Consider the following 72,089-nt stretch of genomic DNA (forward strand, 5'->3'; position numbering starts at 1 on the left):
AGCAGAAGCCTCAAGTTGGCAAGTTCATCCCATAAAGTCTAAATAACTCTTAGAATTAGATGTGATGGTATGAACGGACATGGGCGGAAAGGAATGAAAGTGAAGGAGAGCTTCTCACAGTAAGTGTGTGATGAGTGAGTGAGTGAGTGAGAAAGCGACAAAAGCAGAAACTGAAAGAGGAGATGAATAAACGTAGCCTGTGAGCGTGCCTTGAGGGGAATTAGTTTGGTCAGTAACACATTTAGAAAATGCTGCAAGCACTGCTCAGTTTTTGCAGCTTGTAACATCTTGACATTTCGCGATGGTGGATAAATCACTCTGGAATTTACTTACTAAAATTACTTCAAACATAATTCCTGTTTGAAGTGGTCTGCCTTTGGCTTACACGGAGCTGCCTATTGAATGATTCCTGGCAAACTGTGTCCTAGATTTACTTTATTCCTCAACAAGTGCAATCATGTAATCTGTGTTGTGTTAGACGGGTTATGACAGTTTATTTTAAAGAGTGAGCGATCGGAAAAAGATAATGCAGCAGAGTGATGAAACACACTGCAGGTTGGTACAACAATTCTTTATCTAAAATCATATCTTCCTCCCCTAACCATGAATTTTACACATGCAGGAAGTAAAAAAAAAAATGAAAGAAAGAAAGAAATGAAATGGCCTCCCTTCTGTCATCACAATCCAAGTGAAGTCATGTCAGCTGTTTCCTGAAGTCTCTGTAAAATGCCTACCAGTCAAGAGCTTCCTCAAGAGACTTCCACTCTCTTGAGTAAGCTCCTGGTATGTTTCCTCTCCTGTGCCTGGCCGTGGTGACCCTCTCCTCTGAGGGTTTCCGACAAAAATGTCATTCCACTTTCAAAGGAAAGTGTGCCAACTCTAATATAAAGTAGTAAAATAACACAGAGAGATAGAAGGTGTTTAAAAATGAGGAAAAGCTATGGTGGATGTCATGATTATTATTTTTTTCTTTCACTTAAGTGTATTTTTAAGTGTCCCCCCCGAGCATCTCGCTCACTTACACACCCATATTTCAGTCACACACACACACACACACACTCACACACATCGAGAACGCGCACAGCTCAGTTGGCAAAGTTTGACGCGCTGACTTTCATAGCGCAGACGCGCAGACAGAAATGAGTGAACTATGCGGGATATCTCTCAGTGACTGAACAGAATTTTTGGCTTCACAGCGATAAGAAGTTCGGCGCCTATAATCCCAAGTTTGACCGTGAACGGTGCTATATTATCCTCCACCTGCACTGAGCTGTTTCGGAGTTGTGCTCTCGGCGTCTGTGGCTTAACTTTTAGGAGAACGCAAACACTTGGGATATTTGGGCATTTTGGCACAGGACGGGACACCGTGTGCGCCAGGCACAGGAGTCAACAAGTGGCTCTCATTTACGGGCAGGGGGAGAGGGATTATGTAAACTTAAAGTTGCTGAATGGAAAGTTAGTTTTGACACAAACTTTTCTTTTGGTCGCGGGGTATTTTAAGTAAACTTTTTTTTTTTTTAAATTGAGCCACTGGAAGCTCAGAAGGGCAATTATTATTTTCTTTCTTAAAGCGTGTAAGAGTTTGTTGACACCATGTGTGGACCGGTGGTTTTCCAGATGTGGATGGTTTTATTGTTGGGGACTGTGATCGCTGTCGGGAGGGCTCAGGTCTCCACAGCCAGAGTGATGAGGGGCAACATCAGGAGAGACGGTGAGATGTCTTTATTATTTCATTCTCTGACTGTCGCTCGTTGCTTGTGTGTTTAGTGTGTCCTCACTGCTGAAACCTTGTCTCTGTAACACTCAGTAGTGAAAGTGTAGCGGCAATGTGTGTGGTAAAGTCTACTTGATTATAATAATTATTACAATTATTATTATTAATATTTTTTAATCTTAGGTGGTGTTATTACTGTAGTTTATGTGTGGCTTGCCTTCTTGAAGCTGTAGGCCTGTTCTGTTCGCTGTAAAGTTCAGATGAAGCAGAGGCTTTTTTCATAAATGCATCACTGGATCTATTTTTGTCTTTACCATGTTCTCTCTACTGATTTGAGAGGATCGATTGTGGATTGAAATTTTAAGAAAATTATAAAATATTTCTCTTGCATTGACTGATGGTCTTCTGGTAGCTTTGGTTGTTGCTTAAAATAGACACCCATTGTCTGCAAGTTTGACAAATGACTGACAGCTTGTAGTGAATGACCTGTTGATACACTGATAAGGCAAAAAGAAAAAGCTTGTAGGGAGGGAGGGAGGGAGGGAGAGAGAGAGAGAGAGAGAGAGCAGGCAGCAGCAAAGTGAAGACATGTTTTGAGAAAAGTTAAATGATGTAAAGAGAGGGTGCAAGAGAAGCTGTGAAGAATGAGGGAGAGCAAAGTCTGTTGGATGACAAGCTGTCACACTTTTTTCCCAATTCTGAAAACTGAATAAGCAGCATGCATGTCTCAGATAACTGGGTGCTTGCTAGCATCCAGTTAAAGAGTGGGACCTCCTCATTGCAGCTCTCCTTCACTGGAGCTAAAGTCTTCAGGTTTCCTGAGCCTCTTGCCTATCTAACTTCCTGCAGGTGCGCTGTGCTTACTTTTCACTTGGCCCTGAGGCTAAAGTCACAGTGCTACAGTACCTTTAACTGCACACACATGCACGTATACACACACACACACACACACAGGCGCATGCACACAGCTGCAGGGTTGCTTTTGGCAGGGCAACAAGAAAATACCACTGTATTAGTTTCTAACCTGGACGACTGCCTCCGAGGCCTGTTTCACCTCACACTCCTGTGTATGTTTATAATGAAAGAGTAACATAGAGGGAAAGGTCAAGACTTAAGTAGCCTACATTCCAGTGACCTTTGCTCCCTATCAAATACCTCTGAAACTTTCTTATGATCAGATTTTTTTTTATTTTATTTATTGTTACTACATTCAGCTGTTCATGAGAAATTAGTTTACGAAACACTGGAACCAAATCTGCCATGCATGCACTGAGCACAGAGTCTAAACATACTTTGATAAACCTCTAATGAGTCGATGTCAGAGTCTTAATATTTTAACCTGAGTGCGTAACATCCACAGATGTTTGAATGATGGATTGCAACCTGTCAAAAGCAAAAGAGTTGCTGAGTCTTGTCCAGTCGCATGTGAATATAAGTGACGTAGCAGCATCAGAGAAGCCGCCGCACAGTCACAGCTGAGCAGCATTGTGAGACGAGGCAGACAGACAGGAGGGAAACAAAACAAGTGGTGACAAAGAAATGGCTTGCTCCAAGATGTAAATTGATAAAGTTAAATCAGCACTAATTCTCTTTTTGTGGTTTTGCTTTGGTCTGTTTTTCTCCCATAGTTAAACACTTCACTCATGCAACATTTAAATAATTTATTTTCTTATTCATTTCAAGGTTCAAGGTTTGTCTGAATTATTATTTTGGCAAAAATTAAATCAATAGAAAAAGCTGTCTCACTGTTGCATATAACCCCGATCTGTCTATACTTGCCATCTGTCAAACTAATCCAGAATTTGGGAACTCCCTGAGATGATTTTGGAAACTCTTGTTCTCCAAGTTTCTTCCTTTAGAGACAGGCCTGAAAACATGCTTCATCTTGGTAGTAACTCGAAGCTGGAGGCTTATTAGATGCTGACGGTAGATTTATTTAACTTCTGAACAGTTTCAGTTTTTCAGTCACTCATTGAAGATCCTCCTAACACAGTTATCAAGCCATCTGATAATCAGGTTCTGGAGATAACAAATCAGATTTGATCAAAGCGAATTCTTTTGATCTTCTGACGATCTTTAGTTACACAAAGACTATGATGCACTGTGTTAGCTGGTATTGAGACAGAGTCATTGTTAGATAGTGCACAGTCTTACAGTAATGCACTGTTCCAAAACTTATCTTTATATGCATGTTTTTGTGTGTGTGTCCCTTTGTTTATGCATTTACAGTCAGCTTATACGGAGTATGAGAGCTTGGTTCCCTTATTTTATTGACTGCTGCTGATTAGATATGTTTCAGTCCAGGAGTGAACCGTAGCTTTCACTCATTTCGTATGTGATTGTGAGTGTACCCTTGTGTATTTAAATGTATGTGTGTCTGTGCTCTTTGCCTGAGATTTCAGTACGTTTGTGTGTGTGTGTGTGTGCATTAAAGGGGACAGATTGTATGTGTAGAAAAAGAAAACAGAAATACACATGTGAACACAGAACAAAGTAAACACTATTTGGCCTTTTTGCTCTGAACAACTTAATATCTCTGCTGAAGAGACCAGATGACCCAGATAAAACCTATTACAGATAAGTGTGTGTGTGTGTGTGTGTGTGTGTGTGTGTGTGTGCGTGTGTGTGTGTGCAAGCAGCAAAAGAAATATTTATGTATGCAGGCAGACAGCAAGCATACAGTAGTCAAACACTGACACCATCTCCCAGACACAAGCACAGACAAACACATCAACTCTGTATAAATGGTCTCAACCATGACATACTTTGTTAACATGGACACTGGACACTGCTAGAGGAGCGTGACTGGACTTTATGAGTGTCAACTCAATATATATAGATAGATATTATATTATAGATATTAATTGAAGTTGTGCAACAAAATTACTTACACGCATTTTCTACTCGTGTGAAAGTACAACCCTGACACTCACACCACACACAGTTTCACCTGAAGTATGAAAAATGTGTGATGTTGCTTGTAAAGAATGGCCACGCTTGCAGTCAGTGCTATGTTTAACCTACTGAAGAAACAGACCACCAGACCCTTCATAGAGAGAGTGTTTGTTTCATGCAAGTGTTACTTTATCAAAGAGTGCAACTTGCTATTCTGCTAAAAAGAGAGCATGACTTATATTCCTGGCAGTGACAGAACCACAGTATGTTTTATAAAGCCTCCTGGCATATCTCTGTGATTCCCCCTCTTCTTTCTTCCAATAGTTCTCCTCTTATCAGTTGCCTTCCACTCTCAGTGCCGTGTCTTATCAGTCCATGCCTCACTCCATCACTCCATCTCTCCATCACTCCATCTCTCGCTCCCTCTCTCTCTTTCAATCTCTCCCTTTCTCATTTCTTTCTTTATCTCCCCATCTTCCCCCATCTTCCCCCATCTGTTTCAGCTCTTTTTAATCAAAAGCTATTTCACCCTGTTGGCTCTGTGAGCAAATATAATGTGGCAAACAGTGACACAGACACGCACGCCGGCACACTCACACACACTCGCTTATAAAGACGGTACCTGCGCAAGGACAATACATTTAGTCAACCTTTGTGAACCAACAGACATTTTAACATTCATTGTGGATACACTGAAAAGATCTACATTCACGCTGTAAAAAAGGGAACAAATACAGAGAAATAAACAAAAACGAGACACACACACATACACTCAAACACACACACACACAGGTACAGATCTTCAACACGAGCCCTTCAGCTTACAAAAGCATGTGTGCTCTCATACTCTGGAGCGAGGCAACAGTGATATCAGTGTGAGTGTGATATCATGGGGTCCTTGAGTGTATCTGAGAACTCAAGGTGGCCTTGCCTCTGATAACACATGCCACATATGCACACATTTAAACTTCTCACAGGCACATATTAAAACTTGCTTGAGCATCCAAAAATAAAATGTGCATGTGTATTGACCAAACAACCTCATCTCAAAATTCATTTAGTAGCTCTTCTGGCCCTTTTGATCATATCATACAGTTTTTGTGAATGTAATTGAATCTCAATATAAACTCTTTTCTAAAATGAATGTGTCCTAAATGTATTCCTTCACTGTGAGGTGGAGGAAAATGCAGATTTACTCTTGGAATGAGTGGACAGCCGTGAACCTGGTCACTCCATCTTGCCATATCTCATCAAGCCCTGGTCAGTCATGGAGTGTACCTCAGTGTCACTGAGGTTACTGGAATTCATGAGTCACACTCAGGACACCCGACATGGAACTATTCCCCTCCCGCCCACCCAGGTCGACACACACACACACACACACACACACACACACACACACACACACACACACACACACAATTACAGGATCTCCCTTTCTAGGGAATCCCCAAGCAAACACTTGTCATCTAACATCAACACGTACACTTTGCATGAGCCAAAGCTACCCCACCCCGAAATGTTTGGCAGACTGTCCTTTCCTCCTGTGCACAGAGGAAAAAAAGGGTGGTGTCCACTTGGGCAGCCTGACAGGAGAGGAGTGTGTGTTGCGTGTGCAACAGGAGAGAAGCAAAGAGCGTGATGATGCCTTGGAAACTGAGTGGAGCGAGGTGTAGGTTCATGTAATAGGTGGTGCTCAGATTTTAGGAGGAGAAGGCAGCGGGGGAGAAGGGAAGTTTAGGAGGGAGCTTAGAAGAGTTAAGAGGGCAGAGAGAAGGAGGAGAGGGAATAGGTGTGTGGAGGGAGATATGCCGAGTTAAAAGAGCGGTCCCTCCACTTTTCTGCCCCGTCAGCTTCGAAAGAGAGATAGCAAGATCAACAGCAAGCCAAATGGACAGAGTATAAAAGAGGAGATGGTAGAAAGCAGGACTGATAGAGAGGACTGGAGGGGGGAAAGATAAGATATTTCTGGAGAGGGAGAGCAGGACTGAGTACAGTGCCAAACACCAGCAGATTATCTGATCTGATCAAAACTAAATCAAAAAGAAAAAGGCATAAAAAAGACATAATTATGACCCTGTCAACATACAGTAGCTTGGCCACAGACGAAGCATACACAGTCAGATTTCCCAGATTGGGATGGCCAGGTTACTCTCGTGCACACTCAGTGAAGTGGAAATGTAATTAAGCTTCTTCACCTCATGCCCCAAATGTGACTGTTTAAAAGAACAATGAATTCCTCGAGATTATCCAAACACAGAATAGCCTTTTACAGAAACTGATTATGTGAATTATGTGATTCTGTGAATCTCCAATTTTATGAGATGCAAATTCTCTAAAAGAAAGAAAGAAAAGAATTAACAATGTAGACTGTAAATACAATGATGATTCTCCTAATTTAAAACTATTCCTAACCTGACCATCTGACCTTACAGTAATAATGAAATGGGATATTACTATCTAAATCCATAAGAAATTACCATAAGTATGAGAATTACTGGAGAATAAGAATGATTTAAAGCATACTATTCGATACTATGCAATACTATTCAATATACTCTGTGGTAACATGGTCTGGTATGACCAGTAGCTTATAGTGGCTAATGTTAGCGAGTGTTAGCAAACTTAAAGCAGTTGCTTAACATTTAAACTTTTTACCTTGTTTCCAGCTAGCCTTGTTTAGCCAGAGATTAAATAAATAAATAAATAAATAAGACGTTACAGCACCTCACTTAATTTGCTTGTTTGCTTGTTTGTTTAGTCTGTACAAAAATCTGCACAAAACGCTGAGCTGTGATTAGGCTTATTTAGTCATTATTTAGTAACTACTGATCTTTAGATGTGCTAGTTGGTGTATTTTCCAGACGTATTTTTTAACAGACAGACATGAGAGTGATAACAATCTTCTCATCTAACTCTCAGCAAGAAAACAAAAAAACAACACACTACTCAAAATGTTGAACTATTGCTTTAACACACCAGTCGCTGTGAAATGTAACAGTTGAGTTTTCTTACTTTTCTTACTTACTGCTTATCTACTTATATTAAATAACCTTGCTTTAACCGACAGCTCTTTCACTTACTTCTTAATGCAAACTTGTGAGTTCTGCAGAATCGTTAATCTCCTCTGATGTGTATTGTCTTCTTTGGCAATAATAACTTAATTTACAAGCCAATAAAGCACTTCTGAAAATGAGCCGAGTTGGGGGACACAGCAGAGGAGAATTAGAGAGCAAGCCTGAGAGAAAGAGAGAGGGAGACAGATGTTCAGTCCTTGTAGGGTGTAGTCAGTCTTGTGGCTGAGCCAGCCGATTGGCACAGTGGATGCAGATAACAGGAGAGCATGGAAAGAGAGACGGGATAAGAGAGATGCAAGGAGCAATGAAGAAAGAGATGAGGCCGGTGGATGAAAGAGGAGAGAAGAAGAAATGAGGAACATGAAGAGAAAAGTGATGGCAAAGAAGAAAATGAGATTTTTTGGGGAGGATGGCAGAGAGCTTAGGAGGAGAGAGAGGGAAAGGGGAATTAATGAACAGAGCTGCAGAAAGTGGGAGAATAAACAAGTGGAAAGTTATAATTGAAGGGGAGATGAGAGGTTGAGTGGGGTAAAGAAAAGAAGAACTGAAGAGAGAGATGTTGTAGTCTGACAATATGCAAGCTTCACCAAAACAGCTGACAAGCCCGTGAAAGAGAGAGCCGGGGAAGGAGAGAGCAGAGAGAGACTGAAACAGAGAGCGATGGATATGAAAAGCGACAGAGCAGAGGTGTGAAAACAAGTGATAGAGAGTGAGGAGAAGTGTGCTGAGTAAGCAGTGAAACAAGAAAACAAGAGACTGAGAGATAAGACGGGCATAGAAGGAGAGAAAAGTTTGGAGAGAAGGAGGGAGTTTGTGAACACACAACAACCCCAAAAGTGAGAGAAACACTGATGAATAAGAATGAAGGATAATAAGGGGAGGAAAATAGAGTGTGCAAAGGAGAAAGTGCAGTGCAGTTTTTAAAAGGATGTAGATAAGCTTCTCCCACAGCGTTCAGTCTGTCTCAGTTCTTGACAAACAAAGCTAATGTGACTCAACAGTAAATGCATGAGAAAACTGCTGATCTGTTTTTGTGAGTGTGTTACGGATATAAAGATAGACAGAGAGGAGGACTGTGTGTGCGTGTGTGTGTGTGTGTATGGATGTTGGTGTAGAAACTATGTATACTTGTGTGTGTATAAAACAAAGAGCAGTGATATCCTCTGGCCTACAGCACAGATCTGCATTACAAAATGGAAACTAATACAATGCTCGCTCCAACCTAAGCACCTGTGAGTTCACCTAAACTGTTTAAACTGTAAAAATATATCTGAACAGACCAAATGAATTTTAAACATATAAACTTATCTAAATTTACTGCCCTTCACTATGCCAGGAAACTAGTCAGCCATAAAAAAGAGACTTTGAGCTCAAATATGGCTTATAATGTCTCCATTAGTCAGGTTTATACATGCATGGTTTAATACAGACCTCTTGGATATTGACTGAAAAAAGTGAGTCCTGGATTCAGATTACAACACACACATTATTACACTGGTGGGAGTCAAATTAAGACATAAAGCAACCACAAGTGTCTTTGTAAGGTACTGGACCAAGAAAAGCACCCAGATCAGCTTCCGTTAAAAAAAAAAAAACACAGTAAACTTCATATTTACACAAATAACTCTGGTGTAAAACAATGCCACTGTAGTTGCAGCTGGTGTGTTAATTACATTGATGTCCCCTCAGACACGGTGCTGCATTCAGCCAGGCTTTCTGAGGGGATTGTGAGGGAAATTAAAAGAATCTCTTGTGCAGCTTGTTGGCAGATATTTGGATTTCTGCTGGATAATAACAGAAAGCCAGCTGTGTATGTATGTCAAAGTACGTATACAAAAGCGAAAAAATAGAGTGAACATGCACAGTGTGGCAGACAATGCAGTGTGCTCATTTTCCAACTGACACACGTGCGTCTGTTTGGGCAGACTGATGAAAACTTTGACCCATTATCACAGGTTTCTCTCCCTTGTGAGGCTTTGAAGGCTTCAGTCTGTGGTGTTTGTTTGTTGCTCTGCCCACTAAAGTCTGTATCTATTCAGCATGAGCCTACTCAGCCCTGTGAGAGCTGCTGCTTTAAAAGTCCTCACGTCCACTGACTGATCAATCGGTTAGCTGATCGACAGACGTTTTTGATAGTAAATTTATAGTTTATGACATTTATTAAGCAAAAATGATATTTAATGATTCCAGCTTCTCAAATGTGAAGAGCTGCTGAATTTCTCTGTAAATTTAATACTCTGGGAACTTGTGAAGGTCATTTTTCACTTCTTTTCTGACATTAATGGACAGATAAACAGATGATGGAAATAATCATGAAGCTCGTGAAGTAGTCGAGGTGCTGCTACACTCACGCCTAACATACTCAACTCATGCACTTGCAACATGAAGCCAACGAATCCTTTGTAACAGGGCAGTGTATTTAGGATGAGTGCTCTGTTCATTTGTTTTGTTGCCATTCCTGCTGCTGCGCTGCTCACCTGAAAAACTCTGCTGCATTCACTTGGCACTGCTGCTGTTTATATGGCACTTTGTAAGCCCCAGCTCCAACCATGCATCCACATGTTCAGCTCTGAGTCGCACAACACAGCTAGTGAAGAATTTAGTAATCGAGTCATTCATTGCGTGTGAAGGGTTATTTTTAGGTCCCACCTGAGAGTGAAACCTGTGAAAAATACAGTGGTGTGCAGGAGGTGAAAAGCAGAGGTGAGGATGTTTTCTTAAGAGAAAAAGACACCAAGGAATCACATGTTTCAAATGTTGTCAGTACCTGCTGAAACTTTAAAAGTACAAGATACTGATACCGGAAAGAAAAAAAAATGGCATGATGCCAGTGGGTTTCTGCTACCAGGGCCTAAGTGAGGGTGAGAACATGACAAATGTCAGAAGTGACATTGCAGAGAGATGAGAGCAGGAGCCGCTCTCACCCCAGGAGATTCGTCCCTGCTGAAGGAAAGAGATAAACACTGTGTATTTATGCTGTGTGTTTTATATATATGTGTGTGTGTGTGTAGGAGAGAGAGAGTTTGACAAATCCTCTAGTGCACTGTGAGAGCTACGTCTTTGTTACTCTGACAATGGTGCTCTGACAAAAATGAAAAAGATTCTTTTTTTTCCTCCCCTGTCAAACACTTTTATCTTTCCCTCTCCAACTGTCAGCGTTTCTCCCCACATTTCCCTCACCCTCTCTGATTCTCCATTTGTGTATCTCAGCATTTCTCCCGCTGTCTCGCTCCCTCTCCCTCTGTCTCCTCTTGTCTTCATTAGCTTCCCCCTTTCCTGTTTTCATTTCATCATTAACTCTGTGAATTTTGGTATCTGAGCAGCAGAGAGTGAGGAAGGGAGAGGCGCGAGTGTGGAGAGAGAGAGGCAGAGAGAATACAAATACAGAGGAGAGATGGAGGAATGGGGATAGGGGACATGGATAGAGGCACAGAAGAAAAAGGATAAGGCTTTGTTAGAAGGATATCAGAGGGGGAAAAAATGAGCGAGAGGCAGAATGAAAAGTTAACAGGCAGAAAAAAAGAAGCAAAAGAGAGCCACAAAATAAAAGAATAAAAAAGGAGAGGGAGGGGGGAAGAAATGGCAGGAGGATGGTGTTTTGTGCTACTGTGGAGCCTGCAGCAGGATAAGTGATCCCAGTGGTAGACAGAAGGTCAGATACACACTGACAGTCAGACCACTGCTTAACCTTGCACTCTGACCACACACACACACACACACACACACACACACACACACACACGGGTAATGCTGCACTTGGGCACGCGCTTGCATACACAAATGCACACTTACGGACACACACTCACAGCTGATGTAAGGCAGCCAGACTGAAAGCAGGATGGCTGTCAAAACATCAGCATCTGCTCAGCATCACACACAACGCTCAGAGCAAACACGCACACAAACATACATCTAGCAAACAGCGTCCAAGCGGCCCTTAGAGGGATCAAGGCTGATATTTGATAAACTTGCGCTACCCCAGCTGGGGCTTAGCTAGCGCACGCACGCACGCACACACAGCACTGCAAAGCAACAGAAAATTTCACACAGTTCTTCCTAAAGTTCAAAAAGAAACTGAAACATAAAGTCATGGAATTACAAAGCAAAACAAAGTTGTGTGCTTACATTGTTGCACTAGATGTTCATTATAATGTGACTGTATATACTGTACATATTTATGTGAATATCAATATGAGTGAGTGTGTGAGTGTGATGCAGGGCTAATTGATTGTCCTCGTCAGCCCTGCTGTTCAGACTGCAGCAGCTGTCAGCAGGAGCCAACTGCTACTCTAACAAGCCTTACGAACACACACACACACACACACACACTTTCATACTCTCTCGTCAGCACACGCACTATCACGTTAGTCCTTAACGTAGAAACAGACGCACAGACTCACTTACATGTACACACACTTGCACACATAAAGGCAGCTCAAGACATCCATAAAAAGGCACGTGGTGCGGTTGTATCTGAGCTTCTATACTTGACATTTTCCAGTTTGAGTGACAGATGTTAGACATATCTGAATAATCCCTTGGCATTTCTTAATACGTGACATGTATAACATAGACCCAGTCTCCAATCAAAGCTTCAGCCAGAAATTCAAAACAGAAATCCATTGTCTGTTTGATTTGTGATCAGGAGTGTGTGTGTGTGTGTGTGTTGAGTCACATTTTTACAGATACAGTATTAGACAAAGAGGTAACTTGGAAGATAATGCACATGCCAAGTAACACTCTGCATCAAGCCACACAAACTGCACACACACAGGGAGGATACTGCTGATGAAGTGTTGGTAAATACACTCCATCACAGTGTAGGAGGTTACACCGGGACTAGCCCTTCTCATCCCTCATCCTTTGCTTCTCTCAGTCCTGCCCCTCCCACAAACCCTCCTCACAATCTGTCGTTACAACTTGAGCGGGCTTCCCACACCCACCTGCCTTTCTCCTCTCTTACTTTCTCTCCTTCCTGCAGTCTCCTCTCTGTCTTATCTATCACTCCCTCCTGTCTTCTCTTTTTGTCTTCCCTCTCACATTTTTCCAGGAATTTGTAATTCATCCTCCTCATTTAGCGAGATGGAGGGTTCTGTCAGACGTTCTCCTTTGACTCCTCCTCCATCCTTCCGTCTCTGCAATGCTGTAGCTGTGTGTGTGTGTGTCTGTGTGACACAGCATGTGTGCAAGACTGTGTGCGTTCTACAAGAATTTTTGTACAAAGTGCATTCAGAAACTATTCACGCCTCCTCACTTTCCCACATTTTGTTATGCTGCAGCCTTGTGCTAAAATTGTTCAGATTTATTTTTCCCTTTATCAGTCTGCACTTAATACCACATAATGACAAAGCCAAAACAGAATTTTTTGAAATTTTACCAAATTTCTTTAAAAGGAAAAACTGAAATATCACATTAACATAAAAATTCAGACCCTTTACTCTGTACTTAGTAGAAGCACCTTTGGCAGCGATTACAGTCTGAAGTCTTCTTGGGTATGACGCAACAAGCTTTGCACACCTGGATTTAGGGGATTTTCTGCCATTCTCCTCTGAAGATCCTCTCAAGCTCTGTCAGGTTGGATGAGGGCCATCAGTGGACAACCATTTTCAGGTCTCTTCACAGATGTTCAGTCTGGTTCGGGTCAGGGCTGGCTGAGCCACTTAAGGACGTTCCCAGAGTTGTCCCTGAGTCTTGGCTGTGTGCTTAAGGTCATGGTCCTTCTGCCCAGTCTGAGGTCTTCAGTGCTCTGGACCAGGTTTTAAGGATATCAATGTTCTTTGTGCCTGACCAGTCTCCCTGTCGCTGCTGCTGAAAAAAAACACCCCCACAGCATGATGCTGCCACCACCATGCTTCAGTGTTGTGATGGTACTGAGCAGGTCCTGAGCGATACCTCCGGACATGACACTTAGAATTGAGGCCAAACAGTTCAATCTTGGTTTCATCAGACCAGAGAATCTTGTTTCTCACGGTCTGAGAACCCTTTAAGTGCTTCTTTTTTTCAAACTATGCAGAATTTCACTGAGGACAGGCTTCTGTCTGGCTACTCTGCCATAAAGCTCAGATCAGTGGTGCGCGGCAGTCATGGTTGTCCTGCTAGAAGTTTCTCCCATCTCCACACAGGGTCACTGAAGTTCAGCCAGTTTTGGGTCACCTCTCTTACCAAGGCCCTTATTGGTAAGAGTCCTGCTTGTTTCAGTTTTCTCCCATTTAAGAATTATGGAGGCCACTGTGCTCTTGGGAACCTTTAATGTTGCAGAAATGTCTCTGAGCTCTGCAGGCAGTTCCTCCTGTGCTTATGACTTGGTTTTTGCTCTGATAAGCATCATCAGCTGTGGAACCTTATACACACAGGTGTGTGTCTTTCCAAATTATGTACAATCAACCAAATTTACCCCAGGTGCACTCAAGTCAAGGTGTAGAAACTTTTCCATTTTAATGATTTTGCAAAAATCTGATGACTGATGAGTGAATAAATGTTAACAATTTTAGCATAACGCTGCAACATAGCAAAACGTGACTGAGAGTTTGTAAATGTTGTCGTGCTGCTGCATTTTATGTGTTATCCTCGTGAATACATTTTGTTATTATTTAATATTTCACATTACATTTTTAGTATATATTAGTATATATGTTAATATACAAACATGTGGCTTGATACTCTATATTTACTTATCTATTTTCTTGCCTCTATTAATGTTTTCCAATTTTGTTTATTTAGGCTGTGTTGTAGAGAAGACAAATGTAAGTGAAGTTACTGATATAAAGTAGCAACTGTTACACCTAATTGGTGTTCCATAATGCATTGTTATTAAGGCAAATGCAAAATCTATGAAACCTGCTTTATTGTGCATTTCATCCCCATCTCTTGCTTGATAGGCTTTCTACTACCCCTATATATACCTGAGGCTTTCTCTCCCTCTCTTTCTTTCTATGTTTATACATATATATGTGTAAATATCCACGCATGTATGCTGTACAAGTTATTAGGACCCATGTGACTGCTTGTGTGTCAGGGCTGCCAGAGCCGTTCAGCCAAAACGTCTCCACTGACCTGCCGTCAGTGCTGACTCAGCGAGTGCTGGTCCCCTCTGCATTATTCAGCAAGCTTAGCCAAGATGTTAAACAGGAGAACATCACAGCAGAGGACTGGAGCATGCTAAGTGGACTGGCGCGAGGCAAGGAGAATGTATGGATGTTAGCTTAGTGCGATACGCAGATTAGCTTGTAGAAACAGGAGCAAAGCTGTGTCCCGTTCCCATTCACACGCATTTCAACTTGGATTTGAGGATGTAGTGCGTTGACACTGACACAGACATTAATAAGCATAGTAAATTTGATTGATTGTTGAGTACTGATGAAGACTCTCATCCAGCTATACAACACACAGGTCAAAAACAATGATTAAAAATACTCCAGGTTAATGATTAAAGATCCTCCAGGTACACCATGGACAATAAAAATGCTGTTATGCTTTGAAAAACATGGCAGTAATGTAATTTGTGGCTTACAAGTGCAAACCCCTGACATGGTCCTTTAACTGCAGTTTAGAAATATCTGAAAATTGCTCGTACGTGCAGGTCAAATGGGGCACATACTTTCTGAGGTGCAGCAAAAACAACATTTTTGCTGTTGTTTTTTTCCTTCAGGAGATAATAACACAATTAAAGTAAATTCACTGGTTCTCAAGTCATTTACAACACGTAATATCCTTGAGTTATAACCTGAGCTGGTATTCACTGTTATAAATCAATGTTCTGAAGAGGTTTGAGAATTAAAGAGAAGAAAAAAAATGAACACTATCTTTTCAGCTATTTAACCACCGATTTTCCACGCTAGTTGGCAGAGTACACCTCATCCCTCTTCTTTGTACCCATTAGGCTAATTTGTCCCCATCAACAGGTGTTGAGTCATAGATCCCTGAGAGGCACTCGCAAACAGTAAGTGGATGCTAATGCTAATCAAAGGCCCAAAAGAACCATTGACACTTGCTGTTGAAGATGTAAGGACCAAGCTAAAAAGCTCCAGTACCAAAGAAAAAAAAAAAATTAAATGCATTGTGAGTCACAGCTCTCCACTGATGTCTCCTCTTTGTTTTTGCCTTTGAAAATAGATAGAAAAAGCCAGACAATGGTGAATTTGCACAAATCGGCACAACATCACAACAAGTGACATGCAACTATGCACACAACTTCGCACATGCATACAAAACAGTATCTTCGCTTATTTATGAGTCTAACTCAGACATTCTCTTTGGTGTAGCCTATACAGTGTTTGATGTGTTGAAGTATCTTGGGGCTTGGTGGACTTTCCTTGTTCTTTTCACAGTACAGTAGCTGCAGCAGTGTTTCCCCATCTGCCTCTCCGCTGCAACTATCCTCTCTTTCTCTATCCATTCTGTCTCTGCGTTTACTTTCTCTCTTTTTTCACTCTCCTCTTCTTCTCACCCCTGTCCCTCTCCACTTCACTCAGTCACTCTCGTCCTCTTTCTCCCTCATCCAGCCTGCTGTCCTTCATCTCTGCTCTCTCATTCTTGATTCTCAACCTTTCTTCACCTTCATTTTGTCCTTCATGTACTCTTGTCTCTGTCTGTCTTTCTGCTCCACTTCCTACTTTCTCTCCCTGTGAAGATGTCGTCTCTGAGGTGTGTGCAGTCCTTGTGAAGAGAATGAGTGAGCTCAGTAAACACTGTTTTGGTCATGTCTGTGAATGTTTGTCTAACCTCCTCTGTCCGTGTCACAGCACATGCCTTTGTGTGGGCTTCAAAGGAACACACACACACACACACACACACACACACACACACACACACACACACACACACACACACACACACACACACACAGACATACACCCAATCACCCTCACACAAAATCTTTAACATCTTTAAACATAGGTATTTGCTTACAGAGCACACACATATGCTTTCTCACCCTCTCACTTGCTGACGCTCTCACACTGAAAACATCCACCCACACACACAAACACACACACACACAAAGAGTGTAACCCCTCCTATGAGTGGAGAAGGGAGAGAGCCAAACACCCTACAGTGTTTTGGATTGTACTAAAATTGTCCCCTGGCAGGGGTTACAGGGACAAGTGCTAGGTCATGAGGAACTTTTATTTTTACTGTCCTGAAGATGAGGAGTGAAGGAAAGGGATCCAAGAGCAGAGACAACGAGAGAAAGGGAGAAATGAGTGGATGGACGTCCGCCTGATATGTCCATATGATACGTTTACTGCAAGAGAGAACACAAGAAGAGGGAGGACTGAAGACAGTGTGTGCAAACTGCATGTATAAAGGACACCGTACACTTTGGTTTTATTTGCTTGTGAGTTGTTTGCATGTGGGAAGTTAAACGTGTGAAGCTGTTTGTGGAGGATTTCAGTCAGTGTGTGACTCATCAATATCTATACAGTCCTGTCACTGAAGTCACTGAGACACCGATATTTCCCAGAAGCCTCGAAATAGAAAGTGCTACATGATAATGTTACCAGGCAACCAAGAAACTTCTTGGTTCCCTTCTAAGCAGATGTTTCAGCCGAGTCTTAATATATTACCCAGTTAGAAAAGTTACAGTAGATAATAGGACAAGGATAGAAAAAGTTCTTTAAACATTTGAAAGTCAAAATAGTTCTACTACTCGTGCTTCGTACTGGAGGACATCACAGCCCTGTTGTTAAAAGACAGATATAAAACTTCCATGGATTAAAAATTCATAATAGGAAGTGTATTGACCTTGTTTGCAGTCGGAGGTGTTGCATCAACAGTTTTACAGATGTCTCTTTTATAAATGGTGGTCTAAAGGAAAAATGGGATTCATGGGATTTTTTAGTTGCAGTTCTGTGAGTAGCCACTGGGACAAATGCTCTACCAGCCTCCTTAATGCATCCATACATCTGTCCCTTACTGGGTAACTGCCTGTGTGGTAATTAGAAATAAAGCAATGTTTCTTCATCATCAAAGATTTTGATGATGAAGATGACATGACATGACATTTCCAAAACAATTCCATGATACCTCTCTGATCACAACTCTGTGGCTATAAAGCTAATGGAGCAGCCCTGTTGTGTCCAACTGAAGGCACATAATGCATGTAGGGTGTTTTTTTTTTTTTTTATACTTACATATATAGGCCTGCTGTTCTCTATAATTCATTGATACGTACACCGCAGCTGCCTCGGCACGTATGTAGCTCTCGGATGAATGCCTATGTGGCCTGCCTAATGCACTGGACACTAACACACTCAATTTTTTTTTTAAACATGCATTTTCCTTCTAGATCTTCATTTTGTTAGTTTGACTGGAGAATTACTGAAAGGTCCCTCCAGTCTCTCAGTCCTTTCTATATTCAGCCTTCCTCTCCATGCCAACGCTCCACTCCAACATCCCAATTCCCCACACTTTGACACTGAAACTGCAAAAAAACATGCAGGCGCACTGCATAAGAGAAAGTGATCGAAGTTAATTGGTTTTAGCAGCAGAGGTGGAGCAGAACCAAAAAAATAATGTGAAAGAAAAGAGTAAGATTAGATTAGAAGAGGAAGAGAGAGATACAGTAGTGAAGCACTGTGTTTTTGACCATTTTAAATAAATTAACACAGGTCTGGCTTTTTCCCTAAGCATGAACTATTTTCAAATGTGAGAATCTACATCAGGTTTCGATTAACGTCAACCAAAAAAGAAAAATTAGAGCTTTGTTCTTACTGTCAGGGTCAGAAAGAGAGGGAAACAGAGGTTGAGATGGTGCAGGATGGAGGGAAGAGAGGAAGTGAAGAGGAGAGAGGAGGAGAGATGTGGGACGAGAGCCGATGCTGACCAAAGCTGACACCCCTCGGCATGCAGCGTTCATCCCCAGGGTGTGTGTGTGTGTGTGTGTGTGTGTTTGTCTTTTTCATGCCTCTGTGCATGTGTGAGCATGACTGAGAAACAAGGGAGAATATTTAAAGCTGATTTGTCATGAGAGAGTGGCAAAACAGTGGAGCCAGCACAGGCTTTGATAAGCAGTACAGCAATGCACACACACACACACACACACACATATACAGAGGCCTTGAGCTAACATTTAGCCAGATGGAAAAGGCTTTGGTTATTTCTCATGGGTGGAAATACTCTGAGGGTGCAAGTACAGCTTCCCGCATCAGCAACCAACACACACACGTACATGCACACAAACACAGACCCATACATATATAGTAGCTAACAGATGTGCACATACAGACTCACTGTACACACATAATCAAGTAATGACAAACACACACACACACACACACACACACACACACACACATATTTGCACACAAACCAACACACAAATACACACATGCTCACACAGTATTTAGCAGCTAATGGGCAATGTTTTACACTCTGTTGCCAAACACAGATGAATAAACAATTCAGCAGATAAGTGGGAATGACTGCAAATTGGTCTGTAATAATAGTAATAGTAATGATGATGATGATGATGATGATGACAATAATAATAACAATAATAATAATAATAAGCAGAGGAAAATGTTTAACTTTTATAAGTTAAATATTTCTGTAGATTATCAGTAGAGCTACTGCCATGTTCATTCATGCCAAAGCCAAGTTTTTTCATAAAGTCCTCTCACTACAAGTCAACTCATATTTACTAGATCACTGTGGTTGAGCCAATTACTGTCTCACAGTGTGAATAAAGTTGGTCAAAGCAATCCACTTCTGCATACAAACTACAATGTATCATGCCCACAGCTTTATTAAATAGTCTTTACCTTGACATTTTCAGACACCAGTCTATTCAATCAGACCGTGGTTTCTTTACCCCCTTGGCCTGTCACTGAACTGTTCATTAACTCTCTGTGGACTTAAAAGTTGGAAGCAGCCTTGCACTGACTTGCTTTCTAGTTTCTAGTTAGATTAATAGCACTCTCACATTTGTGTGTTAAATATGAAGCTACGGCCAGCATCTCGTTAGCTTAGCTTAGCACAAAGAAAAGAAACAAGGGAAACAGCTGGCCTGGCTCTGTCTGAAAATAACACAATCCCTTCACTAATCAACACGTTAGATCGCCTTTCTTTAATCTATACAAAAACAAAGTGTAAACGCTATTTTATTCTTGCCTGCTTTCAGCCGAGAAACAGTTCAGTATATAACCCCGTGTAAAATGCCAAGTTGCTTTCTTTTAAACTTTGGTTTTTGTATGGACTGAACAAAGAAGACATAACACGTTCAAATTTCATAAACTCCATACCCATGGTTGGAACCTGATATGACAGTGGTATTGATCCTCTCATCTTACTTTCTGCCAGAAAGCAAATGAGCAATGTCAAATCATTAATCTAACAGTGATGCGAGGTAAGATCATCTGTAATTACGTAGATTAATCTCGTAATCTTAAAGCACATCAAATCCCAGTCCATAACAGTTTAAAACACCTATTTTTAGAGAGAAACTGGGAAGAAGGAGAACAGCAACATCGCATTTCTCTGGGGAGTTTTTCACAGCTGAAAGTGAATGTATTATGTGTGTCGTGTTAGCTGGTGTTGGGGCTTAGGAGAATTCATTTTGAGAAGATGAAAGTCAGGCAGGATATGTTAGACAGGGAATGGCAGATGTATGAAATGGGGTTGCCTTGTTGTAGGTAATGTCCTGCGGGAGTGTGTCTCTGAGTGAGAATGTATCATATATGCAAACTGTCACTCAAGAAAAATAGGAGTTTGGTTTGCACAGAATAAGAGACGTGGATTAAAAAGGGCTGAAATATAATATTAGACGAGTGTTTGCACACCTGTGACCTCACCAAAACAAACTTTTAATTAACAGAGCGAGAGAGATGAAGTTCGATGTATTGTCTTCATCGTCTGTTCTCCTCTCGTGACTTCAGTACTTTCTCAACAGAGCTATTTTTTGGTCTCTGATGCACGCCGGTTGCTGGGTGATTAGAGTGTGATTGGCACTTGGATCAGAAATAGATCTCAGAGCCATGAAGAACATCACACCCTGGCACTGGAGGTGGGAGAGCCAAGTTTAATTAGCGAGAATTTACCCACATACATCCTGGCAGACATGCATCCATGCAAATACACACAAACTACCCAGAACTTTTTCTTGGAAACTGACGCATTAATAGACCCCCTCCCTCACACATACACACACATCACACATAACAGAGTCACGCTGCATCATTGTCACCGTTATTTAAGTGTCATAAGTGTCTGAAAGCTTAATTGCCAGTGTCAGACATCGTGTGTACTTAAATGTAGGGGTGTGAGTCAGACTTGTTAGCGATATTATCAGTACTATTGACATCATCGTGTTTCTTTAGAGTGCAGAACATTAACTTTCTGTCAAGTTTGGAAGAGATAAATGTTAAGTGACTGGTTTGGAGCACAGGTCCTGTAAAATACACAATATATTAATTGGAATGATTTTGTGGCTTTGATGAAGGGAGTTCAGCAGTGCTGAACTGCGATCTTGTGTTGCAGATGATTCGAAAAAAAAGTGCAAAGAACGTAACCACAGGAAAGATGGACTGAAAAAAACACAAGGACTTCAATTAGTTGCAGTACATCTAGAAAGAGTGGACTCAGAATTTGTCCAAGAAAAGTCTGAGACTGTTTATTAAAATTCAACCCTTCACCCACTCATTTCCACAGGATTTCCGACCATTACTACCCGCTCAAGCAGATGCACCATCCAACTTCTGCCCACGACTGTTAAAATACAGCAAATGGCAGCAAGGCTTTCTTTTTAAAGGTACACATACATAGTCTTTAATCTTGTCTTAAATAAATGCAATTATAGTTGCAACTATTTAATAACAGACCTAAGAAAAACACCACAAACAATGTCTAAATTATTAACAACCAAGAACGAATAAATCTTTTCCCATTGTTTAAAACACAAACCAGATGCTGGAAAATCAGAGCATCAGAGCAGCAGTGATAATTAACAGATTAGATCTGGATAAACAATTTTATTTTATTTGTTATGTTAATTACATTTATGTGCAACTGACAACGGTTTAGCGGTCTTAAAGAGAAAAGCAAAGGGAATGGGCAAGTGAGAGAGATAAATTAAAGTGAAACTTTATTTGACACCATATATGGAGGCAATTTATTGGGAAAAAAAGAAAAAAAAAACATATCTTAAAATGCCTGTTAAAGCCCATTAATAACAGCCTCTTTTATTTATTTATTTTTACTTTATCTATCCCCACCCTGCACTGATATAATTTGGACAGTGATAAAGATGATTTCAAAAAGTATAAACATCCACATCAGATAAATGAGTGAAGGTTTTTTCTTTTTACCTCTTTAGTCTCCCAATTTGAAGGAATCTATAATACACTGAACGCATTAAAATAAATAAAAGTCACCATATTTAATATTTCTTTTCAGTCAGTCTGAATAGCAGACGTGGTATCTTCCCTCGTGATGCACTGCCAGGTCTCTACCACAACATAAGGAGCTTTTAAAATAAAACACATGCTCTTGTGGATTGAGGTCATGTGACTGACAGTGCCAGTCATGTACTTTCCACTGTTAGCCTTAAAAACTTTAGTTGAACTCCTGCAGTCTTAAAAACAGGTGACTATGTATGTAACGTCTGCTGTCTGACACTGCTTATCCACTATGGAGGTGAAATACAATGAATACCATAAAAGCTGAAAGTGAGTGTAGTTGCTGTTTCACTTCAAGTCCAATGTGCTGTAGTACAGAGCTAGACATAAGAAGAAAAATGTGTTTCTGGCCTTGGATTTCTGGACTGTACTGCATATCCCACTGCGCCGCCAGCATATGTGTTGGCCTTCCATGCATTTGCAAAGCAGGGCGACAAAATGTAGCTGCCAGTCTCCAGCACTGTCAATTTCTTTGGACTGGATCTTTAACACAACCCACTTTTCTTATCATTGCCTCATTTGCATGAATTTGCAATGGAGTCACTGACATCACTGCATGATTTATAGTAAGGTCAATGGCGTGACTAAAGAGCAGCATCCAAAGGAGCTGGGTGGTACTTGAGCATATTTGCATATTTTCTCATTTTAATATCTTCCTTCTACTTTATGCTTTCTGTCTCACACATACTCTTCTTTCTCACAGAGTCACACACACACACACTTGTGCGCTTGGGTGGGTGCATAAATGCTAATTCATGCTACAATATATGCACATTTACACATACACTTAGAAATACAGTACACACACATGCTCAAACATGCAAGCATTTGCATACACACACAAAATGAGCAGTAGTAGAGTGTTATTGTTGTGCATAATGAATAGGATACACTTTGTATAGAAAATGTGTTGCCACTAAAGCTGATGTTTACCAGACATATTTTTTTCTATTCTTCTTACAACTTGAGCTGTAGGTTTATCAAAGCCTTTCACATCTGCCTACTGTATGTTTAGACAGCCAACAACAAAAACCACCGTGTTTTGTAAAGCTTTAACCTACGTTGTCATAAAACTTCACAAGAACAAAGAAATGCACAGCATGTTGGGTTTGTCTCTTTTCCAGCTGGACAGATTAGTTTTCAGTATCCAAGACAAAACAACAGAACAGACAAAAACATGATCAAGTATTAAGAGATCAAACCAAATTAAACAAAGATGTGATGCGCCAGGAGGACATGCAACAAATGCAAGAACAAGTCAAAATCTGTCTGTTGTTGCTTTGCTGCAGTTTCACTTTTCTTGTATCACTGTAGAAGTTAATAATTCAAGAACAGAGACAAGAAACTCTGAAACTGTTGAATATTAGGAAGTAAGTTAGGGAAAGTTGGCCCCATCCGAACAGGTCAGAAGTCAGGGTCAGTTGAGCGGAGCAGCACTCCTGAAAGAAGCTATAAAGAATTTCTTATCTTCGTCAAACACACTACAGGAGGTTGAATTCTGAAACACTGAGTCTGAAGCCAGGTTGTTCGTCAAAACAATCTGTAAACCTCCAGGCACTCTACTGCCTTCTGATGATAGATTTTTTTTTAAGCACAATAGCAGTAAATTTCTAAATATTATGCAAACTTCACAAACAAGATGATATCTCATGACTTTTTAGTGGCTAGAAATGCATTAGTTACTTAAGTCTCTAGTCAGTTGAGAGACTCGCTGCAATATCGTGGAGAAGGCCAACAAAGCTGAGAACGGACAAAGCCAAATTTATTAAATTTATAAAGAAATAATAATGATCACATACACATACAACACACTTTTCCTTACTGACAGACAGACAAGCTCGCTCACACACACAGACGCACAAAGTTCCGTTCCCCAGGCACCTTAGTGGGTGAAAGTTCCTGACACATAAGCACTTTTCTGACTGAATGGACCTACACAGTCAGGCCTCTGATCAGCAGAGTGGAAGAATCCCTTTACTAACAAACTTGGCCCCATCGCACACACAAACACACAACCACCCACACACACACACTCACAAATGCACACGCATATACATTCACACAAGCACACCCTCTCTCACACACATAAATGCTTAGATATATATATATATACACACACACACACACACACACACTGAGGTACAGTGTTAATTGCTGAAGCTAAAATTAGCCGTAGGTGAGACTGCCAAAGAACGCTGAATGACCGATGAGACAGAATTACTGACTGAAGCAGAGAAGAGGAGCGTAAAGAGGGGGGAGAGATGGGATGAGATAGGCGGAGGAATTAAGGGAAGTTTGCAGTGAAGAGGTGGAGGAGAAGGCCAAACCTTCATCGTCATCTCCCTTGGGTGCAGGCTGTGGTGCCTTGATTATGCATTCAGCTCTCTCGTGAAAAACACACACCCCTCAGAAAATATAGCCCTGTCAGCCTACCTCAGCACAGAGCTTGACCTTAGAAAGTGTATGTGTGTGTGTGTGTGTGTGTGTTTCTAAGCACGTGTGCAAGAAAATATATTCTAATGTTCAGGAAGTCACCAATAAAATGATGAGGACAGTTAATGAGTTTTGTTGTGTTGTATCAAAATTAGATTTATGATTGAGTTGATTAATCAGGATTAGATGTTCAGTGGGTGTGATTATGATGTTAATCAGTACTGATGAGCAATTGTTGTACTTGAAACACAACCTTGGAAAGCACCATCAGAGTTTATAGAACTAGTCAGTAAAGCAATAAAGCTCATAAGCGGAGTCCACGATAGTTAATAGTTCAAATATTATTGTTTTTCATTTTCTCTTTGCAGAATTGTTCAGTGGGTTGGTACATAGATGTAGTGTGAATATCTCATTTAAAATGTAGTGTGTGTGTTTGCATGTATTTTTGTGGTGAGCTGGTAAAGTAGACAGAGCATACAGACAGTACAGAGGCAGTGTAATGTCCTTCACTGTTGTTTACACACACACTTCTAAGCATATTTGAACAAAACATGTTTTAATGCTATATTCTATGTACAGTACATACTATGCACACTTTATTCTCTGTGTTAACAAGTGCATGTATTCCTGCAACACTTTTTAGCCCAGAGCGACAGCAGTGATGTCAGTTTGTGCAACCATTGTTCTCAAGAGCCGCTATAAATCTGGGTGTGATTCTCGGTCACCAGAGAATGATTTCCAGTGTTTTTGATGAACCCCTAAACTGTTAGGTCAGTAATTTTCCTTTGACCTACATTCTGGTCCATGTTTTCTTCTCAAATTTGCCGTCTATGTTCATGATCTTCAGAGAATTAATCTGAATATTTCTGTTGACCCCGTGACCTTTTGTCTAGAACCACTGTCAGACCAAATTGTCCACGTGTACAAAATCTAATGGGTGTGAAAAGGTCAGTTGTACACTTTGCAACAAGAACAGACACGTGAACATATCCATAAGTGTTGTCCACAACAAGGCATTCTTTAAAATTGGACTCACCTCTAGAGAATAATTATAAATATGAGCCATATGACTCTTTTCTCAGTTATCCTCTACTCCAGATGTTTTCTTTTCACATTAAAAACAGTGCAAACCACAACAGAGAGAACTCTGTAGACTGACCAGTAAATTGGCCAAGCTGACGTATTGGCCAATATTCTATTATAGCTGATATATCTGTAGCTGTGTATATGGCCATCGAGCTATAGAATATATAGCTAATATATATTAGTTGTGTTATTTGCTGGATTTAAAGTATCTGTTTTTGCTGAGGTGATGTCATCTTCAGACAGAAACATCATATTTGTATTTGTATCGCTTGTCTGTGAATATTTTTGAGCTTCGGTCCATCTCGACAGTATGTATTTAGGCGTGCCATAATCCATAAAAGTCTGTTTGTTGTTTGTTTTTACATGTAGAACTGCATTTTCTGTGCTTGTCTGTGAACAAGCTGCTTGTTGTAATTATAACTGGACTAACTAACTGATTAGTTGTAACCACTAACAGACAGCAATCGCCTCACCACAGACTTGTACCGCAAAGAGGAAAACATCACGGTAACGCCAGTGAGTGGGGACATCCACAGCCCACGCTACCCTAACGCTTACCCCCGCAACCTGCTGTTGTCATGGAAACTGCTGTCACCGCCAGGGAGCCGCATTCATCTGGAGTTTGACGGACACTTCGGCCTGGAGGAGGCTGAGAATGGAGTGTGCAGGTAAAACATGAGATGCAGAGAAACAGATAAATGTAAAAATCAGATGGAGAGAGCAGTGATGAAATTCAGGAGAGAGGATTAGAGCAGAAGACTGAAAGAAGTAAGCAGGATGACATAAAGTGCCTTTTAAAAAAAAAGGAGAGAAAAGACAGTACCCAAAAGGAGGAAAGAAGGATAGAGGAACAGAGCACAAAGAGGAGGAAGCATTGATGAATTACAAGCGGCTTATAAAGGAGAAAAGTCAGATGAAAGTAACATTGATTAAAGAACCAGAGAGTGAGAGAAAGAATGATGGAGAGGACTGTTTGGAGTGACAAAGAGGAAAGGAAAAGTTTATTGAGTGAAACTCTCAAGTTGAAGGGACGTGCAACAACAACAATAAAATATGTGAGAATGATTTGATAATGTATGCACATTAGCACACCAACTATGAACTGTGATTGAAAGGATGTGAGAGAAAAGAATATAAAAAAGGTGTAGGGGTGTGGAAGCACTATGAGAGAGATGAATGGTTGAAGTTTGCTTTCTTGGCAAGACGTATAAGAAGTTCGTCCTTGAGGGTTGAGGGGAGAAAATAGACTTTTTAATCCCCATATGCAATTCAGCCGTCTTTGTAAGCACTTTGCTGAAAAGACAAGGGGGAGCAGCAGGGGGAGAAGAGAGGGAGGAGAGATTTGGAAAGGTAAGAAGAGAAAAGAGCTTTGCCCGCTTTTTCAAATCTTGTTTGTCACATTGACTGTGTGTGTGTTTCTGCCTGTCTTTGATAGATGGACTCACTAATTGACTGGGCTGTTGATTGCTGGAACGTTTAGTCAAAGTTATTCATAATCTTTTCCCACAAAATTCTTGTTGTCAAGTGTTTTGGCAGGACGGCCTAGTAGTTTAAAAGAGTTGTCTCAGCACAGGATTGATGACAAGATCCCTAAACTAGTCTAGACTGTGCAAAGGAGAATCAGAAATGGCTGAACACACACTATGTCCTTTATTACAAAGTGGGTCTTATTTGCCACACTAGTGGCATGGCTCTAAGGCGGCCTTCAGTCTGCCAAATCATCCAGACTGTTGGACATTTCATGGTTCCCAGACCATTAAGCCTAATGACCTTGATGATCCCATGACTTTTCATCTAGCGCCATCATCAGGTACAAATTTACTTTGTCTGAAATTGTTTACATCCAGATTCTTGCAAAGCAAATCGCCATCAGCCAAAGTTATTTTTACCATAAAGACAGATAACTACCAATAACTACCAAACAAACAAACAAACACAAACAACTCAACAAGTTAATCCATTCATGTTTTTTTTTTCCATTTTCAGTCTTACTTTTTGTATTGTTTTGATGTGTACAATTTTTTTTCATCCTTTATCTTTCTCCCCCTCTTTCCTCCTCTCCATTTCTCTCTCTCTCTCCAGGTATGACTTTGTTGAAGTGGAGGACCAATCAGAGACCAGTACTATAATTTGGGGTCGCTGGTGTGGGCAGAAAGCTCCACCTAGTCTCAACTCCAAAACCAACACGCTCAGAGTCACCTTCAAGTCCGATGATTACTTTGTTGCAAAGCCGGGATTCAAAGTCTACTACTCACTGCTGGTGAGAGACGCACACTTACACAGACACACAAACACACACACAGCTGACGAATCGTGAGCAGAGCTTAAAGTTTTTTTTTGTCAAATCAGGTTCAGCCCAAGTACCACTGCAATTCTCCAGGTAAAATGCTTCTTTCACTATTTTACCTCCACTTGACAATAAAGGAGAGTGATGGTCTGATGGGGAGATAAATAGATGGGAGAGGAACAGGGAGAAGGAGGAACTAGTTACATAGTCGGTAAAATGCCAACATGTATTAGCCAACTGTTCTTTTCTCACACATCCACTCGACAGTGGAGGAGAGATGGAGGAATAGGGGAAGGAGGGCAAGAGGGAGGGGAGGGATGAGAAAGTGTTCTCCTAAAGGCTGTCAAATGAACGGATAAGGAGATTAGCTTTGTCATTCTGTCAGGAAGAGGAAAGAAGAAAGAGAGGGACTCTGATTTGAAGATGTTCTCCCACCCTATAATCAGAGGGGAAAGGGAAGAGAGCGCGAGCAGCGGAGAGAGAAAGAGACATTTAAAGATGTTCCCTGGCTTCCTCTTTTATGAGTACAGAGGAGAGAGAGGGGAAGAGACACAGAATCACAGACGGGGTTGAACTGGAGGCATCGCTTATTATCTGAGGAAAAAAAAAGTGGTATGAGCACAGATGGAGTAAAGGGCAAGACAGAGACTGAGAGAGAGAGAGATACTGTATTTGCTGACAGCTCGTCACTTTCATACTATCATTTTAATATTATAGCTGAGATTTTTAAGGATAAGACGGTCGTTATTCTTTGTATTTCTTATTGGCAACAAACCCCACGATAAGACCCAAGAACAGCCAATAATGTGCTAGTCTGTACTTTTGAACTTCCCTATCTATCTACATGTATATCTATGTCACTCAGCCCAAAGCTCATCGATTCCTATGGAAAATGTAAACATAAAATTAGGTTGTTTTTAAAAAAAAAAAAAAAAAAAAAAAAGGTTCACTCATTTCGTCATTGCGGTGCACATTTCCTGCTGGGAATTGTAATTCATTCAAATTGCAGTAAGTAGTGTATTTACCAGGGACTATTTTTAGCTGTGGATTAAAACACATTTGGTATGTTAGCGAGTGTTTACAGCTTCAGGGTGGCGTAAAAGGGGCTGACTCAAAAAAACTACAGTGCCCATGTTCACTGTGATGATGTAACATCACCCAATACAATGGAGTGGCTCACTGATGTGTTTCTCCACAGAGAAATACACTACTGTATTTCAGACTTTGGCTACACAGACAATATGTTTTAGGCCTTATCCTAAGTAAAGGTCTGTCAAATTTTTCTTGATATAAAGTCACATTATTACACGTGCATTCATGTGTAAGCAGCATTTTAATGGTGTAGCTGGTTTTTGATTTTTTTCCATATGTATATCTACGTATACATGTGAAATACTGTGCAAAGCATTAGAAGTCACACAAAAGATCAAATAACAGATAAAATCGCTAATTCCATCACCATCGCTAATTCAGTCCAGACACCAGGATTGAAATGGCATCTCTACTAAATGCCAGTAAAATCAAGATGACTGCAGAAATGCAGATGACCACAAAGCCCCACACCACAACAAATCCAAGTGTTCGGGGTTGCTATGGAAATATGAAAAGTGTTACACAGAAGGAAACAGAGGAATCTCAGCCAAGAACTGTAGCCTATGTCCGAGCCAAATGAGCCCCTAATTACCTCAGCCGAAAATACTGGAGAGCAGGTTCACCGTGGTACTTCACTAAATGCACCTAGTTTAGTTTTCTCCACTGCGAAAAACACAAACAACTGCCTTATCTCTCTTTCTCAGACACTCCCGCTGCTTTTCTCTGTCTTCCTTCCCTCCTCACCCTTTGTGATTTCTCCTCTGGTCAAATAATCAGTCCTCTGTACATTTAAAACAGAATCCAGCTCTAGAGGCTTATCCTGTTTGATCAGTTTTTGATCTGCATTTGAGTGTGTTTGTGTCTTTCCATCTTTCACATACACACACACACACACACACACACAGATTCCCTTCAGCTAGACTGGAGCTGTGTGTGTGGCTTAATTTAGCAGGTCTAATTTGTTCTCTCCAGACCTGTCGAACAGATAAGAGGGAGGAGGAGAGGAAGCAGGGAGAGGAAAGGAGGAAGAGAGAGACGGCGAAAGGCAGAGCGAGAATGAGGAGAAACAGCACTGGAAGGAGAGAACAGGTGTCTGAGATGGTATCAGCATGTCAGCTAATGACTAAAACAACCTGAACTGAGAGAGGCAGAGAGAGACAGAGGGAGAGAGGAGAGCATTTGTGCGGTAGTGAGATATGGAGTGGACTGAGGTGGACTAGATAAAAGAAAAACCATGAGGGAAAGTAAAACAGAGTCAGTGGAAGAGAGAAAAAAGACACAGAGGAGTCCACTGGAATGACACATGACCTCTGGGTTCCTAGTAATCAAACCCTCACCCACAACAAGGTCAAGCCAGGACCAAATTATATTTAGTCTCATCAGGTCTGGATAGGTTCTCATTCTGTTGCTGCATGTCTTTGGTGTATAGGTCTACTACCTGAACAGAGAACGTCAGCATCATGCAGCTGCAGTGTTGGTGTTCTCTGTCTTCAGATTTATTCACTCAATACGTCTTGAGTACATTTATCCAAGAGACATTGGAGAAGGATTGAAATCAGATTGTTAAAACCATGCTGAAGGTGGTTTGAGGCGCATTCTAACTCAAAATCATGTAAATGAATCCATCTCTCCAAGATACATACATGACCATCACTCTTCCCAAGTGCAAGGGCAGAGATACAAACCATGAAATTTGCCTCTTACTCTAAAACCATCTTTCTCCCGATCTCATTAAACTTTACTAAAAAAGAAGTGGCTCGAAAAATTTGAAAATTTCTCATCTGTGAAGACGAGCGAAACATTAGTCCATCAGTGCCAGTTACCTAGGTTTGTGTTAGGCTGGTGATTTTTAACCAATAACAAACAGCTACAGGAACATCTGTGATCTGCTCTGGGGCTAAGTCTAAACAAAAGTGTATCTGGACTCTGTTTATATACTGCGCGAGAAATGACCGGGTCAAATCACGGCGACAACTTTTCAAATCAAGTCTCACTATCTTGGGTGCGTTTTGGATCAGATCTCTTTTTGAAAATTTTATGCACATAGAGTTTGGACACACTGGGAGCTTTAATGAACCTTATGTCTAATACAAGAATAAAACTACTTGCCACACCAAAGAAACAAAAGCTCACCATCAAGACAGACAACACTGCAGTCAAACGGAGGCCTTACTCATTATTCATGTCACTGTTTTTCTCCCAAATCATTCGTCTTTGATCCATATCCTGCTTTTAGCAGGCATGATTCGTCATGTGCAGCGCAGCCTCACATGGAGCACTGAGTCCTTTTGATTGCATAAGATAAACATTTTAAGAGCTATTTCTTTACAAAGGCTCAAAGAAAGGGTCTATGAATCAGCCTCATTATATTTATCATAAACAGAGGCAGAGGCACACCAGTTTATCTTTGTAAGACTTCAGAACCTCTGATTTTTTTTGTTTTCTGTTTGTTTGTTTGTTTTGGGCGTCTTTCCTGCCAACATTGATGATGATGTCTGAGATCATACAAGTAACAGTAATGTGTCTTGGGTGGGTATTCCTGTGAAGTGCTGCTGAGCCAGGTGCAGTTGAGAAAAGACTATTGATCCAGGAATATGATCCAAGTTAGTTCCCAGAATCCCACTCAGAGTCATCTGACATGTGCTTCCCATACAGAACATGAGCCCAGATGAAAGCAAAAACACATTCACATGTATGAGTGTGTGTGTGTGTGCTTGTATTGCTGTCTTTGTGAGGACCAATTTAAGTTTTAAACCATCTTCTTGGAATATTTCTGCACTGTGAGGACATTTTGGCCAGTCTTACTATTTCAAAGGGCTGTTTTAAGGTAAAGACTTGGCACTTGGTAAAGTTTAGGTTAGGGTTACAATAACCGTTGGGGGTAGGCATTTAGTTGAGATGGTTAAGGGCAGGTTAAGCAGTTAGAGACGCTTATGTGAGTAATTACGATAAGTAAATTCTCTGCTTCACTACTGTTTTAATGTCAATCACCAAGAGACAGTATCAAAACTAATATATTTATATAAATATACTACAGACTAAGACCCAAAGAATCACAGTAAACTACAAGAAAAGCAAGTGTGCTACATGATAGGGAGCATCTTTCTGGCTTTAGCTTAGACTCAGAGACACATGAGACAGCATAAAAGTGGCCGGTGTGATTTATCTGCTAACTCAAACGTCCTCTGGCTGTAAGCAAGATACCTGGTCATCCGGGGTAAAAGTCGACAGGGAAATGCTCTTGCCTTCCTCACCCTCTACCACACACTTAATCCTCAGCTGTTCCAGTGTCCAACTGTACAAAATGGAGGTTGAAAAGGGCAGCTCCCCAGTGTCCCCTCCACTAGACTGCTACTGTAAATAAGAATTTGTTCCTTCACCACCAGTGAATATGGCGACATTTCCTGAAATATTATTTTTAGCTTCTGTAACAAATATTGCCTCATAAATCAGATGAAAAGATTATTCAGAAACAGTACAAACCACCGTAGCCGGCAGGTGAACATGGTCTGCATACTGAGAGGCTGTCAGTCTACAAGTTCTGATCGCATCTCCCTGTCTTTTTTTTTGTTCCTGATCCTATTAAGTGGCCCAGATGTGCTTTACATGAGGCATTTAACCTTAAAAGGAAATGAGAGTAGGAATCTGTAAACATACGTTTACTCACACACAGACTCACACTTACAGGAAACCCTCTGACCTCATTCCCAGCTGGTTCGGGTGTGCATTTATGTGTATGAGTACATTTATCCAGAGGCCACCTGCGAGAATCTGTTTAACTTTGTGCACTGACAGGCTTTGATGTCAACTCTATCACATTCACAGACACACATTTTCACACACACCGACCTAGACAAAGTGAGGGCACCACGTCTTTGACGTGTGGCTGAGACAGATTTACTGTTCCACATTGACCGGAGATGGTATTTAAGACTCTTCAAGGAGAGGGATTCGATAGCCAGTGAGATTTTATGTGAGTAAAGAGGGTGATGCCGGAGACAGTGTGTGTCTGTGTGCTGAAGAGGGAGAGAAAAAGACAAAGAATGTGTGTGTGTGTGCCAAATATGTCAGTCTGACGAGTGTTTATCACCTAAATGTGCTTTGACCAGAGTCTGATTTCTTTCACACAGACACACAAGCGCGCACACAGAGACACACACAAAGGCATGCTGTGACCAGCTTCATTGGAAATTCTTTTTGGATTTTGCTGACATAATGACAGTCCATCAACTAGACAGGCAGCCACCTGAATTTCTTAGATAACCTTAGATTACATTACATGTGAACACTCCACCCTTGTCTGCTACAAGCTGTGTTTTCAGTCAGCTATTTGAAAAGTAAAAAGTAAGGGTAGAGGAGTGATATGTGGAGGTGTTTACCTTCGACAGCCCGTGTCGCTGTCCCATCTGTTGATCTTTCTCAACCTTTACAAGTGTTTTTACTGTAGCTGCCAAACCTCAACCATCACTTTGAGTAACTGTGATTAAATGTAGAAATGTGTACAATATAAAATTAAGGAAAAGTATCATCTAGGTGACATTATCACCTCAGTGTAATCCACACCAGCAGCGCTTCTGAGTCATGAAACAGATACACTTTCATTTCTACACATATAAATCCACAACAACCAAGATTTTGAAGTGTTTATGCAGCAGACATCTATGCAACACCTAATTTTAAGCATTGCTGTGATCCTAATCTGACTTTCATTTTGTTGCCTTAATCATACCTGAGCAGTGATTTATTTGCCAGATACCAAGAAGACCACATTCACATTTTTAATGAAGTTAGCCACCATGTGCAGTTAAGTTAAAGGAGCCATAAGTTGGCCATAACAGGACCCCTTACATACCTACTGAGGCTCCACATATACCATAGGTATCACAGTGCCTTGACACAAGACCATCATTCCTTTAACTGCACCTAAATCATATAGTTATTTGCTCTGAGAACTATTTATGTCAGTGTTGTTGTATTTGATGGCCTCAATCAATCATTATCAAGCTTCTTTTATCACTAACTGAAAAGTGTCTTATCTTTAACTTACTAAGGTACTAAACAAACATAATGCACAAAATCGTTTTTTTCTTTCATTCAATAATCAGCTTTCCTTTTCTTCTCTTCAGTACGATTCTTCATCCATTGTCTGCTCAACTCATCAACTGATATTATTTCTGCCTTCCATCCCTGCAGTATGACTCTCCTCTACCTGCAGCCAACACCAACTGGGAAGCCGTCACTATGCCCATGTCGGTGAGTCATGCACACACGCGTACACACTTTATAAGTGTTAAAAATCCTAAAATTAGAATTACAAAGACATGGTTGACCCCTGTTAGAATTAAACATATTTTTTTTCCAGAACCAGACCTGCTTTTTAGTCACACATTAACCACTGAATGGAAGAAATAAATGTAAATTTAATATTTCTGTACTATGGGAAAAATGTCATGTTAGGAAAATGTCACATTCATCATCAGGATTAGAGTGTTTTATTTCAAGCTAATAATGTTGTTTTGTTTTTCCTTAAAAAAAAAAAAAAAAAAGCTTTAAATTCTCTTCTTCAAAAATTTACCTTAACGTTTTTGTAGATGGAACGTTACTGTTTTCAGCCTACCTGCCGTCCACTCCCATTGCCCCACATACAAGCATGTTCTTAAGCCCACCAAAGAACAGTAGGAAAACTAATAATTATGATATATGGTCCATTTGCGTAAGGCAGCGCACACCCACACAGAATATATTCATTCACGTATGACCTGTATTTATTATGCATGAAGCTTGAGATGTAACATGACATGCTTCCTTAGACTAATGTTTTTATAAGTACATGTAATCAGCGTAATTTGTGTGTCTGTGTGAACGAGCAGCGGGGTTCAGTGACATGTGATCATAATAATTAGCGTGCGCTGGGCTGCGTGGCAGTTTTTCTGCATGGATTGATAATGGTCATTTGTATGTGGGTGGGTTTTTTGTATGTATGGATATGTCATTGCCTGTGCAGATGGGATGTACATGTATGTTGGTTTGTCCACTTTATATTCAAATCTGCTGTGGGGGTTTTCCCAGTGATTTGTGGTTGTTTCACGTGAAGTCTATGTTGGTAATGTTTCACACTACTGAGCTATAAAGATAATGGTCATTTTTCAGTGCTCAGCTTCTTGCTGATAGGCCGATCTTGAGCTTTTTAAAATCGCCACTCTGAAAGGGGGATAAAATACAACCTGAATTGGATGACAATATGTAGTTATTCAAAAAGTACTCTAATGGAGCTTTTGACTTTTCTACTTAAGTATTCAGTAGAGCTGTCACATCATTTATTTTACATGAGCCGGGGTCACGGTTTTATGGCATGGTGAATTGATACTTAAATTATTATTTTTAATTTATACTTATTAAGTCGCTGTATTTAAGCTCTGGCAATAAATGTTAACAAATGTTAAGTCTCACAGGTGCACTTCTGTTCCCACGTTCGCTTTAATCAATCTAAGTCTCCTCTGTAAGCTTCTGACAGTTTCTCATCACTCCCCCCTGTCCTTTGGCCTGTATGGAAGCCAGCACTGATTATGGCAGCTAAAGTCACAGGCATAATAGTCTACAAGCTATAAGAATTTGATTGCAATTGCCTCCTCTCTAGATAAATAGCCTTCAGCAGGGAGCAGTGGCCACCTGGGAATCACCTGTGTGATGTGCTGGTACCTTTCTGTTCCCATTTTACTGACACTCTTCAGTATAGTGGAAAACTAACAACATATAAATAGAAATAATGTCCAAAAGGATATGTGCCATATGAGATTAATTAATTTAAGAAGTATGAACTTCCCTGTTTAACTGTCTTATTTATATTTATTTTCTTTCCATATCTATGTCTCAAACTGCATATTGGCATGTAGTGGGAATGTCTGTATTTGTATTTGTAAGCACTGTTGCAAAAACTATGGCACTAACAATATATATAAGTAGGAAATTATAACTAATTTAGGAGAAACTGTCATGTTGAATTTTCACATATGCAGCATGTAATTATTTTTAGCATTTTCAAATTTCAAGCTCAGTTTCACACCCAGGTTTGTTTATAATAGTGCTGATTTGGGGTGAAACAGTCTTTGCATGACAGCGTGCTGTAAAATATACAGGCCACAGGCTGGTGTTGTATGAGTACATAGATGGGGAGTGAATGGAGAGTATTTACAATAACAGTAAAGCCACCGCTTAGTTAGTTTTGATCACACTGCAATACAGAAACATAAAATAAGTATAGAGATTTAATACAGATTTCTAGGGACAAGTATAGGAAATGACTACTATGTGGAAGAAGACTCAGATTAAAAAAAAAAAAAAGACAGCTGTTTTACATTTCACTAAAAGGTCCATCTGAAATTTTATAGCTGGGATCTGGAAGTATTAGATGAATCAGAATCAGAATGGCCAATGGTGACTGTGTCTTTTATGCTCATGGGTCCTTCTTTCTTTGGGGTTATCTGTGGATATCTCCAAATCTCCCCCTTAATCCTTGGATATCTTTTCAGAGCTTGGAAAGAAGCTGACCTCCCCACCACAGTAAATGCTGCAGACAGACAGAAGTGATCCTCTCTCTGTTCATAAAGCTATTGCTTCCATATTTTATACATAAACTTCATGATAAATATTAAAAATAGTATATATATATATCAGTATGTTCACCGGACTCATCACCACATTTGTCCACTGGCTCTCCAGTAACCCTGCTATATGGGCTTATTTTATCATTTCCCTAATGTGCTGTAGGTAATAATGTTATAAATGAACAGTGGAATAAGCTTAAAGTAACAGATGTAATAATTCTGTCTTTACCTTTTAACCTTTGCAGGACACTGGTGGAGGGCAGATGCCAGTCGCGGTCACAGAGGTTCCTTTCTCACTAGAGGATCTGGACTGGACTATAGCTGCCTTTGACACTGTAGAGCAGCTTCTCAGATCCCTGAACCCAGACACCTGGAAACAGGACCTGGACAGTATCTACACTCAGACACACATACACTATAGATCCAGGGCCTATCAACTGGCTAGCAGACACAATAAGGGTAAGATATACTTAATGTCTTTAAGTTTTACAAACTATTTGGGACCTATATGTGAACCTGTCCAACATACACATGTATTATTGTCTCACAACCTGTCAGGCTGGCAGAACACTAACGCAAACACATATGCTTCTAGTAAGATGGTAATCACTTTCATTTGGTTCTAATTCTAATTCTAACTGCTAAAAAAAATGAATGTAAACTTCGATAACAACCAGGCTCTTGTGGTGGGGTAAATGTAGTGCTGTATGTACAGTATGCATATGCAATCTATGTACAAAAACTAAAACAGGGTAGAAGTGTCTAAAGGCTGCATTGAGCTGTAGGGTTGATTGATCAGTACTGTAGTTCAGGAATGCTAACAACACTTTCATGTCACAAAGAGTCCTTTACAACCTATATTAATATAAAAAATGGTGGAAAATGTTGCTTTGACTTCTAGTGAATATCTCAAAGTTCCAGAGATACAAAATATTTTCTATCAAGCATCATCATCGGGTGGAAATTGTGCAGCCATTAAAATAACGACTGGTTTTAATATTTCTCATATGTGTACAAAGATCATATGATACTTTGATCATTTTTTGGACAATGATGTTAAACAGTGTGGAAGTAATTTTTTCTTGAACATATGAAGGTTCATTTCGCAGAACTATTAATTATTTCTGTGGATTAAAATATAAACACGGCATGAGAAATGATCACAGAACTATATGTAAGCATAGGAGCCTTTAGTGAACGAGCAAAGTTAATGTAGGAAGATTAGAGCGGCGATGTTCTCATCCTCTTTTTACTGTGCTGCAGATGATGATCCTCAAGAACTTTGCTGCGTTCACACTATTTCACTGCAGACTGGTGCAGTCGATGGTAGCTGGTCTGATAGTGGGGAGGGGAGAGCGTGCAGCCTTGTGCTGACCAAGAAAGACCCACTCAGTAGGAGGCCTGTTCTCACATACTGGGCTATAGATAAAACTCAGTGGCACAACACTGCAGAGGAGAAAGTCTATGACTCGGTAATCTGAAGAAAATTATTAGCCGGGGCTGTAATGACTGACGATGGAGCCACATTGCTGCCGTATGATCAAATACAGCGCAGGTGACCGCCAATGAAACCGTGCTAATGAAGTGATGCATATTCAACTGAAACCACATTATCCAGCCTGTGTTGAGTGAGATAGAGGTCTACTATGATATTAGGGTGACTGGCGGTTGAGCGTATCTCTACACACTTAATTTGACATGTAGGAAGGAGTATATAAAGGTAGAAGAAGCATCTGTGTACTTCACATTTACACAAACATGGAATCAGTAGAGGCACAGCATTCGGACTAGCTGCAATATAAAACTTTCTTAGTCTTCTGTAAATACATAAGATTACTGTGGAAAAAGTAGTCCCTGCTCGTACTATGAAGCAACAGCAGTGCCTGGCTAAGTTGTTGCATCATCAAATGAGCAGTTCGCCCTCTAGGAGGTCTAATAGTGAGTCAGTGACAGATTTAAGGTGAGACGGGACCAGCAGTTCTAAGGAAATTCTTTACTGTGAAGTCAGTGCCAATGACCCGCAGTCACTGAGGCAATAGATTTCGTCCTCAGGATGCGCAGCTAGAGCGGATGTCTTTGAGAAGATATGAAAATCTGGCACACACACACTTGTTACACAGGCACACGTCATTCATGTGGAGAATGTGCTCAGGGATGGGTGTGTGTGTGTGTGTTTTCAAGCTTGCAACAGACGCAGAGTACTTTCAATTCCATCTCTCTCACCTGTGTCTCTGCATCTCTCTCCTGCTCTCTCTCTCTCTCTTTCCACCCGAGGGCTCCTTAGTAAATATTTGCGCATGACAGCAAATCCATCTCTATTTATCAGTGCACATGTGTGCTCGCCTGGCATGAGGCCGCTCCATGTATGGGGAGCTTGTGCATGTTGCAGCAGTACGGAGAGGTGTATAGGTGCAGCAGATCTCTGATACACTGTACCAAGTGTAGCTCTCTCTAATTGGAAATTCAACCTGTGCAGCAGAGCAGAAATCTGCCACAGTCAGCAGCTCAGCTTTGTTTTCATTAAGACACACACACACGGTAGCTCACACCCACCTTTGTTCCTATGAAGGACAGTAAGTCTGACCATAATATTAATTGGGACCCTTTTAAGTCCAAGTAACGCACACGCATGCAGGCTGACATAAATAAGTTAAAATAAAAATAATAATAATACTAATAAGAAAAACATATTTTTGAGTAGAACTTTAGAGTAGAATATAATCTCAACACTCACACACAGATATCCTATACTTTTTTTCATGTTGGTGCCTGTGAGAGTGACAGTCATTCTCATAGTCTTGCTTGCTCTCAGTCTTTCTGTCTCTGTCCTTTTCTCTCCCACTCTCCCTGACATGGTTCCACACCACTGCTTTTCTGAGATTGCACTTATTCTCTTTAAACAGACACAAGCTCAGCCCTGTGAGTGCAGGCACACACTCGTACACAGCCTACACTCATAAACACACCTGCACACTCAAAGCGTAAACACCAGCACATGACATGCGCCTTCGTCTTCACACATAAACATGCACACAAGTACACATACCTGTGTTTTCTCTGTGTTTGGTGTTAAAAGACAGAATTGACCATCCGTCCATCCGAGCTGATACAGCAGCAGGTGACTCAATATGCTTTTGGACCAGCTCCTTCTCATTGGGCCTTGCATCAACCTGGGAGGTGGAAACAAACATTAGAGACAGCTGTCCTCACAATTCTGTCATCAACTCTGAAACCATCACTTGCAGAAAATCTGTTATTTTGCTCTTCGGTTAAAATCACAAAAATAGAAATGATGGGTTTCTAGAGCCTGTACTTTCTCACAACAGAAAGAAAGAAAAATGATTAGGCTGTGAGCAAAGGTGTATTTAGAGCAGCAGAATGTCAGGTTCGTATTGTAGTCCTAGATGATAAAATTAATTGTTGAAGTTCAATACGCCCTCCAAGATGTTACATCTCAGATTAGTAAACGAGTGCCAAAAACAAAGAAAAAAAAAATCCTGCATTTTTTCATGTAAATTATAAAACTGTTAATTGCTGCATATACAGTAAACAGAAATTTAATTTGGTTCTGTTTTTTTAATTCATATTCCATAAAGCCTATAGGTTGTTGTTGAGACACACATACAATGCTTTGAATAAAGTGTTTCCTTTAAATCAAATCTACAGCTGAGATACAAAAGCAGAAGGACGTTGATGCAAAACAGCACCTTACATTTCTACTTAGAGCTGTAATGATCACGTTACAGCAATCCTAGAATTTATGTGTTTACATACCATGTAGACATTTGACATGATTCAGTAAATAGTTGTCTTTTAAAAGTTTACATAACTTTAAACCAGGTTACACAGTACAGCTCTTCATGATTAGAAAGAAACTGAGTATGTTTATAAGTTAACCCAAATGTTGTCGCCTCTCACTCATCCACAGTACACACCAATAAATTCTGTTACTTTCCTGTTTTCTTTTTAGAAACGTGACATATACACACTGTTAGAATCAGTTTTCCTCTTTTAGCCTTTTAATACTCACACAAATGTTAGACTTAATCCACTTTTCATATAGCCCATCTCCAGTGGGTGTGCACACAATTGTCTCTTAAAGACGCATGCACACATAAATGTGCATACTGTAGCTTTCATTCACTGCTTCTCTTTTCTATACTCGTATATCTAACCTTATTGTCTTGTCATTTTGCCGTGCAACAGAAAACACATAAAACACGTTCTCTAAACGTGCGGGCAATTTTACCACAATGGAACCACAATCAACGCTGTCGGTACGAATGGTGCACCTTCATCTTTCGCTGTGTGTTGCCACAGCAAATGACCATGTCCCCTGCTCCTTTCTCTCTCTCTCTCTCTCTCTCTCTCTCTCTCTCTCTCTCTTCATTGTTGTTCATTGAGCTTCCCACATGATTTGTGTCATGAATGGAACCCCCACCACAACGATATCTTTTTGTGAACAATTGCTTATTGATTATCAATACTATTAGGTTTCCCTTGACCCCGACTGCACTTCCCTTTGATTTCGCTTTCTCTTTCACACACACACACACACACACACACACACACACAATAATGCACATAAAGCAGATTTATCATTGTTGTAATGATACGATGTACATGTGGTTTCTAGGCAGATTCTATTGTTTGACTGATCTTTATTGCTATGTTGTTGAAGCAAAGCTCAAAAGCAAGCCAATGCACGCCAGCCTAAGTCCTAGTGTCTTGTATTGCGTTACAAAAGCCTGTTGTGTTTCAATGAAGTGAAAAATCTGCTAATGACCTAAGAAATTTTCAGTCACCTTCACTGAAAATAAACTTGTTTAAAGGATATTTGACTTGTTTCAAGAAAGGCTTTTCCCATTCACCCAGGCTTTGTCCTGAAATTGCCTCTATGTGCTTTATAGGATAGACTTGTTGGGTGGGGGTGAAACAACAAACCCCACCTTGTGCTGGCTGTAGAAATGGCCATCGCACCCAAACCCTGCATCTGCTTTCTTTCAGCCATGGTGTGAGATCTCCACACCCCCTTTCTTTGTTGTCTTTGTCTTGGGAGCATGATACATTGGATGAACAGAACTTGGAAAGAGTCAGGCTGCAATCCTACAGTAATTCTGATAGCCTTTAAATGAAAAACAGAACCATGACCTACCAAAGAAAACCAACTTATGATGCTGCAACAGTACACTAGGCCAGTTGTCATTTCTTGGCCAGCCATTGGAGATTTGGATCCTGAATGGCTACAGACAGTGGTGACTATGCCATTCTTCCCCTCTGCGGTGCAGACTGTTCCAAGCACAGACTTACTCCTCCATCACTACCTAAAACGTGCAGGGTTGATGAGGTTTAGGAACTCAAACCCACTACAGTTTGATCAATTTAGTGCTTTCTCCCCTACTTTCTAATAGACAGAAGACAGTCACATTCTACCATGAAGGTGAACGCATCAGCAGTTTCTTCTTATCATGTTGCTTTTGCTGAGGGGCGACTCAGTCACCCTTAAGTGGTTCCTGAAGCTAGTGAAGCGTCAGTCTGTAGTCCAGTGGGTGCCTCCCTTGGTGCTCAAGGCTGTCCCCTGTGAACCTTTGGAGTCCATTAAGGCAATGTCCTTAACCCTTCACACCTCTTTTTATTGGTTTTTTAAATAAATCAAACTGGAATGCACATTACTTGAAATAGTTCACATGCTTCTTGTAATTTGACATCATGCCTGACTGTCTTCAAAGACTTAAAATGATACTGTGGCCATTGTGTAATAATGGTAAAGTAGCGGGGCTGCGACGTGCTTAACAATGGTGCATGTTTTCACATAAATGATGGCTCATTGCTGGATATTATACACAAGTCACAATAGAATAATAACTTTGTGTTTTTCCTGCTCTATCACTTAAAAGACAGAGCAACACTGAAAAGTAGAAAAGTGGCTTCACTGGTTGTGTATATTTCTGTAAGGTAAAGCAGAATCACTGGTCTAATGGCCAAGAGAAATCACCACCCATGCTACTGACAGTGAGGTGATTATTATCCTGCTGACGACTTCAATGAAGAGAGCAGTCAATCTGCAACTGAACAGTGCTCTTCTCTCACCATCCTTTCTATTCTTTCTCTCATCTCTTTTCCTTTTTTTCTTATTTGTCTCTTCTGTCCTTCACACCACCTGTGGTCACTCTGGACTGCCTTGAGGAATATAAGCAAAATCAAGTACTCCCACAGAAAATGCATTCTCCGCCTCCTTCTTTTTTTCCATTTCTCTGTCATGCTTATAGCATCATGTTAGAAAATCCATACCATAACGCTGGTTATGGTATGATGATTGCTATGGTTCTTTCCTTAAGCACATTACATATTACAAATCTTTGCCTTTCAGACATTCAGCAGCCTCAAAATAAATGTCCAACTGCTACAGTTTGACCTCAGGCTCTCCTTGTGCTGGGCAACAATGTGCATTTATGTCAGTCAGTGGCCTCTTATGCCAGTACGAGTGAGACATACATAAATACAGACAGTGCTTTAGTCCCTCACTTACCATCAGCTTGTCCTATAATCCTTTTGATTCACCTGAAATTAGTTTTGAACCACTATATGCCAAGCCAGTGAACAAAGGTCCCTACATACACAAACAAGGTGATTTTTCTCCAAAGTGATGACATGAAGAAAAGACTGCGGTCAATACATCCAATCTACAATCAATTAATGGCCCCTGCTTCCTCTTGTGGCCTTTGTGTTTTCTCTCTTTCTGCCACTCATCTCCCCAGCTGTTCATCTACAGTCAGTTGTTATTGCGATTGTGCTCATAACTAACCATCTCTCTCCACCTCGCAACCATTTTCATTCAATCAATACTGAGAATATTTTTAGAGTGAATCACGGCCACTTTGCCTTATTTACTTCCCTCCGTTTCATTGTTTCATCTCTGTCTCCAATATTATGCACATTTCAGTGTATGGTGATATGAAGCAACAGACGAGCCATAACCGTACAAATCAAAATAGCTTTTTTTCTCTCAGCCTTCCTTATACTGTCATACTGCAGGCCAATATTGCATTAGAAAAACAACTATTTGTTTGTTGTTGTTTTTTTTTTTATATCTGACACAATAGTAACTCCAAATACCAGCTGATGAGGAAGTGATGTATGTTACCACCAACAGCAGGTGCATTGTATTAAAATACAGAAAAAGTAAGTTGGAAGGCCAAATTTTAATGGTTAGCAACATAAAATACAAGAAAAAAAATGTCACAGTATAGGCCAAACACAAAGTCCTCTTGCAAAATGACCCCTGTTAAGTGCAGTGCAAAAACACCCCAAAGAGCAAAACTAAAGAGTGCAAAAACTTCACTAATGAATAATTTTCTCTCTGTTTCTCTCGCACTGTCCAGTTGATCTGAACCGTCTCTATGACGACGTCAAGCGGTACAGCTGCACCCCACGCAACTACTCCGTAAACCTGCGCGAGGAGCTGAGGGCCACCAACGCCGTCTTCTTCCCTCGATGTCTGCTGGTCAAACGCTGCGGAGGCAACTGCGGCTGCGGAACTGATAACTGGAACAACGGCTGCACCTGTCAGGCCTCCAAGACGGCGTCCAAACTACACGAGGTACAGAAGGTTTTGCAACATGAAAACACACTTCTGCACATGGTTCAAACACACACACAGAATGGTGTGTAAACTCTAGTGCGTGAGCACTTTCTTTGTTTCTTTCTTTAGCTCAGACCTATAAAACAGATTTTGTCATCAGTTTCTATCATTCACTACATAAAGAATTCTGCTGTACAGGTTTGTTTATTCATACCATAAGCAGTGGCATGGATGTTTAGGGTCAGGATTATTGTGGTTTTTCAAGGCTTCTCCTCTCTATCATCCTGCACCATGAGAAAGGGAAAATGAATTGATCTGAAATGAGGAGAATCTCCTTTACAACTAAGAAGTGACTCATTCATCAAATTGTTTTACATTTATTAAACTAATTTACTTTTAAAATGACTTTAAATTACTTTTACTACATTTGGTGCTTTTACAAAGGCTTAATAAAATGTATATTTAATGTCTCTGCATATGCTTGAGCACACTGGACTTTCCATTAACATGACAGTATTTAAAAGTGATGCAGGGGCTCATTCAAACGTGAAACTAACATTCAAACTTCCTAGCACATTTTAGGTGCATACCTGAAAAGATGCTGTGAGTAAGTGAGTGATGCAGATGCAGAGGGAGGGAGGGAGGAAGGGAGAGGCAGGGAGAAATTGGGCGTGCAGAGGCAGGTGCTGCATCAACAATGAAGCAGCAATGCACCAGCAGCCTCACACCTCTCCCTGCTTCCCTCCTCCATTTGTTTCTATGTTGGCCCTGTCTTTCTGTTCCCAATCTCTCCGTATCTCCCTCAATGCTCTGTTAGCATTCTATCACTCTTTCTCTCTCTCTGGGCTTCAAGCATCGTTTCATTCTTCCCATTTCCCCATTTTCAATTTGTCCTTTTGCAATGCACCATTCTTGTTCTTTAAGCCTGTCATTCATTCTTTTCTCTCTCTCTTCCCTCCATCTCTTTGTGTCTTTGTTCTTGCATAGCTTCATTATTGGAACATGGTCTGCAGGGCTCTCTCTCGCTCACTGTTAAAAATCATACAATGGGAATTTAGACAAAAGTGGGATTTGGGTTGTAATTGTGCTATGTGTATCTGAGTGTGTGTGTGTGTGTACATCACTGTGGATGTGAGCATGAAAACGGTGCGTTAGTGTCTGTATATACTATACATGCATAGAACTGCCAGCATGTGTGGTTGTGTTTGTGCGTGTGTTTATGAGAGATTACCATCCTCCTCTCTTCTCCTCGCAGGCAGTCATAGACCTGTAACTTGCTTCCTTTAGTGACTTAACTTCTAAAGAAACACATTATTACTCAGACTGTTATTTCAGTCCTGAGAAGTCCTGACATAAATCATGGGCAGCCTCGCTTTCACTGAGTTTTGGAGAACAAATTCACTGCATCACTTGTGGAACAATTTGTACTTCCAGTCTATTTTCACATCAGAAGCGTTACCTGCAAACAATGTGGCAATCTGCAGCAAAGGCAGTTTTGGTGAAATGTTGACTTAATCTAACTACAAAATCAATGCTATAGCACTTTTATAGACTTGTAGATAGAGTAAACAGAGCCTTGTAACCTCTTCTTTCTCATCCACATTTGTACAGAATTGTCAAACCTTTGCTTAAAACTATAGTTTGTTTAAAAACAACATGTACTCTAACTCCCAGTTACCATAAAAACAAATAAAAAGTAATAAATTAATGAATTTTAAAATAATAAAGGGATTCCAGTGGAGTCAGTGATCATTAATATGGGGAAAAGTGGACATTTGTTTTCTCAATGCTTCTAGAGTTTCACACAAGACTACTGTTTTCTTAGAAACTTGTCTTCACTGTCTAATCTATATTTTGACTTCCTTCATTTGCTTCAATGTCAAGATTTTGTCACACGTTGCAGTTCATCTCAGGGAGCAGTGTTTCCCTTTTCTCTTGAACTCCTGCAGTGTTTTGTCATGAATGACGTCCTTTTAAAAGACTTAACATCAGACTTTTGCTATTCTACTCTCCATTTTGCATGTCTCACGCTCTTTTATGTTCAGATATGGTTTACTGGCATCATGACTTGACACAGCATTTTTAACACCTACTAAGTCATGGAATAATTTCTGTGTCTTACTCTTTTTCTCCTCTAGGTGCTCAAGTACTCCCCAGAGGTAACTCTGCATCAACGGCGCCAACGGAGGCCGCGGTTGCGTTGGGTCATAGATGAGATCTTCCTCACACACCATGAAACGTGTGAGTGTGCGTGTCCCTCCCAGCCCCCTCGCTGAGACACTCGAGACTCGGGCACATGCACCTGGAACTGTTGGACAAGTTCTTCTTTTATCTATTTTGCAATAGACTTCATATAATAAACAGCAACGCAGACACATGCAGCAAAGAAGACAGCAACAACCTGACTGGCAAACCGCAGCTCGTATCATACACGACATTTGTTCTTGCACCTACTTTTCTCTGTACACAGGCCAAACTTGCGTAAATGTTTCCAGCCAAACACATTTGATATTCAGCTTTCCCCCAACCTGGAGTTTAAATCTTGTTTAGAGCAAATGTAAACATCACTTGTGCACCATGAAGTGAAACTGAAATACTGAAAACCATTTGAAATACAAAAAAATAAAATAAACACATAACAGCAATATTCTATTAAATTAAAGATTAGAAAGATATAAAGATTAAAAATAAAGGAGGCCAGCTTGATAGAACTGAAACGGAACTGACTCACACTGCTATGTAAACAGCTTTTTATTCCTAACTCACATATATGTTTTTGCGTCTCTTCCTGTTATAATAAGGCTGTTTCTAGAAACTTCAGGCACTTCTTCTGCCAGGAGCATGCTGAGATGAGTGAGCGTGAGACAGAAGGAGGGGGGGAGAGGAGTTGGAGGAAGTGTAAACCAAAATAACACTTTATCATAATGTGAAATTAGGCTAACCACAACCCTCCAGATCTGAACTGCACACGAACACCCTCACACGCACACTCACTCTAGGCTTCCTTTCCTACTTAAAGATAAAAACTGCAGTTATTTATGCTGAATTCTTCGCTGCTCTATTTTTCTGTGAGGGGCTCCTTCAGTTTTGCACACATTCCTTACTGAATATATCCACCCTTCCCTTCACCCTTCACCCTCCATCCATACGCTTCCCGCTCCCTTTCTTTCTCTCTCAGTGACTCCATTTCTAACACATCAAAGGGGACGTCAGATCAGGCTGCTGCGCTCTGCCCGTTTTTCTGAACATTCCTGGCATTCCAACTGCTAACCGGAATTCTGATAGCGTAGATCTTCAGACCCTGCGCTCAAAAACAGAGGAAAGACACTCAGGAAGGGAGACAGAGAGGAAGTTTTTCAGGAGTGGTGGCTGACAGAAAAGGGACAATCAAGCCGCCTATTTGTAGATTACCAGCACTCCTGGATGAGAGCTGAGAGAGGAACCACTTTACAAATATATCACAGAAAAGATTGCTCCTCCTTCAGTGGTTTCAATCAGCATGAGCAGCCTGTTTGGCGGACAGCTTTTTTTTTTTTTATTTCTCATGAAGATGCTTGTACGTATCACAATCTGACTCTCTGCTCTGCACATGTGCAGCAGCATTATAGTGACAAAAAAGATCTGTGGGAAATAGAGTAATGCTCTTGGTCTCTACCGAAAATACCACTGATACTTGAGACTGTGTGTGTGTGTGTGTATGTGTGTGTATGTGTGTGTGTGTGTGTGCATCAGTCTGCCTGTAACAGCTCAGGAAGAGGTCCCTTTGTTTTAAGGGGTGGAGGGTTACCAACAGTCTGTGAGAGCTGGCAGCAGATAGAAGCATGTGAATGTTCGGCATGTGACTGTGCGTGCGAGTGTGTATATGCCGTGTCTGTGTGTAGGTAGCCAGAGTATCAAAGCAATAGAGCAACAATTCAAAGTAACTGCTTATCATTCCCATGCACATGACCCAGCTGTGAGAAATAAGAGACAGTCTCATCTGTCATCTGTCCATCGTCAGCTCACATGTATCCCACCATCACACGCTTGCTTACAGGTTGGATCCACACAGAGAAAATGGGATTTGACACACTACTTTTGTTCAAAAGACAGGCAACAAAAAAAAAGACTAACTGGACACCGAGTTGATTTCCTCGGTCACAGTGAAACGCCATCAGCTGTGTGCAGGTGCATGCATGTACTGTAAGTCACAGATGATATTTGGTGGGAGTGGGGTAAATATTCCAAAAGTGTGTCAGGTTGTGCGGTAGGTGCATTTCAAGTAATTCACACACACACACACACACACACACACACACACACACACACACACACATATACAGTACTGTATCCTGTTGTATTTTCAGTAGCTAACAAGCCAGATGGTGATTAGGTAACGTGTCATTTTCCAAGATGCTTTGCTGTACAAAGTATAGTTACTGTACCAACTGTACCAAAGAGCTTTTATGAAATCTGCTGCCAACAGGAGAAAATTTGCAAATGTATATATTTTAAATCTACGTGAGGTTTGTGTGTGCTTCCTGTGTCTGCCAGTTTGCCAGCATTATCAGCACATTCCATTGTTGCGAGCTCCAAAGTGACATTCCTCTTTCTCCTCGTAACTGCTTAGTTTCCTCTTGCTGTTCTTTACAATAGAACCATTTGTATTTCATTGACAGACATTTAAACCTGCTTGTGTAATTGCTTGTTTTTTTTCCCCCTTTTTTTTGGTTTATTCACATCAGCTAAGAACATCGTAAACGCACATTAAACCAGAACAGAACATTTCAGGTTATCGAATAATTTGGTCCAGAGTTTCACCTCTAAGGATGTACATCGTCAAATTTTCAAAGCTAAGAAAAGTTCTTGATGTTAGTTTTAACAAAAAAGTCAACCTGCCTTTGCTGTATTCAGAAAAATATTCATGATGAAACTGTATGCTTTACCTAAATAATTTATTGTCTCTTTCTCTATTGTTTTATAAAAAAAAATATCAGCTGGTTGGTTTTGATAAATAAAGTATTTCTAGCATCACGGCTTCCAGTGCTTTGATTTTTTTTTTTTTTTCCCTCATCTAAAATTGCTTTTATCAGATGTTTGACTGTACATGATTTTTATATGATATGGAACAACAGCTTGTTTGATCACCTGTGGAGTGTTATAAGAAATATGTTTCAGTGGATACCTCACTCTGAAAAGATATGTAGGGAAAAACAGAGAAAGGTGACTAGGTGCGAACACAAGCACAGAGCATGAAGAACAGAAAAAAAACTAAGAGTTTGAATGGAGAGGTTATCCCACTGAGGTAGTCTGCTCTGCTGCTGTCAGGCACCTTCTTGAAAACAACAAACAGAGCACACAGGCCGCCATGGAAACCACTGATGTGCTTTTAAGAGCAGTGTATCAGTAAGTTCAGGACAGGTCATATAATTGCGCCAGTCAAATGGCTTCAAATTATAGTATTTAACCTCTAGTTTGCAGCAGCACCTTTCCAATGCTCTGATCCTGTGAGTCAGTTCCAGTCCAGCCACATGGGAAAGGTTTAGTTAGTCTGATAATCAGACTGAAAAGTCATACTACCATCAATTTGTCATCCAGTCTGAGTTTGTGTCCATGTTACAAGTTTTCTATTTGGGAGCAGGGATATTTTTTCTAACCAATCTGTGGACAGCAACTGAGGCAATGGAAGATGGGACAGCTTCTCATTCTCATTTTTTCAACTTGCCAGCATTAACATCAGTGGACAACTGAAGATGGTCATATGATTACAGAGTTTGTTGTGAGAGAGTTAAGAATACTGAAAGTCTACTGTACGACTATGCTAGAAGTTCCAGGAGGCTACACTCTGGCACAGCAGTGCTTTATGCTTTTGTTGAGATAGTCCAGTCTGGACCAAATTGACAAGCTGGCAGACCCAAATGGCCGTCCAACTGCTTGCATGGCTAAAAACACTACACTGACAAGACAGTACCACATCTGTTAGATGTTGGTTTGATTACCTTAAACAACAAATTCTGGCTGACAGGAAGCATCCATATTACTTTGCCTTTTCATGTATTTTTAGTCAGCAAGTTGGATATAAAATTTAGTTTTCAAATCGTAATTACAACATGGAGGTTAACGTAAAGCCCATTTACAAGTCAGGCTGGTTATTACAGTAACTCCAACGTGACAGGGTGCAGCGTTAGCCATGTAATTTAAAAGATGATGATTACAACAATCACAATTTTATAGAGAAGGGATCACTGTTTCAAATGAAAATATTACTACCCATGTCTTTTCATTCAAGCCCTTCTCTATATCTTTCAAGGCTGTTTCCTGTCCCAATGGTTACTGTGGCAACCCTTCCTGTGCTGTTATCATTACACAGCAGTCTCCCACATACAGCCAGCCAGTCACTTCCCACAGGCCGTGAACCAGACAAGTAATTTGTCCATCCATCCATTCATCCATCCATCCATCTGTCCATCCATTCATCTATTAGACGATCACTGACTAGTTTTTCCAGTTATTTTAAGAGAAAGTCCCAGTGGACATGAGGAAGACTAAATAAGAAACATGCAGCGAGACAAGCAAAAGCGAGCAGAATTAAGATTAAGTTGAAAAAGAAAAGAAGTAAATAAAGAGAGAGGGAGAAACTATAGGGAAACTCAGATCAATCAGAAAAGAGAGAGAAGGTCAGAGAGAGGGGGGCATGCTATTTGCTTGAACCCATCATTCCTATAAGGCTGTTTTTGTGTCTGTCAGCAGCTTCTTATCTTTTCCTTTCAAGCAAACACACAAACACAAAATGTCAACTTACTTTGTTTTTTAGACTGCCCTCATGTTGTTTTTTCTTATTTTCTTAAACATGCATAAATCTACATGACACTACAGTATAGTACCATCAATAAGGCCTTCTCATTCTTAACCTGATTCTGTGTCTTTCCAACTATGGTTAAACCATCCACTCAGTCTCCACTGTGCGCTTCCTTGTGTTGTCTTCCACCTTCCTTCTGATCTCACTGTCTCACATTCATTTCCATTATTTCCTTCTCATTGACTTCTTCTTTCTCTCATCCTCTCCCATGATGCTTTCTTTGTCTTTCTTATCAGGACAAATCACCACCCTGCTGTTACCCAGGAAACCAGGAAATGAAACCATAAAAGATGGAGGGAAACATCTGAGGACCTTTATTCAAACCTCTGTCTCGATATCTCTCCCCTGTCTCCCTCTATCTTCTTATATTTTTTTTAATATTCCATTTGTCATTTCCCACATTTCCCTTTCTCTGAAGGTGTTACTTAAAGTGCACATCTGGAAGCAGAGTTAAGGGGACTGTCAATTCTCAATCTTACTGTCATGTATTAGTCATGGGGCTGGCCCCTAACATACATAATACCTTCCAGCGTTCTCCTCACTGAGCTGTCTCTCAAACCATTTTCATATCTCCTTCTTTGGCTAGTGGTTGTGGGCAGAGCATGATAATTTACTCTGACTGGACCTGCTCCAAATTACAGGGGCTGGTGCAGAGTGGAGATTATTTCTGAGGAATTATTTTTGAAAACTAACCAGTTGGGGCTACCCCTTTTTTCAAAACGTGTAGAGTTACTCATTCAACTCTTTGCACTGTCATCTTCAAACTTTAAGGCTGCACTAATCACTATTTTTATTGGACGGTGTCACCTGTTGTGACAAACACACACAGAATTATCAACTGTATTGTTTTGGTTTCACTCTCACTGTTCTTTCAATGGCGTTTCCAGATGTATGAACAAAGTTAGTAACTAGCTGGTGAACCCAGTTTAGCATTTGGCTGCCGTGTCTACTGGATGTAGAAATAAGTTGTTTGCTAACAGAATTACCTTTACAAGGTGATAGTAAGTTGCTGCCGTGTTTGATTTTATTTGCTATTCCCAGATGGCAAAAGAAAAAAGTTTAAATGATACTAAAATGTACGTAGTTTGCCAGTAATTTTAAAAACAGCAAGCCAAGTACAAAGTAGAGATACTAAATCGTAGCTTTCATTCACTACGTCCAGTTCGATCACCTTTCAAAGCATCTGTTTAACACAGCGAGGGAGTCTGTTTTCTGCAGCTATATTCAATTATGAACTTTTTGTTATTAGAGTGAACTGACCCTTGAACCACACCAATAGCTCAATTTAAAAATAATATATAAATAATAATAAAGTAAATAAGGATCCCTCAATAGAAATCTATTGAGGGATCTATTATTCTCTTGCCTTTCAGGGCATCCACAGTCTCCACATCTGTTGTAATATGATTTTTTTTACTCTGCAATAATAAAAAATGTTGTGCTCATATTAGTGGCAGCGGAACTTGGCCACCAACAGCACTCACAAAAGTTAAGTGCAAAGCATGATATAGTTTAGGAAATGTTTGGATGAAATGATGGAAAGAGAAAGAGACACAAAAGGAAGGAGGTTATACCTTGATAGAGAACGACAGAGTTGTACAGGAAGAGTAGGGGGAGAAGAATGAAGGGAGCTGGTGGAGAGAAGCAGATACAGACAGAGAGGAGAAAAAAAGGCTTAAGACTGAAAGAGGGTTTCAGACAGACAGACAGGTGTAGAACAAGTGACACACAGACAGATGATGAGGAGGTGGAGGAGAGCTGCTGAAGTTATTGAGGCGTGTAGGAAGGAATGGTGAGAATATGACCCATAACTGAAACATGATGTAGGAAGACAGCGCTGCCCTACATCACACACACTGAGCTGACATGCAGGAGGGGAGGAGGAGCACTGTCATTTTGTCCTTTCTTTTAAAAGAAAAGTGTTGTCTATTTCTCCAGCCAATTTCTAACTCAAGAAAAAAAAAACAATGACCATATAGCAATTTCACATAGTAATTTTGAGATGATTACTTTTTTTCGCTGTGGTGCTCGAAACCCCAGAAATTATCTTCAAGGATGAGAGGTGTTTCTTTTGAAATGTGTGGGTGAAGCTTAGGCTTCAGCCTCACTTCTCTCAGCTTTTCTTCCCCTTGGCTGATTCTTCTCCAGTTTCTCTGATTTTTCTCTGCTCTCATTTGCAAAGTTCACTCAAACAAACACATACAGACATAAGCAGTCACCCATCCACAGTCCACACACTCACACACACACACACCATCATCATTTCTCCGTCCCTCCCGACCTCCTGTCCCACCCTTCCTCCTTGTCCCTTGCTCCCATCTTCACCCTCTTACACACTACATTATAGAACAGCTTTCATTTAGGTATGAATATTAGATATTTCTTTTGAATAATGGAGAAAGACTGTATGTGAGGAATCTGCAGGCATAAAGAGAAAAAGGACAGTCGTACTTGAGATTCTTCACTTGCACATTTAAAATAGTCCAATAAAAATGACATTCTCAGATCCAAACTGTTCCATTAAATAAATGATTAACTTTAAGTGCAAGTGAAGAGGTGAGGTGTGTGTCTTTGTGTGTGTTACAGTTGAGGGTGGGAAACTGCAGGCTTCTCCATGTGACGATTCTAAGAGTAAAATATGTCAACTGCAATTGTTTGTGATATGGTGCAGAGACAGGCTACTGTGTATTGCAACTGACAGTATTTTACAGCTGTTTTTGAAGTCTAATGACAACAATTTTTTTCTTTTAATGGGAAGTCTTATCAAGCTTTGTGCTTGCTACATTTTATGGGCATGAGATGCATGAAACAAGCACTTTTGAAAGTTTCACACATCACTTTTTCTTAGTTCCCAAAAAGTCAGGTTTGGGAAACTGCATCTATAGCAGCATTATATTGGCAGAAAACAGGGCGAAGGGATCAGACAGAGAAAGGAAGAGGGAAAAGGGTACAGGAAGAAACAAATAACACAAGCCCTAAGGCAGTGGAGTCACTTTAATTTGATGGAGGTGATTCACTGCTGTGTCTGTGTGCATGTGTGTGTACGTGGCGGGGAGGGTATTAGTTATAAAAGAGTTAGTTCTGGAAGCACTGGAACTTTGTGGCACACTTTATTCTAACGGACTATTCAATTACCTGAATTACCTGGTGCACAATCTTAAAGAGCTTACTTACACACACACACACAAGCACACACACATACACACAGCGGTAACAAACTAGACGTGCATAAACAAACACTAACCTCACACAGGGCCACGCAGACAAACACACGTACAACACATCAAATCCTACGAAAAGAAAACTGCAAACATGAACACGACAGAGGAAAACACAGATTTGAGTCACATTTAAATGAGATTAAGAGCTTTACTTCCAAAGTGGCATATTCTAATCGGGTTTTCTGGTACGCACGCACAACTGGATGGTAGTTTAGTGGATGGTGAGTCACTGCTATGAGTGAGAATGCAGGCATGATTCCTGTTTATTCCATATGGATTGATTCCACATTTACAGACATGAAATTGCTCACTAGACTAACCTTACTTGCCTCAGCCTTCACACTCACCCACAACAACATAACTGGAACAATGTGCTCTACATTAAAACACATGTACCATACACATGCAGAGGTATGCCATAAGTAAAACAAGTCTCCGTCTGTTCAAGAACTTTTTTACCCTGACACTTTAGCTAAGCTTAAGCACAAGTCTACAACCCTCCATATATGTAGTGATCTTTGCTCAAGCATGAAAAATTCAAACACTATTGTGACTTGGATTCTGCTCGGATTTTTGTTTGTTTGACTCATTATGGGGACATTTTCACGTCACTGTGAATGCCTTGTCAGTTCTGAATATTACCTGAATCTTTTTTCCACATACATGTGTATATATGTAAACATTTATGTCTAATCATGCACTGATAAATGTAGAAAAGAAAATGAAAACAGATATTCTGCTTGGGACCAGAAGAAACACCTGTAGAACAAACTACAGCAATGCAACAACTGGACCATTTTCAGTTTTGTTAAGGGAATCAACAGCTTTGCCAAGCTTATCCAGCTTTTTTCTTCCATTTCCTAACATCATACAGAACAACCCTGGAGACTAATGGTTACTTGTGTATCAGAGCTGGGCAACAATGCTTCACAAAGTTGTTCCAGAGCAGTGGCATTGTGTTGTTCACTGAAAGGAACATGGAGAGAGCATTAAACCCCATAGGGATTTGCACCTTGGTCATGCTGTGAGGAAACAGTGCTAAAATAATCACCTGCTATCACCCAGGTTCAGTTCCTGGCAGTGTCGTCTGCCACAGCCAGTGCAACAACCTGAGCTGGCAGTGCTCACAATGGGGAACCCTGCCAATCATGCCCTGGTCGCTGCACGACTCCTACAGGTTGGTTAGGATGCGTGTTTAGCAGGGATGGGGCAATCTGTGGTGAAAACTGAGGTGAAACTCCTCACTGTGTACCTAAGGAGGCAACTGGTGGTCAACTCTCTGCTCAAGATGAGATGGCTTAGCTGTGATGCAGACTGCATGCACAATGTGGAACCTGGCAATGAATGTTGCCCGGTCTTTCTGTATCGCTCTGCAGGCTTGTACACATAACTGCTGAATTTGTATTTTTATGGATCATTTTACAGCGGGTATGTAACATCTATCCAGACACTACAGATAAAAAAAAAAATATCCATTTGTCTAACTCTAACTCAGTGTGTTTAATGTGCAATGGTCTTGTTGGAATGGAAATAGCTATCACTTTTTCCATTCAGCCCTCTGACCCTGCCATTCCATAATAAGATTCAACATTAACCCTCAATCATTCTTTCATTTTTTTAACTTATCTACTCTCTCGTTGTCATCCTGTCCAGGGCTCCCAGCCCATAAGCATTAAAAAAAAACCTGATCTGACTCATTCCCCACATCACTCCAGAGGGAAAGTAAAGGAAGTATAAAAAGTAAAACGTGCATGCAAAAAAAGACACACACTTGACCTGTTCACCTCTCAAGATAGATGGAGGGAACACAGTGAATCCAAAAACAATATGAGAGAAGGAAATAACAGCTCCTGGAAAACAACATCACACAGTGACATATTTCACCTAGCGACCGCTCCGAGCAGGAAAGTGTGTAAGTCTGTGGTTTGTCTGTGAATTATAAATTATTATGTGTCCTGTGTGCATGTGTGTGTGTGTGTGTGTGCGCAAGAAACAAACCCGTTTGGGAGATTTGGGGTTGGTCAGACCAAAAAAAGGTGCAAAAAACAGGAAACACATGGCAGTGGAGGCTACAGAGCTCACCTCAGAGCATCTCACACACACACACACGCACGCGCACGCGCACACACACACACACACACACATACACACACACACACACACACACACACACACACACACACACACACACACACACACACACACACACACACACACACACACAGAGTGACTTTAACAGATGTTTTCTGGGGATGTTTCAGTAGGTATGAGGTTGTTGTTCCTTATAACATTATTGGAATACAGACACAGTCAGATGCTTAACTGGAGCAGACTCTGTGTATTTACTGTGTATACACAGGTTAAGACGATAGACAATTTTACAGTAGCTACAGCACAATACCTCCTATCAGATCAAAGCACAGACAAGTTAAAATTTGGGGGAAATAAGCAATCAGTTTCTTAAGAACAAAAAAATATATGAATGTGTCTACACGGCAGTAACTGGGACATTGATGTCCAGCAGAATAGATCAGCTCTAGTCTAGAACAACCAAGCAATTTATAAGATGACACACTATGTAAATCAAATGGCACTTAAAGTAGAATTATTGAAGGCAACAAAGTCAAATCCTCAGAAATCACTACAATAAATCCCAGATGACAAGAAATCGTAACTTCTGTTGTATCAACTGCTGCCGAGACAGTGAATTAAAACAAGAGTCTACAGTCTTGTTAGCAGCACTGTGAGGCCACACTCTGGCACAGCAGCGCTTCAACCAAAATGCTACTGTCAGTATGCTAATATGCTCACAATGACAATACACTGTAAGGTTTACCTTGTTTATCATTTTCTAATTAGCACTAAACAGAAAGTACAGCTAGGGGCGATTTTGAAGGTGATAAACCAAAATACTGGACAAAACACCTGATTGACAAACCATTCAATAGCTGCTGTTGTTGATATTACAGTCTGGGACAAAAGGGTGGAACACCTGAACAAACACTAGAGCCACGCCTCTGGCCAAAAACGTCAACCAAATTTCTTCAGATCAAGTCTTCTTAGATGGATAATATAAAGAGGTACTTTACAAAAAGTCCACAGTTTCCAGAGGCATGTAGGTATACACCTGCACGCTCAACACAATTCAACTACTGATTGTTCCCTGGTGTCTGTACCAAATGATGACTTGTCCATAGGTTCTTCCAGTACACATAAAACGTTGCATAACTCTAGTACATAAAGACAATGTGGTCCCAAACTAATCAAATGACTTTGCTGATCAATAGCATGTGTGTTGAGTGTTGATGCAAACGTGAGTGAGGTTGACAGCGGCAATGAATCTCTACTTAAAGGATCATTTATCTTAGTAGTAAGATATTTAACATAAAAGAAATCCACTGTCCCTGACTATGGTTAAAGACTAATGATTGGAAGGAAGGGAGGAAACATGGAAAAAGATGTAACCTTGAGTGGTTGTTGTGCTGCCTTCAAGTACTGTACAACACATAAGAACCAGTGAGTGTGAGACTTATGTCAGACTTAAAAAACCTTTAAGCAACTAAATAAACAATAAATATAAACTCTACCTAAACCACAGCTGAAGAGGGATGTCTGCGTATACAAATAAATACACACATACACACACACACACACACACACACACATGCAAACACACTGTTTATCCTTGGCCACCTTATAAAACCATAGCATTCCAAGGTTGTTTCCTTGAATTGCTCGATAAACACAAAGTCACTTATGTTACCGGAATGGGAACCACACTGCAGACCTTGTTTAACTTTAAGCTCCCAGTGTTGATACTTAAACAGCTGCTATGGAAAAAATAGCTTGGAACTTGTAAGGCTCAATAATATTGGTAATATAAAGTTTCAAGATAAACGTAAAATGTTACAGATGGTTTCATATTTGCTGACAGGGCTGTTATGTTATGAGCAATAAACTAAGTAATTTATAAAAGTACTCCAAAGAAGATAGGATTCAACATGACTCTGTGGTAAAATATACGTAGTGAAATTCCACACTGTTCTCTTTCTTTATTTAGTATTGTACCTCTTCTGTATACACCAAAAGCTCCAGTCACATTTCAGATAAATTCCCCTTTGTACCAAACTGGCTGACCTTGTGTGTGCGTGTGTGTTTTAATAATGTTGTCCTTAGTCTTTGACACCTTTTTACCACTTAGTTTTCATATCCAATACCAACAAAATAAATAACATAAAATATAGAAATAATAATAGTTTATATGTATAGTACAGTCTGCAGAAGCACAGAGCATACCCTCCCTACAGAAAATCAGAAGCATCCTCAAGGCCAAACAAATCAGAGATGACTTATCTACCGAGTAAACAACCAGTAGAACTGCTCACCTCTGAGCAACGCTCCCCTCTGCAAAACAAACTGATGACACAGATTATGCTTCACCACCAGTATATATTTTTTTTTTCTTTTGACAAGGTCTCCAAAATTTAATCACTACATTCTGGTGCAGGCAAAATCCATCAGGTGTGCTGCAGGTTAAAGACAGGAGAGGACAGAGAAATCGCCTTACGCTCTGCAAATCCCTATGACAAAAAATTTCATGGCCCTTGTCTGGTAAACAGGCCATTAGGTACTGTTTTTACTGGAGTGAAGTCACACTAAATGACTGGAAAACTTTGGGAAAGTCCTCTTGGAAGGTGAAGACAGAAGTGGTGTGACAGACAGAAAAACAACAAGACATTAATGTACTGGAAAGCTGCTGCAAGAGACGATACACAGAAAAGCCATTTGACATCAGTTTTTTATTGAATCTACCTGAATGTGTGTATTTTTATACAAGAAAAATTCCAAAGATTAGATCACACAGTAGCACAAAGACATTCACTTTTGTACTGGTGTGTGCAGACGCCCAGAGGCAGGTTATCTGCCGTATGAGAGGAAGTCTGCTCTCTGACACCTCAGTCTGCCTGCCATAACTTATAACCTGCAAAAACCACGAAGCACACAGACACATAACCACACAATAGATACTCTATGTGGATAATGATGTGTGCAATCACGGACAGACACAGTCAAGTGAACAGACACTTTACAGCACGCAAACAGACAAACACACAGACACACGGGGACACACAATGGCACTAAGTCCAGACTGGCTGCCCTGAATGCCCCTTAGCTACATAATTTACAGTCAGTGTCTGCGAGTGTCTGACCTGTTTTTGATGATGTTGGTGGAAACTTCCAGACCATTATTCATGTCTGTGCAAAATCCTGACTCAGGGATACACATTTTTCATATTAGTGTAATACAATGTGCTAGAGGGGGAAAAAAAGAAGTCTCTTCAGCACATGGCTGCTTATTTGTTGCTTCTAATCTACATTATGTTTTTTTCCAAGGCGATTACGTGCAAATTCAGCTACATAAAGCTTACATGAGAAATGTGTTGGGAGTTAATCATATGGACTGACAAACAGAGTGGTAGACTCAGGTGTTGATTGTCAGTGGGAAATAGCAATACTAACAACCATTGTGCCTTACAAGAAGTCATTGGATTAAATGTACACATCAATATATCATTTACTGGTGCTTTAAGACATTCAAACAGTAAATATGTCATGCTTGATGTAAAATGTATGCACCCCTTGGGCCACTCAGTGACAAGATGCAGAATCTCTCCATATTTTAAGGAAACCGCAATTATGGTGAAGTAGATTAAATATATAAATAACTAGATGGCCATCACTCCAGGCAGTGTTATATTTTACACAAGGAACCGGCGTCAAAATGTGTCACATGCCCAACTTCTCCCAAGATCAAGCCAGTGGTGTCAGAGACCCTATTGCATTACAGTGCATCATGTTAACTTTTAATTAATTACACGCTCAGGAGATTGATGGATACACATAAGATAAATCTGTAAAACTGACAACAACAGAAGAGACTTCACAAACGCTCATCATTTATCAGGTTAGGACAACTTCTCTCAAAACGGGTCATAGTGAACTTGACAACAGTCGACAGTAATCAATCATTTTCTTTGCCATTCATTACACATGTCCCTAGATGGCTTCATTGGCTTTCACTGCTGTGAACCACCCAAATCTCTCAGACCATGTATACAAAAAGCATTCAGTCTTCGAAAGTGAATTTATTTTTCTTTCTTTCTTTCCTAGTGAGTAGAAACCAACTCATAGCACATGAAGACAGCAACAAGGAGGATAATAATAATGATTATGAAACTGAGCACTAATGTAGCTGTAGCTAACGTAGCTAAGCTTACTGTAAAAGTACCTGGCCCTTCAACACCAGGGGCCAAATCCACTATGCCTCTTACAGACTAGAAGGCTATTTTTCAAGACAGTGAAGCAGCCTGGAAGAACAGTTTGCCTAACATCTGAAGCATAGCTTGCTTAGGTTGCAGCCAGTGACCTGTGTGTGTTTCTTTAACCCATACGTATTTAAGGAGGCATCACGCAAATGACAACAGAAGTTACGCTATAAATTTCACAGGTTATACATTCTGCTGGATGCTCTCACAATTTAAAAGGTCCAACATATTCTGTCTGTACAAAAACATCTCCAACCACCAGCTTTATATATATATGAAAGAAAATGTTGAAAGTTGGAATCACAGTGGCATTAATACTAAATCCTTTTTTTAAAAACTGCAGATATCTTGCTAGATGAGGGCAAATTCAAACAGTATGTACGCAGAATGTCACTTCCCATAATGGGAAAGTGACTTTTGGACCCCACTGTCCATTACCCATTTACAGCTAAGGTTCACCCAGATTTGTAAGGTAAAATTCATTTCCGCATTTTTCACACCCTTACTTTGATATGTCTTCCTCAGTTTTCCTCCAAGCTTAATGATACAGCTCCACTTTGCGGCAACCATTTTGCGTCATCCTAATTTTCAAAACGGGGTCTAGTAATTGTACCAGTGAAAGAAAGATGGAGAAGTCAGAAGTTTGACTTGTGTGGGTAGGAGTGTTAAAAGCATTTTAGAGCCATTAACACCATTTTCTCTCTCTTCACAGCTTTTTAAAAGCAATGCAGTCTGACACCAAGCCTGTTTCAGAGATGTGTGCTTTGATTGTGTATCTGTCTCTAATAGAAAGAGTGAAATCATGTTGGGTGAAGATCAACCACACACTCCTCTCGTGAAGAAGTTGTCATTTTCCTCAGTCTATCCTTCTGTCTTCTTTTTTCTGACCCTGTACATCTTCCTCTCTCTCTAAAGCCGATGTGAACATGGACCCCATTTTTTTTTTCATCCATTAAAGGAGCACTCTCCCTCAGATTTTTCTTTCTTACGTTTGTCTATTGTCAGTTTTTTTTTTTTTTTGCCCATCATTTTGTTCTGAGTGAGAACTTCCATCAAGCTCTCTATCCTGTTTGTTCACCTTAAAACACTTCAATTTTCCATTTGATTCTCGTTCATACTACCTCATCCTCAGTTCTCCTTGTAGTGGATATAGCATAGAATGAATTCATTTGTCTTTCATATTCTCTCTCTCTCTCTTACTTCTCCTTACCTATAACAAAAGTCTAGAAGTTGCATCCAGCTTTGCTTGAAGATTTTTTTCCCCTGGCCTAGTAGAGCATTAAAATGCTTTTGAAAAAGCTAAAATTCATTCAGTATTTGATAAAATTCATGAAATGGACCATAAGTGCTGAAGATACCATGACCTTATCCAACCCTAAATTCACCACCTGTCTCCACACACATTTTTCTGCGTGCTTTCCATTTGTTCAGCTGTTTTGTCAGACTGCGTCTGCCTGCCTGCTTGGCTGAGTTCATCTTTACTAATGAAGCATGTTAGTGACAGAAACACTGAGCTAATCCTGCCCTGGCTACAGTGCTTAGTAGAATTACACACACACAAATGAACAGACAGACTATCAGGCTAGGGCTGGAGAATGGCGGCTCTTTATGCACATTCCTCCGTAAGAGGAAAAATAAAGGTAACTGAAGTTAATACAAACACATTCCATCAATGTTTTCCATCTTTTCAAGAAACATCTGAAGACTCAAATGTATTTTAATTATAAAGCATTTTACGGATACTCCCAGATTTTCGAGGCATGCAGGGGCCATAGCAACAGTTTTCTGTTCCTCAAGACAGGACTGAGAGGAGCTTCTCTGGGACGATTCTTCGTAACACTGAGCTTCTCTGCTGATGCAATGCTGATGATATAGACGAAAGTCAAAGATAACAGTCTCTCACACACAAATGCATTTGATCATACACACAGAAGAGCAGAAATTAGTATGTGTGCAAACCAAAACAAGTAATATCGCTACACATATACACATAGGTGGCAAATTAAGGGGGTAAAACACCAAAACAGATCACAATGAACACCATTCTTTCAAAAAATATTCCCTCATTCGGTGCCCAACACGGTGGTCCAAAATCTCTTATCTCTCAGTGTTCAACTGGGTTGAGATCTGGTGACTGATCAAACCAGTCAGTGATCCCTCGTGCCCTCTGGATGGGGTACTGTCAGCCTGAAAGAGACCATTCCCATCAGGACAGAAATATTTCATCACAGAATAAAGGTGACCACTCAGAACAACTCTCAATTGATTCACAGTGACCTTTCCTTCTAAAGGGGACAAGTGGGCCCAAACCACGCCAGCAAAATGCCCCCTACAGCATGACAGAGCCACCAGATCCACTCACTGTACAGGTCAAGCATTCAGGCCTGTACATGCACTCGCCCACTTGTCAAGAACACTCATCTGACCAGATCACTTTTCCACATCGCTGTAGACCAATTTTTTTCACCACTGAACTCTCAAATGCGTATTCATCTTTGTAATGAGGGGTTTATGCACTGCAAATCTACAATAATATCCCTCTCTGTGTAATTATCGAAGGGGACTGTTCTTGCTGACACAGTCTGATCACATCCTGCATTCAAATTCTCAGTCACCTGAGGAGGAGTTGCTCTTCTGTTGGAACTAATGCACAAGTATCACTGTCATCAAACATGCACTGTCAACCGCAATTTCCAACCATATTTACTGACGTCTTTTCCATAGATCTAAATGCAGATGTCACTGTTCTTACTGAAAAACTTGCCAGTTGAAAAGCTTTTGTGTCAGTCTCAGTGTCACTTGGATCTTTGCCTCTTGGCATCTTGTTACAAAATCAGAATAAATTGGTTCTGTACAGCATTTTTATCCATGCCACAAAGAATGATTGGATGTTAATTCTACCATGCACAGACCACTTTCCCATTCAAATGAAAGAGAAAGTGGTTAGACACACAAATGCCTAAACGCACGAACAAATTGCTGTTTGCCTGTTGTGTTTTTTTTTTTTGTTGTTGTTGTTGATTTTTGAGACACACCCACACACATAGACAAGACAAATACATTGTTAAAATCAAAAACTCCTTTGCACAGCAATGTAATTCAGTTGGGAGTTTGTCAAGTGCAGGCTTGCAAAAGAATAAAAAATGAAGGGGGGGGGGGGGGGGGGGGGGGGGTTGCTGAAATGAGAAATAAGTATACAGAAATAACCTCTGTGACTACAAAGATTGAAAAGCTCTTCTTGTAAACACTGTGACACCACTGACAAACACTGCCAACTAACTGTCTGTCTGCTGTTCAACTCTAGAGGAAGCGCCATGTCTTCAACAGACTCCAGGGACTATTTTCAGGGACCGTGGTACAAGCAAACGAGGAGCTGCTACTGTCTTTAGGTAATGTATCTAGACATTGGGTGCAGTTTTAGGGCACGTGGAAACAAGCTGGGATTAAAAGGTGTATAAAATTACAGCCAATCAAATAAAGTGCTCTGTATAGCAAGACACACTGACCCTCCTGGTTATACAGAGAATAGCACAGAGCAGATCAACCCTTTTTCAGGAAATAACTGTTGTCATACTGTAGGTGCAAAGTCATCACACCTTCAGTAAATAAACTTGTTAGAGCAGCTTATTGTAAAATGGATTTTTGAGGAAATTATATATTTGGTGCCTCTCTGACCACATGGTAATGGCTGCCTGATGTTAGAAGCGCTTCAACAATATTAGAAACCAGCAGCACACCATGATGACAATTTCTGGCCACAGGAGGGGGGCATCCATCAACCACCGCTTGATATTTATAAAAGGGAACAGCCTCTGTGTCATTCTGCATACTGACAGATCCGGATGACAATAGTGGCACTGCATTCGTATGATGTTGTGGATTTGTCTCTCAGGAATTTATGTGGAAAGTGGCGGATGTCTGCCCACAAGTGGTCTGAAACAGCAGGCATTCGCAGCGTGATTGCTACTGACACTTCCCCGACGGTGCCTCTCCTCCCACATAAGTGCAGCCAAGGTCATGATGACTCATCAAAAAACAGATAAAGGTGAGAAAAAAAAAATGATGAAAATGCTGATTTTCTGGTGCAAACCCCCACCATGCACTGTCACAAAACTAGATCCCCTTTAAATTGAAATTTCATACTTTTACACTTTTACCACATATCAAAAAAAATGATTGAGTTGACCATTTTTCACAAAATCCATTGAAAACTGACCCTTCTGGCTGCACAAATGTCAAAATAAACTGCAAAAATCTGGCAAGGATCTTCACCTTCACTTTATAACCAAAGCTCAGTGATGGGGCACCCCACTAACAGCCAGTGCGATCCAGCAGTCCCACTTGTTATTAAAAAAAAAAAAAAAAAAAGCAATACTGAAGAGATTCATTTGCCGAAAAATCTGCATATTTATCAGCCTTAAATCTGACACTATGAATGATTTTACTGTTTCCTCACAGCGTTTAGTGAGCTGAGGTTAGACGGGATGCCAAAATGTAATGGCAAGGTGAAAGTGACGCATCTGCTCTGCCACACACACAGATTGGGTCACTTTGCATATGACAGTCAGCCACAAACTACCACAAAGAGCCTTTATGCTGTCTGAACATGTGTATCACCTCAAATATAGAGTGCCTGTGTGCATGTGTGGCTGTGCGAGTGTGTGCGGGTGATCCATGGTTTGTCTAAGGGCCGGTAGACAGGGCCATGGTCATAAATCCGCCCAGCCGTAACCACGGTGATTTGCAGGTTCACAGAAACCATAAACATCGGCACTGAGCGGCCCGCTGCCCTCAGAGGAGGCTGAATTAAGTGGTGAGTGTGTAGCTGTGTATGTGTGTGGGGGTGTGTGTGTGTGTGTGTGTCCGTTTGAACGTGTGTACGAGTTTGCTCAAGGGCATCCCTCGCTGGAGATGAGAGGTGAGTCTGGTGATTGGCCGAGGGTCTGAGGGGGTCATTAATCTACGCTGCTCCATTGGCTGTGACGGCTGAGGGGAGGGGTTAGTGCAGCTGGTCAGTTAGCTGCTGTCAGCTTTCTAATCTGGAGCATTCTTCAATATTAGACGGAGTGTGCAGGGGATCACTGAGGCCAAGTTGGGTTCACTAAAACACTAGATTTCTCTGTCCTGTCGCTCTTAGTTTTACGCTGCTTTTTGTTGGGCAGCACAGTCTCCTGGTTATTCATTTATAAATTGGGGTTTAGAGACAATCATTTAAAGAGAGAAGTGCTTTCTTAACCCTGTTTTTAAATCTCTTTGAAGAATCCTGATTACACCTGCCCTCCCTATCAATGTGACTGCAACAATAAACTAGTGTGAATCAGTAGGAAACAGCATGTTCTTATGTGTTTTTGTTTAGTTTACAGAAGCACATTTAAGCAAAGAAACTGGTGCCCTTTTTTTAACAAATACATTTGGGTTGCAGAAAGAGAAGTAAAATGGAAAACAGTAGGTAAATAAATAAAAAAGAAGATAATAAAAATAACAACAATGAAACACATAGGGAGTAGAACTAACAAGGAAACTAGAAAAAGTCATAAAATACAAAACAGTGTATTCATAAGAGTTATTTTAAATAACTGAATGTGCTGGTTGCATTTACATAACAGTGTAAGTCTGTGCGCATATTTGTGCTCCAAATATAAAATTTGGAAGGCGTGCAGGTGGGAGAAGAGAATGGGACTGTTCTGTGAAGTTTTCTTTCCAATTACATATATATATATATTTTTTATGTTCCTTCTTCCTCTACAAATCTCCTTCTGTTAATCATTTTTATTTTCAGGCATCTTCCACTCCCCCCCACCCCAACCCACTCCTCATTTATAGGAGGAAGGATGGACAGTCCAATCTCCAGCAAGATTGTTTTTTATTTCAGTAGGCTCCTACAATAGCTATAGGGTGTCTGTTTACAGCTGCTGCATTCTTGTAGAAATGAAAAAATATAATTCAAATAGTTTTACAGCCAACATCGGCTGGACAGTGAGGTGCAGATCATTTAGGACTAAATCAACAAGAAAGCACGTTAGAGGAAAAACGCACACAGGAGTCGTATGGATGCATCACGAAATAGCTCTAAATCTGTCCAAGTGTAAAACACATACAGTAGCAGTGGACAGACACCATTTGTGGCCACAAGTTGGAATCTGATTGATTCAGACTGAAGGCCTCATGTAAAAATCAATCCAGAAAACAGCTTTTACATGGCGTTGTGTGGCCTGTGATGGTGACATCGATCCAGCATGGGAAAAAACGCTGCAAATAGCTCGGTGAAACCTCAATATCTGGGATAAGAGTCTCTGTCGCCTTCAAATGGATTTCTAAACAGCTGTGCGAGATTACAGAAAAAGCAAGACAGAAGAAAGAGAAACTGAGTACAGAGAAACTGCTCCCATGTGTCTTTGGTCTCTCTTCGCAAAAGGCATTTAGATAATATAACTCTAAAACTCCTCTGAGAATATTAGAAATGAAACATTACGGGCTTGATACTCTTTGACAGAGAAACTGAGACTGTGTGTTTGTTTCTTGTAATATAAAAAAATATCAGATACACAATAACAGAAAAATGTGGCTAGAGTTTATTTCATCCTCATGTCTAAAAAATTAAACACTCTACTCTAAAGATAAATATAATTGAGAGCAAGGTTCCTGCATCCGCTTGCATTTGTTCCATTGCAACGAGTGGGGACAAAAGTACCCTGGTGCTAAGTGATCTTTGCAACAGCCCAGGCCATCTGTTGAGCATCTGTACCGAATGAAAATGGTTTTGCAAAGACAGCGATTTCAGCGGTACTGACAACTACAAAAACTGCTGAAGCTGACTTTAAAAGGATGCTGGGCAAAGTGCAGAAACCTCTAACCAAATATTTTCAAGCTGCTGTGCGATGCACCAATAGAGCCAAGGTTTTATCCTCTGTCGTTAGAGATGTTGAAATCCTACGCTCTGAATGCTGTTTGGAAAACTGACGGGAGTTTTTTTCTTTTCAGAGGAGACGCTCGGTAACACAGTTTACAAAACGCTTTGATTAAAGGAAATCACACCTGATAAGTTTAAGGATTTTGAACAAGTAAATAAATAAATAACAGCCTCCACATCCTTCTTTTCTTCTGTGTTACAGCGATCTCTTTAGTCTGCAGGGAGATCATGGATTAGAGTAGGCTCAGACGAGGGATTACACTACATGTCAAGCTAAGCATATGCATACAGGAAACACACTACACATCACATATCAGACCCTAGACAATTTCTACTTTGCTGAAAAAAGAAAAACAGTGAAAAAAAAACAATTTAATATCACAAACCTAAGCTAGATTTGCAGGCTGATTCTTAAGTAAAGTCAAACAACTTTAACCCAGTGGTTGATTATATGTTACAAGTTCTGATCAAAAGGAAAATAAGTATTTTTGTCCCGACTATTTTAAGAAGTCAGCTGTCTCAAATACAGTATGAGAGGCTGCAAGAAGCCCTGAAGGAATCCCGTCTAACATCTAGCAATAATACAATAATCCCCTAAGTCTGCAGGGAGATCATGGATTTGAGTAGGAAAGAGAGAGAGAGACAGTGACATAGCAAAAAATCATTTGAGAAGCAAAAGACACAAAAGACAGAGGGGCAAGGGAGAAGTGGTTAAAAAAAGAGCAGCGGAGGAGAGGAGAAAGGGCGAGAAGAGACTAACGTGTAAAGCTGCAGAAAGAAGACAGACGAGCAAATGATAAGAGAACTAAGAAAAACAGAGAGGAGACAAGAGTTATAGAGGAACAGAAGAAAGCAGCAGAGGAGAATAAAGATGGACAGAACAGAAGCGAGATGAAGCAAAGAGAGAAAAAAAAAAGAGCCAGAAATTCCCCTGAAGTGTGCATGTGTCTCCTGAGAGGATCACAGATCAGAGAGACGAGTGACCTTGTGGTCATCTGTCAGCCCCTCTGACTCTGCTGGAGGCAGGATCTCCCTCCAGGGAAAGAACACACTGTCATGCACACACTTGAACACACACCTCTTGTACAGTACAGGACACTGAGGTGAAGGTACATGCGCTTCTACTCTCACACACACATATATAAACAAAGCAAAGGCATGAAATAACTAGCAAAGCAACAAAAAAGCTGCGTTTTTATCCACTGAAGGGAATCTGTGTTGTTTGTAATCAATAAACAAGACGGCCTCATTAGATCCTAAAGGCTTAAAATTACAGCTTGGCTGGCTTCCTCACCAAAACAGTCAACTTTTCTATTTTCAACTTCTCTTATTCTGTCTCCTGAGGCTTTTACGCCTCCACTGTATTTCATCTGACACCCAGATAATGGCGTAAGTATACTGCCTGCTGTGCTTTTACAGAGTTTTTTTAGCCACAGTTCATGGCTTTCATCAGCAAATAGCGTTATTAAAAAAATATATCTGTACCCATTCAAAAATGATGTAAATGCCCCACGACCGTGGAGCATGGACCTGGTTTTATTGTTCACACATAAGGATTCAAAAAGCTGGGACAGCGATGGCCGCTATTCATTCTGAACGAGACCTGGCTTTGATGTAGTTCTGCGCAGTGTTTCCCACACAATTAAATTGTATTTGTGGCGGTATAAAGGTGCTTCACTGCAAAAATAAATAACTGAACAATATACTGTATACAACTCCATTACTTACAGCTTGTATCAAACAAATAACAACCTTAACCGACTCCGGTCGGGTCAGCGAGTTTTGATTACAGATTGTGACTGGCGAGTAAGTCCAGTCCCGGGCGGCACACGCACGCAGCACACTTTCATGTGCGCTCCAAACGACAGGTACACAGAGACGGCCGGTAAGGAGACAGAGAGGTACAATAAAAACTTTATGGATTTTTTTTTTTTTTTTTGACTGTCCACCACCCTACCAACGCTGTGGGATTTCTCCCGGTGCTCCCAATGGCCAGTCCGACTATGACAGGCGGGTCTGTTGCTGATGAGTTTGTGAGAGAGAGACAGAGAGAAAGAGAGGCAAGGAGGGGCTGAGCGAATCAATATGCTGAGCACAGCTGCACAATAAAATAAGATTTTACCCATCTGAAATAGTAAAAAAAAAAAGAAAAAGAATAGAAAATCAATATGTGGCGGTCAACGTTGATATTATGGCAGGCCACCACAGTAACTCAATGTATGGGAAACATTTTCAGTTCATTATGAAACTGTGGTGGGACAAATTAGACTGTAGAGGGCCACCACAGTCTTTGTAATTTATGGGAAACAATGTCATTGCCATTGCCCTACGTACGTTTAATTGTTTTTTCCCCCCAAATAAGGGGCCCACGCTGTCACATATACAACAAAAGTGATGTCCCTCAAACTACTGTAAATAACACCACAATGAAATGTACGTGCAATGTTGGCTGGTACTCACAAAATGCACGGGATGCCAGCTGAAGCATGGGCAACTGAACGATGGAGGTGTGTGGGTTGCAGGTTGCAGGCCGAAGGCCGCCACAGTCCAACAAGGCGCTGTGGGTGGTGTCAGTAGCGGGCAGGAGACATCTACAGCTCACAGGCTCCAGGGAGAGTTACCTGCTCCTCTCTGTAGCGAAGGCAAATGTCCGTCTCCTCAGTCGCTTTAATCAACCAAGAGCTCAATTAAAAAACACTCAGTACAACAGTACACAGTAACACAGGATGCTAACACATTCAGAGCCATGCTAACGTTGCTAGCATGCTAAAGTCACGCTAATCTCAATGGCATTAAAATTTTATTTTATACTCGGCATATAATTATTACAATGTTAAAAAATACACACGCGTATTTACCTTCTGTGTTTTGAAATGCGTCCTTGGCCAGGTGGTATAACTTTAAGTTAACTATAGTTATGAACGTATTCACGCTGCCGCGACATGTCGGCGTGTTCGCATCCGACCAACCTGTCAGTTCAACCTAACCCTGTGGCGCTAACGACCCGCCCCTTCACCTGTACGCTGACGGACAACCAATACAGGTGAAGAAATGTCAAGATACACAATTTGTATTTTCGTGTCAGGTCGTTAGATAACCACATTGCTTTTCACGTACATAGCGAGGACACGTTTATTTTACTTTCTGTGGTTTTAAAAGTTTGATGCTGAAAGAACTTTTTAAAATATAAATACAACATTTTACTTTAATTATTTTTTGTGTGCAAATGAAATTTCAGACTGTGCCACATAAAAAAATAAATAAACAATGTCAAGTCAGTGAAACTACTTTTTAAAAAAGAAAATTGAGAAACAGGGATTCAAAGAGCACTGCATGATATCCCAAGAAACACCTACAGTACTGGAAAGATTTTTTTTGCCATGATTACACTATATTTATTCTCTGAGCGTAATGCCACAATCTCACACAGTAATTATATGGGATCATTTGGACCTTCTATATTTTCAGTGTGGGTACAAATGCTGTGCAATTATTTTAATGTTCATCTGGGGATCATATGTAATTATTAGCAGGTGCAAGACATTTTCATGCTGGCTGAAGAGGCGGCTGACTGCTCATATATTGCCTGATTAAAATCTATATTCTCATCCTGGATGTCAGAGCTGCCATAAGGAAAGGTCCATCACAGGATGAAGGTATCACAGACGCAGATATAATGTAAGAGGTAATGTTGTGCAGCCCTACAATATGTCCCTTTAGACATGAAGAGATCAATTCTCTGCCTGGAGATTCTGACACAAATGTTAGATCACTTTAATGGGATAAAATAAGTCTTCTGTGATCCCTGGAGCAGCATAATAAATGTAAATAAAAGTTCAGCTTACATAAAACAGACTGCATCACTGATCCTGAGTGTATGTGGGGTTTGTCGCTTATTAACCACAAAATGCAACCACTGTTTATAAATTCAGAATTCTGGGATGAGGAAGACCATAAAGTAAAAAAAAAAGCTATGTGCCGTTATACATACTTTTGTCACAACTGCTGTAGCAGCACAAGTCTTTCTTACCTGTGCTGCTACAGAAGAAGACCTAAATGCAGGGTCAAAGACAGGATGATGCAATGAAGTTGCTTTTAAGAGTGAAAAACAGACAGAAGACAACAGGATGATCCACACAGGTAACAGGAACACAGAGGAAATGCTAGGAAACAAAGAAATGGTGAAAATGGCATGTTAAAATAGTGGTTTGGGTGATAAAGGAACTGGGTTCAAGTGTGTGTAACGGGGAGGGAAGCTCAGGGAACTGGAGATGTGGAACAGGTGAGCAAGTGGAACAGGAAAAAAAAAAAAGTCCTGGGACACCTGGTGGGCAGATGAAGAATGGCAGGTGTGAAGGGGAGAACATGAGCATGAAGGGAAGTGAGCCAGGGCTGGAGGCAGGAAGCAAAGGGAACGAGGAAGCAGACCATGTAATTAATCCAAATGACTATGTCAACACTCAAACATATCTGTAAAAAATAATGAGTGATTAGTTGAGGAAAATGTTGCTGCAACTTACTTGATTCTAAGGATGAAGTAAATAACATCAAAACATCTGAAACAAAAAACATAACATGGCATTTACATTTCCAAGTGCTTACAAGTCCAGCAGCAAGAGCAGCGGGGTGGTGTA

General features: G+C 40.6%; 1 protein-coding gene across 1 annotated transcript; it reads left to right on the forward strand.

Moving 5' to 3' along the window:
* The first annotated feature begins 1,143 nt into the window (after nucleotides 1-1,143).
* Nucleotides 1,144-49,153, forward strand: pdgfd (platelet derived growth factor d). The gene is made up of 7 exons (XM_041047296.1): nucleotides 1,144-1,711; nucleotides 26,074-26,263; nucleotides 27,678-27,855; nucleotides 34,168-34,227; nucleotides 36,824-37,037; nucleotides 43,961-44,178; nucleotides 46,299-49,153. The coding sequence occupies exons 1-7, from the start codon at nucleotides 1,594-1,596 to the stop codon at nucleotides 46,434-46,436; spliced, it is 1,116 nt and encodes a 371-aa protein (XP_040903230.1). The 5' UTR covers nucleotides 1,144-1,593; the 3' UTR covers nucleotides 46,437-49,153.
* The last annotated feature ends 22,936 nt before the right edge of the window (nucleotides 49,154-72,089 follow it).

Source organism: Toxotes jaculatrix, chromosome 9 (genome assembly GCF_017976425.1).
Source record: "Toxotes jaculatrix isolate fToxJac2 chromosome 9, fToxJac2.pri, whole genome shotgun sequence".
NCBI classification, from domain to species: Eukaryota; Metazoa; Chordata; class Actinopteri; family Toxotidae; genus Toxotes; species Toxotes jaculatrix.

Excerpts from the sequence above, each read along its gene's own strand:
- pdgfd (XM_041047296.1), top strand. The coding sequence starts at position 1,594 with ATGTGTGGACCGGTGGTTTTCCAGATGTGGATGGTTTTATTGTTGGGG. Across the intron at positions 26,264-27,677 it reads GCTGAGAATGGAGTGTGCAG|GTATGACTTTGTTGAAGTGG; the intron begins GTAAAACATGAG and ends CTCTCTCTCCAG. Across the intron at positions 34,228-36,823 it reads CCGTCACTATGCCCATGTCG|GACACTGGTGGAGGGCAGAT; the intron begins GTGAGTCATGCA and ends TAACCTTTGCAG.